At 42.8% G+C, this 58,587-nt stretch overlaps 1 protein-coding gene and 1 long non-coding RNA gene across 2 annotated transcripts; one reads left to right on the top strand and one right to left on the bottom strand.

Moving 5' to 3' along the window:
* Positions 1–18,022: 18,022 nt before the first annotated feature.
* On the bottom strand, positions 18,023–25,335 carry LOC142743402 (uncharacterized). Its single transcript, XR_012881554.1, has 4 exons — positions 25,210–25,335; positions 21,016–21,080; positions 20,823–20,895; positions 18,023–18,072 (listed from the first exon to the last, which is right to left on the bottom strand). It is a non-coding gene; the product is annotated as an uncharacterized LOC142743402 (long non-coding RNA).
* Positions 25,336–25,526: 191 nt separating this feature from the next.
* SARM1 (sterile alpha and TIR motif containing 1) lies at positions 25,527–47,308 on the top strand. The gene is made up of 10 exons (XM_075854147.1): positions 25,527–25,614; positions 26,210–26,723; positions 32,576–33,194; positions 34,497–34,709; positions 34,790–34,881; positions 37,065–37,300; positions 42,949–43,051; positions 43,282–43,471; positions 44,416–44,537; positions 45,743–47,308. The coding sequence occupies exons 2-10, from the start codon at positions 26,269–26,271 to the stop codon at positions 45,870–45,872; spliced, it is 2,160 nt and encodes a 719-aa protein (XP_075710262.1). The 5' UTR covers positions 25,527–25,614; positions 26,210–26,268; the 3' UTR covers positions 45,873–47,308.
* Positions 47,309–58,587: the final 11,279 nt, after the last annotated feature.

The following is a 58,587-nucleotide window of genomic DNA, read 5'->3' as shown; positions in this document are numbered from 1 at the left end:
CTGTTTTGATGTGAACTGCCTCCCACCCTCATAGATATTTTGCTTGAGGATGCTCCAAAGGTTCTCAATAGGGTTGAGGTCAGGGGAACATGGGGGCCACACCATGAGTTTCTCTCCTTTTATGCCCATAGCAGCCAATGACACAGAGGTATTCTTTGCAGCATGAGATGGTGCATTGTCATGCATGAAGATAATTTTGCTACGGAAGGCACGGTTCCTCTTTTTGTACCACGGAAGAAAGTGGTCAGTCATAAACTCTACGTACTTTGCAGAGGTCATTTTCACACCGTCAGGGACCCTAAAGGGGCCTACCAGCTCTCTCCCCATGATTCCAGCCCAAAACATGACTCCACCACCTCCTTGCTGACGTCGCAGCCTTGTTGGGACATGGTGGCCATTCACCAACCATACACTACTCCATCCATCTGGACCATCCAGGGTTGCACGGCACTCATCAGTAAACAACACGGTTTGAAAATTAGTCTTCATATATTTCTGAGCCCACTGCAACCGTTTCTGCTTGTGAGCATTGTTGTTCGGGTGGCCGAATAATAGCTTTATGCACACTTGAAAACCTCTGGAGGATCCTACACCTTGAGGTTGGCGGGACTCCAGAGGCACCAGCGGCTTCAAATACCTGTTTGCTGCTTTGCAATGGCATTTTAGCAGCTGCTCTCCTAATCCTATTAATTTGTCTGGCAGAAACCTTCCTCATTATGCCTTTATCTGAACTAACCCGTCTGTGCTCTGAATCAGCCATAAATCTTTTCACAGTACGATGATCATGCTTAAGTTTTCTTGAAATATCCAATGTTTTCATACCTTGTCCAAGGTATTGCACTATTTCACGCTTTTTGGCAGCAGAGAGATCCTTTTTCTTTCCCATATTGCCTGAAACTTGTGGTCTGCTTAATAATGTGGAATGTCCTTCTTAAGTAGTTTTCGTTTGATTGGGCACACCTGGCAAACTAATTATCACAGGTGTCTGAGATTGATTACAATGATCCAAAGAGCCCTAAGACACAATACCATCCATGAGTTTAATTGAAAAACTAATAATTAAATGTTTATGACACTTAAATCCAATGTGCATAATAATTTGGAACACGGTGTAGTTATCAATGGCCTAAACACAAAGTGTAGCTATCAGCAATTGGAGACAACACATACAGTGAAGGAAATAAGTATTTGATCCCTTGCTGATTTTGTAAGTTTGCCCACTGTCAAAGACATGAACAGTCTAGAATTTTTAGGCTAGGTTAATTTTACCAGTGAGAGATAGATTATATAAAAAAAAAAAAAAAGAAAATCACATTGTCAAAATTATATATATTTATTTGCATTGTGCACAGAGAAATAAGTATTTGATCCCTTTGGCAAACAAGACTTAATACTTGGTGGCAAAACCCTTGTTGGCAAGCACAGCAGTCAGACATTTTTTGTAGTTGATGATGAGGTTTGCACACATGTTAGATGGAATTTTGGCCCACTCCTCTTTGCAGATCATCTGTAAATCATTAAGATTTCGAGGCTGTCGCTTGGCAACTCGGATCTTCAGATCCCTCCATAAGTTTTCGATGGGATTAAGGTCTGGAGACTGGCTAGGCCACTCCATGACCTTAATGTGCTTCTTTTTGAGCCACTCCTTTGTTGCCTTGGCTGTATGTTTCAGGTCATTGTCGTGCTAGAAGACCCAGCCACGAGCCATTTTTAATGTCCTGGTGGAGGGAAGGAGGTTGTCACTCAGGATTTGACGGTACATGGCTCCATCCATTCTTCCATTGATGCGGTGAAGTAGTCCTGTGCCCTTAGCAGAGAAACACCCCCAAAACATAATGTTTCCACCTCCATGCTTGACAGTGGGGATGGTGTTCTTTGGGTCATAGGCAGCATTTCTCTTCCTCCAAACACGGCGAGTTGAGTTAATGCCAAAGAGCTCAATTTTAGTCTCATCTGACCACAGCACCTTCTCCCAATCACTCTCAGAATCATCCAGATGTTCATTTGCAAACTTCAGATGGGCCTGTACATGTGCCTTCTTGAGCAGGGGGACCTTGCGGGCACTGCAGGATTTTAATCCATTACGGCGTAATGTGTTACCAATGGTTTTCTTGGTGACTGTGGTCCCAGCTGCCTTGAGATCATTAACAAGTTCCCCCCGTGTAGTTTTCGGCTGAGCTCTCACCTTCCTCAGGATCAAGGATACCCCACGAGGTGAGATTTTGCATTGAGCCCCAGATCGATGTCGATTGACAGTCATTTTGTATGTCTTCCATTTTCTTACTATTGCACCAACAGTTGTCTCCTTCTCACCCAGCGTCTTACTTATGGTTTTCTAGCCCATTCCAGCCTTGTGCAGGTCTATGATCTTGTCCCTGACATCCTTAGAAAGCTCTTTGGTCTTGCCCATGTTGTAGAGGTTAGAGTCAGACTGATTAATTGAGTCTGTGGACAGGAGTCTTTTATACAGGTGACCATGTAAGACAGCTGTCTTTAATGCAGGTACCAAGTTGATTTGGAGCGTGTAACTGGTCTGGAGGAGGCTGAACTCTTAATGGTTGGTAGGGGATCAAATACTTATTTCTCTGTGCACAATGCAAATAAATATATATAATTTTGACTATCTGATTTTCTGTTTTTTTTAAATTATATAATCTATCTCTCACTGGTAAAATTAACCTAGCCTAAAAATTCTAGACTGTTCATGTCTTTGATAGTGGGCAAACTTACAAAATCAGCAAGGGATCAAATACTTATTTCCTTCACTGTACATTTAAATATATTTCGATGTAAAGGTCAGATTTCTGGCATATAATATGGGATTCTGCGGTGATTCAGGGCTTTTGGAGGGAGGTCACGGATCTCCTATCTGAGATCATACATGTTCCACAACTACATACTCATGAGATTTGTCTGCTTAGTTTTCTGGATGAGGAAATATGACAATATCACCTATGAATATTTCTTAAGGAATCTCTTTCTCTTGCAAGAAAAGCTAACACTTTAACATGGATGACTGTAAAAAAAACGTTTTGAGTTCTAGATAATTGTATAATCAACCAGGTTGTATATAAAGGTAGGGTTACCCCAGATAAGTTTCATAAAGTATGGGGAGTGTGATTCTCCGCTTACTGTACATACATACCAGGAGCGTCACTAGCACCGGGCCTTAGGGGCCCAAGCCCAAATCCTTGGCACGGTGCCTCGGCAACTTCCAACATTCGTGGAAGCAGTGGACGCAATTGCAACCGGGCCATGGCCCCCGCACCGCATCTATAAAGTTACTATAGTAACTGGGGACAATGTAATAAAATACACGGTTTCCTGTTACTATAGTAACGACACATACTTACCAATCTTCTTTCCTGAGCGCAGCGGAAGTCCCGACGTCTTCTCGCGTCATGACGTCACACTCGCTGTGCACCGCGGATGACGTCACGACGCTAGATGGTGTCGGGACATCTGCTGCAACTAGAGCCGAAGAGGAGGGTAAGTGTAACGTTACGGCCTGCTGGGGTCCTGTATCTAAGCCTACCTTCTGGTAGGCTTAGATACAGGGTCTAACAGACAGTATCACACATGGACCCTATATCTAAGCCTACCACATGTTATTCTTAGATACATGGCCCATGCCTGATTGGCCCTGTATCTAAGCTTACCACACAGTAGGCTTAGATACAGGGCCCCAACAGATCGTAATCTTATACAGTATAAGATTACTGTCTGCTGGGGCCCTGTATCTAAGCCTAACTTATGGTTGGCTTAGATACATGGTCTAAAAGTCAGTAGCACACATTGGCCCTATATCTAAACCTACCACATGTGTTACTAATGTGTTTTTTTTTGTGTTTGTGTTTTTTTACAGGTTCGGTTGTTGGACGTCGAATTCGAGGACTACTTCGATGATGGCTTTTTTTATTTTCAATAAAATGGTTAATGAGCATTGTGTGCGTGTGTGGGGGGGGGTGTTTATTTCAATAAAATATTTTATCTATGTCTTTGTATTTTCTTTTAAAATGTATTACTACCGCTTTAGTAATGGCCGCTGGCTGATTGACAGGGTCCATTACTAAGGCAGGCTTAGTGTTAGCCGGTGCAGAGGCTAACACTAACCCCCATTATTACCCTGGTACCCACCCCACCAGGGGTACTGGGAAAAGCCTGGTACGATCCAGTACCTGACCATCTGTACCGATGGCTGGGCACTGGGACGGCTGCAGGCTGGTATTATTAGGCTGGGAAAGTCCAAAACAGTGGGCCTTCCCAGCCTGGTAATGCTAGCTTGCTGCTGCTGTGTTCTATCTGGCTGGTTATGAGAATTGGGTGGGACCCCACGTCATTATTTTTTCTTTATTTCTTTTTTAAATAAAAAATTGGAAAAAACTACATGCCCCTCCCCATTTTTCATAACCAGCCAGATACAACATAGCAGCAGCAGGTTAGCATTACCAGGGTGGGAAGGGTCACTGTTTTCTGCCTTTCCCAGCCTAATAATACCAGCCTGCAGCCATCCCAGTGCCCGACCATCACTACAGATGATCGGGTACTAGATCGTACATGGCTCTTCCCAGCACCCCTAGTGGTGGTGGGTACTGGGGTAATAATGAGGGTTAGTGTTAGCCTCTGCACCGGCTAACACTAAGCCCCGCCTTAGTAATGGACGATGTCAATCAGCCAGCAGCTATTAATAAGGCAGTAGTAATAAAGTTTAAAAAACATATTTCCATTTCCATCTATATGCCAGAATGGAAAGCTGCTATGTCGGACATGGCACCCCCATTATATGGACAACCATTCAATTCAACAGCAGTATGTAAACTACATGTAACCGACAGTGGTCACGGCTTCCCTGCGCAACACCAGCTGACTCATGGCAATCAGCTAATCGCTTTACCTGCTTTTATATAAAAAGTTGTTGTTTTCGTGACACAATTCCTTTAAAGGGATTCTATTGTTTAGATCAAGTTTTTAAGTTTTATTAAAAAAATATATGTTGTTTTTGCATTGTTGTCCCACACTTTCTATGAAAAAAAGTAATGCTAAAATATTGCAGTTTTTTACACTGGTCAATAAATACTCACACTAGGATGACAATTCCTGTTTTGAGATCACTCTTCAATTTGCTGTGCTGTGAACACTTGGGGCAGGGTCATCAATCATCCCATTATCATCAAAGGGCAGGATTACAATGAAAGGTAACACCAATATTATACAGCTAGAGGCAGGTTATGCAGGATCCACACCATTGACAATAGGCTATGAGGACAGCACTCCTCTTCTTTACACCCTACACAGCGACCTTTGAACATATCACAGAGCATGCCCACAACACTCTCCCATAAAAGTCAACAGGTTGCTTTCAGAATAATGAAAAAATACACAAATAAATGAAATCAATGGACTAGCTGCTCTCTGCTCTAGTTAATTAAAGAGGGTTCAGAATTGGTTAACTTATTTTTTTCAACTGAGAATTCCCTAATAGAGTATTTGAAAATGAAATTGCATTGACTTTTATTATATCAAAATGATGATAACCTAAAAAAAATTATATTCTCTTTAGGTAAAAAAATTGGCTAACTCAGATATGAGACAATGAGGAGTGCAACATTGGAAATCACCTCAGGGTCTTGCAAGGCTAATTCAGCATCACCCTGATTAAATAACATAAAAAGCTAAAATCAAAAGGAATAAATATGATGAAACATAAAAAATATATAATTCTCCATTCTCATACGGGTAGAGTTAAAAAAAACAACTTACCTACCAAATTATCATTGCCCAGCCCTGAGAATCAATAGAAATCTTACAGTATTTATTGCACTGAACTGTAAGACGTGGTGGTATAGATTAGATGTCATCACTAGCACTTGCAGACAATGTGGATGAGACAGGCAGATCTCACCTGCCGCTACCAGCGTGGCTATAATAATCTTTATTTATATAGCGGCAACATATTACGCAGCACTTTACAATTTAGAGGGAACATGAAACAAACAATATCAGACATTACATAGTGACAAAGTTAATGCAACAGTCCAAACCTATTCAGGTTGCTGCTTAGCAATCTTCAAGGTCGAATAATTTTTTCTTCTCACATTCCCTAGTGATTAATCACAATGTGAAACTTCAGATTTTGTGGGCATTTTCCTTCAATTTATGTTTGATTTAGATTCATTTAATGCAACACCTTTTCCTCTATACGCTTTGGAAATAGCGGCAATACGATGGGGGTCACAAAAGGTGCTACCGCGGCTGGGGAAGGAGGGCCCATGAGGGGCAGGTGCTGCATCACATATGACATTGCGGCGCTGCCCGGCGTCAGAACTTTGTATTTGCTTTGGCTCGTCGTGGCAGCCTAAGGCTGGGTTCACACGAGCACATTAACGTCCGTAATGGACGGACGTATTTCGGCCAGAAGTCCCGGACCGAACTCAGTGCAGGGAGCCGGGCTCCTAGCATCATAGTTATGTACGATGCTAGGAGTCCCTGTCTCTCCGTGGAACTACTGTCCCATACTGAAAACATGATTACAGTACGGGACAGTTGTCCTGCAGAGAGGAAGGGACTCCTAGCATCGTACATAACTGTGATGCTAGGAGCCAGGCTCCCTGCACTGAGTTCGGTCCGGGACTTCTGGCCGAAATACGTCCGTCCATTACGGACGTTAATGTGCTCGTGTGAACCCAGCCTGAGAGGATCCAGGGCAGGCTCCCTGCAGACAAAAGAAGAGGAGCGGTGAGTAAATTATTATTATTTTATCTTATCTTTGATTAGGTGGGGACTGGGTGTCTGTAGGCATCATGTATGGGGAGTAACTAGAATTTTAATTTCCTGCAATTGCTGCTTCAGTGACCTTACATATGCACTTATGCAGCATGTGCCAATAATTCTTGAACCATGGATCCAGTCTTTCTGCTCTACAATCAAACGGCTAGAAATTCTATAATTTCTTTCATTAGCAATGCCATAATTTGCTAACAAGTCATTAAGTATTTCGAATGGGTTAAATTAGCAGACATGCACTGATATGGAAAAGTTTCCAATCTTGAACCCTGGAGGAGTTCTATCAGGAACATTAACATCGTAGCAAAATCAATGATCATTTTAAAAGGCAGAAAGGAGAAGCTCAGAAAGTGTCACTCGTAATAGATATTCACTACAATAATAATGTGCACTTACAATGCATTTTTTATTGAAACTGGATTTGAAAACTCTTCAGTATTTTCTGAAATTTGCATATGTATTATGGTTTTGCTATTATTGTGGCTATATTTAGGCATAAATCACTGGACGTCCTCTTACATTTTTAGCTCTATTTTTATTCTAATTTTAAAGCTCAACAATCTGTTCTAATAATGTTCAAAAATGAGAAGTCAACTTATACATATAGAAAATAATACATCTGGAGGAAGTTATAAAGATATGCAGTTGAAGGACCTCCAAATCGACATCAAATCTGTAGCATTCGACACCCAGACATTCAATAATTGTTGGTCAAAAGATCCCCACATTATCATACCATAAATTTTCATCTTGTCTTAGGACCCTGAAGGCACCCATAGGCACTGTGTGCAGTTCTAAGGTGTCTCTGCCATTCCTGGCCACCATTTTTTTCTAATGCATTCCGCATGAAAAAATCTCTCTGTACAAAATCGGTGTCACAGGCAGGTACATTATGGGTCCGTAGATGTGTTGACACATTATATCACTTGCTAGAGCATCAACATGTGCTCCTGGTACTATAGATGCAACCATTATGAAAGCTATGTGTGATTCGGCACCCAGTCATCCACCTGCATACAAGTAGACACGAACACCTTTCTACTCTCTCCTCCCGCCACCCTTTCTCCTCTCTATCAATCTTGGTAATGTCACAAGGGGGAATCACTCTTATATTAAGGTAGAGATGTCAACATGACAGTCATGGGAGCTAACTCCTCCTCTTAGAAACAGATACAATAATATGGAAAGATATGCAATTTTTAAATTAAAAAATATTTTATTTTAATTAAAGAGAAAGTTGATGTTGGCCTTAAAGAGGCTCTGTCACCACATTATAAGTGCCCTATCTCCTATATAAGGAAATGGGCGCTGTAATGTAGATGACAGCAGTGCTTTTTATTTAAAAAAACAATCTGTTTTCACCACTTTATTAGCGATTTTAGATTTATTCTAATGAGTTGCTTAATGCCCAAGTGGGCGTATTTTTACTTTAGACCAAGTGGGTGTTGTACAGAGGAGTGTATGACGCTGACCAATCAGCATCATGCACTCCTCTCCATTCATTTACACAGCGCATAGGGATCCTTTTAGATCGCTATGTGAAGTCTTATACTAACACATTAACAATACTGAAGTGTTTAGACAGTGGATAGACATTCCACGGGATGTCTATTCACAATCTCTGCATTTCGTTACCGTTTCTGTGGTAGTTACAGCAGAGGAAGCGTGATCTCGGTGTAACCTGTCATCTACAGCTGATTGGTCAGCGTCATACACTCCTCTGTACAACGCCCACTTGGTCTAAAGTAGAAACACGCCCACTTGGGCATTAAGCAACTCATTAGCATAAATCTAAAATCGCTAATAAAGTGGTGAAAACAGATCGTTTTTTTTTAAATAAAATGCACTGCTGTCACCTACATTATAGCGCCCATCTCCTTATGTAGGAGATAGGGAACTTATAATATGGTGACAGAGCCTCTTTAAAGGGGTACTCTGACTAGAAAAATGTATTCACTATCCACAATATAAGAATAAGGGGTAAATGTTAGAATGGTTAAGGGTCCAACAACTCAAAGTCATGGCAGATAGATGAGGAGAAAGGAGCAGAGGCGGAGCATGTGCACGGCACGCTCAACTGTAGTCCGTCAAAGTCAGAGTTGTCTCCCTTTTTATTTTTACTTAAGGCTTCGTTCACATCTGCACTAGGGCTCCATTTTGTCGTAGCTTTACGTCGAAATGGAGCTCTGACAGGCACAAACGGAAACCCTAGGTTTTTCCATCACCATTGATTTCAATGGTGACGGAGCCAATGCCATTGGTTTCCGTTTGTCTCCGTTGTGCAAGGGTTCCGTCGTTTTGACTGAATAAATACCGTAGTCGACTACCTATTCCTTCTGTCAAAACGACGGAACCCTTGCACAGCGGAGACAAACGGAAACCATTGGCACCGGATCTGTCACCATTGAAAACAATGGAGATAGTAACGGAAACCTATGGTTTCCGTTTGTGTCTGTCAGGGCTCCGTTCCGATGGAAAGCTCAGATGGAACGGAGCCCTAGCGCAGCTGTGAATGAAGCCTTAGCCAGATGTCTTTAGTATTTTTTGCTTCCTATTTAATAATTAATGGCTTAATTACTATTATTATTGCATGCCAAAACTCTGTTCAAAAAAGCATTGATCACAGTTGTGAGAAGCTCAGAATAATGTTACCCAAAGGAATTTGACAATAAACAAGGGACTTTAAAGGGGCCATATACGTGACTAATTTATTGTCAACACAAAAACAATAAGGAAGTGCTCTAAAATGAAATCTTAGTAGTGTATTAGAGTATTATCAAATAAAAATAAGTAGAAAACAATTAAATCTATCTTATTCCTGCCTACTTTTAATAATCATTTTCAGGAAAACTTGAGATGTGGTGTGTAGACATTTTTTTCAATGTAAAGTCCACCAACAAGTAAAGGTCATGTCCCTTTAACGACAGCCTCCATAAACAACACCAAGAGTGTCCCCGTTAACAGTGTCAGTACACTGCCCCAATAAACAATGACAGCAGTTTCCTACACAAAGTGCCCCATCAGAAACTTCATTGACCATGTTCTACCGATTTCCAACCATAAGTAACTAAAGTGTACAAAGCACCTGCAAACTTGCATTTGGACCAGAATAAAACAAATAACAGCCCAGTTATGTTACCCTAGTAGGTTCATTTTACTTACTATGAAGAGTTTCACCTTAAACAGGAATATATACTATATCTGCACCAGGGGCGTAACTAGGAAAGACTGGGCCCCATAGCAAACTTTTGACTGCCCAGCAGGTGCCCCACGCAGCCCCCCTTATAGAAAGTGCCCCCTGTATATACTGCCCCCTGTAGATTGTGCCATATAGCCACCCTGTAGACAATACTATACAGCTCCAATTGTAGACAGTATCACACCCCACTTGTAGATAGCGCCCCCACCTCCCCCTTCTAGATAGTGGCATACAGCCCCCCTGTAGATATTGCCATAAAGCCCCCCTGTATACAGTGTCACACAGCCCCCGTCCCTTGTATAAAGTGCCACACAGCCCCCTACATTGTATATAGTGCCACACAGCCCCCCTCCCTTGTATGTACTGTCACACAGCCCCCTCCCTTGTATGTAGTGCCACACAGCCCCCTGTAGATAGCACCACACACAGACCCCTGTAGATTCTGTCACACACAACCCTCCTTGTATATAGTGCCCCACAGCTCCCTCTTGTGTATAGTGCCACACAGCCCCCTGTATAGTGCCATACAGCCCCTTCTTGTATATACTGCCACCCTGCTCTCCCTTGTATATAGTGCCACCCTGCTCCCCCCTTGTATATAGTGCCCCCCTTGTGTATAGTGCCACCCTGCTCCCCCTTGTATATAGTGCCACTCTGCTCCCCCTTGTATATAGTGCCACCCTACTCCCCCTTGTATAATGTCACCCTGCTTCCCCTTGTATATAGTGCCACCCTGCTCTCCCCCTCGTATATAGTGCCACCCTGCTCCCCCTTGTATATAGTGCCACCCTGCTCCCCCCTTGTATATAGTGCCCCCCTTGTGTATAGTGCCACCCTGCTCCCCCTTGTATATAGTGCCACTCTGCTCCCCCTTGTATATAGTGCCACCCTACTCCCCCCTTGTATAGTGTCACCCTGCTTCCCCTTGTATATAGTGCCACCCTGCTTTCCCCCTTGTATATAGTGCCACCCTGCTCCCCCTTGTATATAGTGCCACCCTGCTCCCCCCTTGTATATAGTGCCACCCTGCTCCCCCTTGTATATAGTGCCACCCTGCCAATGGCGGATTATCATATGGGCGGTTCGGGCGGCCGCCCGGGTCCCGAGGCTCCCAGGGGGCCCATGGCCGCCCGAACCATACACAATCTTAAAACACTATGCAGCGCTCTAGCGTTGCTAACTTCCGCGCTGTCCCGCTTCCAACTGAATCTGCGTCCGCAGGACACAGATTCAATTGTGTTGAATGCTGGAGCCTCGCTCCAGCATTCACTCTGCCGTGAGAGGCTCGGCGCAGGCAAGCGCGATGTAGTGACGTCATCGCGCCTGTCTGCACGGAGACACTCACGGGACAGTGCAGAGGAGGAGAAGAATCCCCCACCGTCGTGGGAACTGGGATAGGTAAGTAATTATGTTTTTTTTTTTATTAGGTACGTACATATGGAGGCATTATACTGTGTAGCAGCTATGGAGGCATTATACTGTGTCACAGCTATGGAGGCATTATACTGTGTAGCAGCTATGGGGGCATTATACTGTGTAGCAGCTATGGAGGCATTATACTGTGTAGCAGCTATGGAGGCATTATACTGTGTAGCAGCTATGGGGGCATTATACTGTGTAGCAGCTATGGGGGCATTATACTGTGTAGAGGCAGCTATGGGGGCATTATACTGTGTCACAGCTATGGAGGCATTATACTGTGTAGCAGCTATGGAGGCATTATACTGTGTAGCAGCTATGGAGGCATTATACTGTGTAGCAGCTATGGGGGCATTATACTGTGTCGCAGCTACGGGGGCATTATACTGTGTAGCAGCTACGGGGGCATTATACTGTGTAGCAGCTACGGGGGCATTATACTGTGTAGCAGCTACGGGGGCATTATACTGTGTAGCAGCTACGGGGGCATTATACTGTGTCACAGCTATGGGGGCATTATACTGTGTAGCAGCTATGGAGGCATTATACTGTGTCGCAGCTATGGGGGCATTATACTGTGTCACAGCTATGGGGGCATTATACTGTGTCACACCCATGGGGGCATTATACTGTGTAGCAGCTATGGAGGCATTATACTGTGTCGCAGCTATGGGGGCATTATATTGTGTAGCAGCTATGGGGGGCATTATACTGTGTCGCAGCTATGGGGGCATTATACTGTGTCACAGCTATGGGGGCATTATACTGTGTAGCAGCTATGGGGGCATTATACTGTGTCGCAGCTATGGGGGCATAATACTGTCGCAGCTATGGGGGCATTATACTGTGTCACAGCTGTGGGGGCATTATACTGTGTCGCAGCTATGGGGGCATTATACTGTCGCAGCTATGGAGGCATTATACTGTCTAGCAGCTATGGGGGCATTATACTCTGTCAATAGCTGTGGGGGCATTATACTGTGTCACAGCTATGGGGGCATTATACTGTGTCGCAGCTATGGGGGCATTATACTGTGTCACAGCTATGGGGGTATTATACTGTGTCACAGCTATGGGGGCATTATTCTGTGTCGCAGCTATGGGGGCATTATACTGTGTCGCAGCTATGGGGGCATTATACTGTGTCGCAGCTATGGGGGCATTATACTGTGTAGCAGCTATGGAGGCATTATACTGTGTCGCAGCTATGGGGGCATTATACTGTGTAGCAGCTATGGGGGCATTATACTGTGTCGCAGCTATGGGGGCATTATACTGTGTCACAGCTATGGGGGCATTATACTGTGTAGCAACTATGGGGGCATTATACTGTGTCGCAGCTATGGAGGCATTATACTGTCTAGCAGCTATGGGGGCATTATACTGTGTCACAGCTATGGGGCATTATACTGTGTCACAGCTATGGGGCATTATACTGTGTCGCAGCTATGGGGGTATTATACTGTGTCGTAGCTATGGGGGCATTATACTGTGTAGGGTCAGCTAAGGGAAAAATTATACTGTGTAGAGGCAGCTATGGAGGGCATTATACTGTATGGGGCAGCTATGGGTGGCAATATACTGTGGGGGCAGCTATGGGGGACATTATACTGTATGGGGCAGCTATGGGTGGCAATACACTGTGGGGACAGCTATGGGGGACATTATACTGAGCAATTACAAGAACTGCAGGTCCAAGGGGGGAGACGCTGTGTAGCACTATATACAAGGGGGGATTGTTGTATAGCACTATATAGAAGGGAGCGCTGTGTATCACTATATCTAGGGGGGATTGCTGTGTAGCATTATATACAAGAGGGGGAGGGCTATGTGACGCTATTTACAGAGGGGGGTAAGTGTGTAAGCACTATTTGCAGGGGTAAGTGTGTAGCGCTATCTACAGGGGGCTCTGTGTGGTGCTATCTACAGTGTTTGACACAATTATATTCAGGGGCGCAGTCTATGTTGCTATAATATTTACGGGCACAGTGTGTGGCACCATGATAATATTATCTTTGTTTATAGGTGTGGAAATGTTAGAAAAGTGAGGAGCCTAAGACATCTGAGTGGCAAATTCTGCAGAAATGGGTCATGGCCGGAAAAGTCGTCATGAAGTCTGGACTGGATGGAGAAGAAAAGAGGAAAAAAACTACGTCGTCACCTGTGAGTCACTAGATTTATAGACAATCTGTCATCTCTACTGACATGTTTATTATAGGAAATCCTTGTATTTCACAAAGTCTTTGTGCAGTCCAGGACTGAGAGACAAATAAGTGTTACTATTCCCCTTGTCAGGAGAATGTGTCCCTACACGTTGCGATACTGTCAGCGATGGTTGGAGACTGTCAGTATGTGGGGACACAGCCTTTTGACAAGGGGATTAGTAACACCCATTTGTTAATGTCTGGACAAAAAGGAAGTGTTAACAATAGTTACAGGGCGGCGGTAGAGAAGGGGGGCCCAAGTTTGGGTAACAGCCCAGGGCCTATGGTCTACTTAATCCACCACTGCACCCTGCTCCCCCCTTGTATATAATGCCACTCTGCTCCCCCTTGTATATTGTGCCACCCAGCTCCCCTTGTATATAGTGCCACCCTGCACCTCTTGTATATAGTGCCACCCTGCTCCCCTCTTGTATATAGTGCCACCCTGCTTTCCCCTGTATATTGCCACAGCCCCCCCCCCAAAAAAAATATTGTACTTACCTTGCCCCGTTCCTGTGACGGACGGAGCGCGGCACTGCCTCAGAGCGGGACGCATGCGCAGACCAGCGTGATGCAGTGACGTTATCACGCTGGCCTGCGCAGGGAGTCTTCCCAGTACCTTAAAGGCTGCAGGCCTAACGTGGCCTGCAGCTTATAGTATTCATTTGCATCTGCGTCCTGAGGATGCTGATACAAGTGAATGTGGCTGTCGCTAGCACAGGGGCCCCCTCCGGTGCTAGCGACACCACCGGCCATGAGGGGGCCCATGCCGCCCAGCCCATAAATGTTAGGGGTCGGGCTTCGCGGGCCCCGTAGTGGCGTAGCTACCGCTGTAGCGGCTATAATGGCTGCTAGCGTGCCACCAGGCATGGGGGGGGGGCATGTCGGCGGGCGGCACAGGCCACCTCATGCCGTGGGCCCCGTAGCAGACGATACGGCTGCTACAGCGGTAGTTACGCCACTAAGATGCACATAATATACTGCTTACATCTATTTTTCTGATGTAGTGTAAATTATCATCAATTTATCTAAATTAGCCAGGCTTAAATACATTAATTGGAATTTAATATCATTGAATTAACTGAGCTTCCTTCAAAAATTATGTGGTAAATATTAGACCATACAAATATGTCCGATGATTTGGGTACAGCATCATATGTCTGAAATTATGAGAGAAAATGGTTTTATTGTGGACCGTTCTTTCTTTGTAGAGTATAAGTAGCTTTAGTGCTGAGAAAAAGTATTTTCAACTGTCCGACATTATTGTATATTTGTCACGCTACTTTGTTTCTGATCTTTTAGCCCCTTGGAGACGCAGCCAATTTTAATTTTTGTTTTTTCCTCCTCGCCTTCCAAAAGCCATAACTTTTTCATTGCTCCGCCGATAAAGCAGTATGAGGGCTTGTTTTTGCTGGAAGAGTTGCAGTCTTTCACCGCACCATTTAATTTACCATATAACGTACTGGGAAACTGAAAAAAAGATCATTGTGAGTTGAAATAGGGAAAAAACTGTGATTCCGCCATTGTTTGTTGGGTTTAGTTTTTTACAGAGTTCAACATGCAGTACAAACGACATGTTGACCTTATTCTACGGGTCGAATTTTTATGTTTTACCACTCTTACAAAAAACAATAAAATTGTTTTGTTTAGAATGGATCAGACTTTTACGGACACGGCAATACCAATTATGTAAAAAAAAATTAACATTGCTTTAGGTAAAAAACTGAAATAGGTGTGTTTTTTGAACTTTTCCTTTTTTTTTTTGGTACAAACTTTATTTAACTGTGTTTTAGTATTTTTTATAAGCCCCCTTAGGGGACTTGAACCAGTGATTGTTGGATCGCTTGCACTATATACTGCAATACTAATTGTCACTGGCAGGGCTTAATATTAGCACAAAGATGTCAGACCTGGGGGCCTTCATTAGGAACCATGCTGTTATGAAAACCATCGGCACCCTGCAATCGCGTCGTTGGGGCCTATAAGCTGTAGTAGGGGGCCGTCCCCCTCTTTTTGATGCAATTGACCGCATGATCTAAGTGGTTAAACGTGCAAAATCAACGTGATTCTGCCCTTTGCAGTGAGGTGTCAGCTGTAACATATAGCTGACACCCACTCAATATGGAGCGCGCTCAGCCTGTGAGCCCGCTCCATACTTCCCCTTGATGGCTGCCACGTACATGTATGTGACATGTTTCTAAAGGGTTAAACCAGGGGCGTAGCTAAAGGCTCATGTGCCCTGGTGCAAGAATTCAGCTTGGGCCCCCCTACCCCTCCCCAACACGACCAGACCCCTGTGCATGCCTATACCCAGCTGCCTTGCAAGACAGACCCCATGAATGCCCCCACAGTATAATGCCCCCCATAGCTGCCCCCACAGTATAATACCCCCCTTAGCTGCCCCCACACAGTATAATGCCCTCCCACAGTATAATGGCCCCCCTAGCTGACCACCAGAGTATAATGATCCCCATAGCTGCCCCCACACAGTATAATGCCCCCCATAGCTGAGCACCACAGTATAATGTCCCCATAGCTGCCCCCACAGTATAATGCCCCCATAGCTGCCCCAATAGTACAATGCACCCACAGCTGCCCCCACAGTATAATGCCCCTATAGCTGCCCCCACAGTATATTGCCACCCATAGCTGCCAATACAGTATAATGCCCCCATAGCTGCCCCACACACTATAATGCCCCATACAGTATAATGCTCTTCATTGCTGCCACATACAGTATAATTCCCCCATACAGTATAACGTCCCCATACAGTATAATGCCCCCATACAGGATAATGCCCCCATAGCTGTCCCATACAGTATTATGCCCTTATACGCTATAATGCCCCCCTTAGCCATCCCATACTGTATAATGCCCCCCTCAGCAGCTACCATATGAGCCCTCCCCTCCCATTCCCAGTATAATGCCCCCATATGTATGTACCTAATAGAAAAATAATAACATAATTACTTACCTATCCCCGTTCCCACGACGGGAGGCGGAGATCCTTCTCCTCCTCTGCACTGTGATGTGACCCGGCGCAGAAAAGCGCGATGTCGTCACAGTGTATGCTGGAGCAAGGCTCCACCATTGAACCCAATTGAATGTGCGTCCTGTGGACGCAGATTCAGTTGGAAGTGGGACCAGCAAAGTCAGCGCTGTGTGGCAACGGGAGCCCTGCGGTCCCCCCAGGCTTAGAGGCCCGGTCGCAGTTGCGACCCCTATAGCTACACCACTGGGTTAAACACCATGTAGTATTAGACAAAGGCAACCTAAAAGCACAGGTTTTTTTTAACTAAACCAGCATACCCAAGTTGTCACTCTCAGATCTCCCATGTGGTTGCATTGCCTTTAGCTGGAAATGTTGCATCAACATGCTTCTAATATTTTGTCTTTCACATCCCCATTGAATAATTTTAGCCCAGTCTTCTTCAATTATAGAGTTTCTTAGGTTTCCGTTCTTGTTTCAGGTCATGCCATGATATTTGGTCCTGCCATTCCGAACATTTGTATTTTTTATTCTTCTGGCTTTGTTCACACTACGGTAGTGATTTTAGTTTTTAATGGAGCCATAACTGATACGCTGACTTATAATGGAGTTTTACATCAGGGTTCCAGTCTTTTTTTATGGCAAGAATAGCGCAGCAGACCATGTTATTCTTGCTGTTAAAAACACTGGAACCCTTTTTTTAAAAAAAAAAAAAAGAAATAGGGACAAATACTTTTATTTCTAGAGATTTTAGCTATTAATTCTTTTTTTTTTATAACAATTTCCTTCTGTATTTGGACCACGAGTATTAGGAGAGAGCAATCAGTACTAAAGAAGCACTCCAGGAAAATATATTCTTTGCAAAGTAGGTTAGGTAAAAGGTGGTGAAGGTAATTCTATTACCGGTGGCTTTATTGTAAAAGTATCCGCTCTGTTCTGATCCGCTGTGACCCACACTCCTACAGCCTATGCTGTGTTGACCGGAAGTCTATCTCTCTATGCAAACATATGAAAGCCTCAATGTGAGTCTCATAGACTTGCAGAGAAACTGACTTTCGGTCCACACAGGATTCGGCTAGTCAGAGTGTGAGCCACGTGATCTAACAACGGACAGAACAGAGTGATCGTTTTACAATAAAGCCCCCGGTAAGATAATTACTTTCACTACCTTCAACCTAACCTGCTTTACAAATGAAGGGATAGAAAAAAATATTTTCAGAGGGTGTTTCTTTAATATACGGGGTGGGCATGTCTATGTGGTGCAGCTTCAGTCAATCGCTGCTGAGCAGGAAGTGATGTAAGAGAGGGGGTGTTGTTTTGGCAACTGCTACTGTATAGCCCTGTAACATGCAGCTGTAATTATTGACTGTAGGGTCATGGACCTATAGTGCACAGAGCACTGTTTATTAATAAAAACAGGTTTCTTACCTTCTTTATATTTCTTTGTCACTCTTCCCTCGATCAACAAACTCCATTCCTGAAAATAAAAATGGCAAGGAGGTTGCTCCTGTTGCTGGTACAAAAACCTTCTTCCACCATCTGCTACATCAACTTTAAACTACTGTTTATCCTCGCTTTCTGGGCTGCCTCTTCAGGGGCCCAGTAGGTAGGGGGGCCCACTGCCGCCTTAAAAGAAGCTAGCAGCTACTCCTACTGTATTGCTTGTAAGGGCTTAAACAAATGTATTTATTAGGCCTCCATTACTGTTGGATATAAGGGAGTGATCTATGATGAGCAAGGGGCCAGTAATCTGTTTTTGAATGGGGGCCCTCTTCTATCCGTGTCCGCGCCTGCTGTGTTGTTATGGTAGATGCTTGCACACAGCTCCAAAAATCACACAGTGTATTTTCAAAGGCTGTCACAGACAGCAGCAGAGAGAAAACAGCTAAGACCCAGCTCATATCACATTTTGGTTCTATGTGTAGCGTGTACCTCGAAAAAACTATTGACATACACTCTAAATGTGTCCACAGGGCTCAATTAGCATGGCAGAGGCCAAGAGTGTCCTGTGACTAGGCTATCCCATCCTGAGGGATCTTACAAAAGAATGTATACCGCATGGTATATGTTTTTTTAACATGGTAACCTATGAGTGACAGATGCCAATGTATGGCATCCATCACAGTTATACGTTAAATGTATACGTTGGGGAACTTCCACAGAGCCAGAGCTACAGAGAAGAGCATCAGGTAGCGCTCTGCTTGGGGATTCCGGCCCTGGGGAAGCTCCTGATGTCACTGTCTATATATGGACAGTGACTTTAGGAGCTTCACCAGCGCCGGAGTCTCCAAGCGGAGCGTTTTTGATGCTCTGTCCAGCAAAACCGCCATTGTAAATCTTCACCAGGGCCTGAGTACCAGGCTAGCGCGCTTCCAATCCTCTAGCTGGGGACTACGGTGTTGAAAGCTTCTGACATCACTGTCCATATAAGCTGCTCTCTGCCATGGGGGGATTCAGGGGACATATCCCCCTGTATGACTATAGAGTGGAATAGGTAGAAGCCTTCCATCTGAGGTATACGTTGGGAGAGCTCTGTACGTATACCTCAGATGGAAGGAAAAATTGTGTTGTGAACTAGGCCTAATTTGCTTACTGTCACTTTTTACCTTACTCTCATCATAACAGGGACAATTGACCATATAAAAAAAAATATAATTTCTAGATGTTTTTATAGAACTAGTACTAATGACTAATAAACAACACAAACTGCTAATATTCATATTAGCCACAAAAAAAAGTAAGTGTTTTTTCTAAGATTCAGATGTTCTACACCACAAATGAAACCAAATGCTCTTAGAATTAAAATGTTAGACAGAGCAATTACTGACCTCTTCCAGACCCATCAGAGAGCAAAAAGAAAAACCCAAAACCATCAAAATGCTTAAATTTTCAACAACTGAGAATAATTCCTGCAGAAAATTCACTTTGTAAACATATCACAGCAAGGCCTTGCTAAAGTAAAAGATATCTTCATAGCTAAATCCTACCAGGAATTCAAAAAAAAGGGCTGTGAATCCTGACCAAAAGTGGTTGTCCCAGCTGTACAACCCTTTTCTATATACCCTATGGAAATCAAAGAAGGAGATCCTGCACTTGGCACCCCCCTCCATAAGCCGCTACAAAGAGCTGCTGCAAAGAGCAGCTCCCCCAGGGACAGTGTCCCCGGGCAGAAGCATCAGGAATTGCTAATATATGGACAGTGATGTCAAGAGCTTTGCGATGCCGGATTCCCCGGCCAGAGCGTGGGAAGCACTCTGGCAGGAAACAGGTCCAGGGGATGCTCCTGACATCACTTTCCATATATGGACAGTGATGTCCATATATGGTGGGTGATGCCAGAGACCCCGGCCAGAGCTTTGAAATGCGATCTGGCCAAGGACTCCAGACAACACCTATACGGCAGCACTATATCCCCCGCAACCACATTAACTTTAAATCAGCCATCCACCAATTACGTCACTGGGGCTACCCTAGGTAAGCTCCAGTGATGTAGCTTCCCCAGACAGAGATAGTAGCTGGGGATTTCGGCTGCTTTGAAAGCAGCCGGTGACTCTGGCTGTAAAGGACGTGGAAATGGGCTGCCATATGGGCGGGCAGGGCAGCCTCTGTCAGAAAGCTCCAGCGATAACTGTCCATATATGGACAGTTAAGTCACTGGAGCTTCCCGAGGCATACGTTTTAAGGAGGCTTGTGACAGATGCCATACAGTCTACTACGCTATTCCATCCTTCAAAAAAAAAGATATACTGATCTATACAAGTGTGACGGAGGCCAAAAGAGTGTCCTTTTGGCCTCCATTGGGCTAATGGAGTATTATGGACATGTTTAGTGTTCCTGATGTACACGCTAATCGTAGTGCCAAAACGTGTTGTGAAATAGGCCTTAACTTTATATGGTATTGAAGCTCAGTTTTATTCAAATGAAAGGAACTAGATGCAATACAAGATACAGCCCATGGACAAGAGTGGCCCTTTTTCTGGAATAAATGCAATACATCCCCTGTAAAGGATCCAACGACCCTCTAAATCAAGCAGTGTAGCATGTACCATTAAAAAGGATGATGCATAGTTTGCAATAGTCACATAAAAGAATAGTGACGTGCAAAGAAGCAATAATATAGTATGCTAATCGCACAATTATGTAATTACTACTAATTAGATGGAGCTATCACAAATAAAGAATTCAATATTACAGTGTGAGATTTTAATCTAGAATGCAAAATCATACCCAATGATGTGGTGATTCAGGTACAGTATTAGCTGCAAGGTCTAAGAGCTGGATCCAGTATTCCTCTGAATCGCTATGGACAGAAGGTTACATTTATGTATAGACAAGAATTATTATATATCACATATATGAAATACACAGTGGTAACATCGCTCTGAAAGCCCTGACGCCTCAATATATGCCATGTACTAACCAGAAAATGATAGCATCACTGTATTGATTGGAGACCTTAGAGATTTACAGACTCCAGAAATTCAACTACCCAGATAGCAGGAGGTCAAGACAGGAACAAAGAAGGTAATGGCAAAAAGATAAGGACTTGATGAACTGGACACATTTAACACTTGATTATCATGACAAAGACACATCACCATGTGTAAAACAAGATAAACTAATAACGTTCACTGCAGGATGCCGTTACTTTATAGATTATATTAGATTATATAAGGCTTAGTATAGTACTCACTGGCATTTGTTTGTTTGTTTTTTCATAGTATTTTGTTACAATAAAAATAAACATTGATGGATCCCATTCATTTCAATGATTCAAACAAATAGCAAAATGCATCAGCTGGTATTCTGGACCATTTATCATTAGGGGAACCAAAAATGTAGGGACTGATGCATTTAATGAGAGGGCTTGTCCAGGATTAGAAAAAAGGCTTCTTTTTTTACTCAGAAATAGCGCCACTCTTGTTCATAGGCTGCGTCTGGTATTGCAACTAAGCCTGAATGGAGCTGAACTGCAATACCAGACACACCCCAAGGACAAGAGGGGGACTTTTTATGGGAAAAATGCAGACTATATTTTCTAATTCCAGACAACCCCCAAAACAGACCTTTTATAAATGAGACAGGAGTGTGTATCTTTTACTTTAGCTTTGTTCTCTCTTCACACCAAATTGAAAGTTTTAAAGAACTGATGTATTTTGTAGTATTTATTCAATCAATCCATTTCTGTCTTTAATTAATAAAGAAATAAAATAACGCCCACCAAACAGGTGAAAGCGCGAGCGCCAAGCCTGACAATGTGATTATTAAATGGAACAAATGATGCCGTCTACACATAAACCACAAAACTGGAGCCGCTGAATGTAAGGACATGCCCACACGTGGCGGATTTCCTCCGCAGCTGTCCACATCAATGCCGCACAGAATCTGCGTTGCAGATTCTGCGGCGGATCTGCCCAAAATGTGCAGTAAATTGATGTGGACTAGCTGCTGCGGACTGCGGTAAAAGTGCTTCCCTTCTCTCTATCAGTGCAGGATAGAGAGAAGGGCCAGCACTTTCCCTAGTGAAAGTAAACGAAATTCATACTTACCGGCCGTTGTCTTGGTGACGCGTCCCTCTTTCGGAATCCAGCCCGACCTCCCTGGATGACGCGGCAGTCCATGTGACCGCTGCAGCCTGTGATTGGCTGCAGCCGTCACTTAGACTGAAACGTCATCCTGGGAAGCCGGACTGGAGACAGAAGCAGGGAGTTCTCGGTAAGTATGAACTTCTATTTTTTTTACAGGTTGCTGTATATTGATCGGTAGTCACTGTCCAGGGTGCAGAAACAGTTACTGCCGATCGCTTAACTCTTTCAGCACCCTGGACAGTGACTATTTACTGACGTCTCCTAGCAACGCTCCCGTAATTACGGGAGCCCCATTGACTTCCTCAGTCTGGCTGTAGACCTAGAAATACATAGGTCCAGCCAGAATGAAGAAATGTCATGTCAAAAAAGCAAGACGCATCCGCAGCACACATAACATGTGCATGACAGCTGCGGACTTCATTGCGGAAATTAGAATCTCCATTGAAGTCAATGGAGAAATTCCGCCATGAGTCCGCAACCAGTCCGCCACTGCTCCGCAACAGACAGAGCATGCTGCGGACACCAAATTCCGCACCGCAGCCTATGCTCCGCAGCGTAATTTTCAGCCTCGTCTAAACGAACACTACTAAATAGAAGTGGAAGTCAATGGAGAAACGGCTCCGCTGCGGATTAACGCTGCGGAGTGTCCGCAGCGGAATTCAAGAGCAATTCCGCCACGTGTGGCTTTGCCCTAATAAACATGTAGCAGGAAATGCATTGCTATGTGGAAACGATTTATAATAGCGGGGCTTTCACACTGCAGATATCCCATGTAAGAAATAACAAGAGTCCGCATGATCTGAGGCTGCTGCGGGGCTGACAACAAACACTGTGCATATGGCTCCTCATATAGCAGAATGACTCTGCAATCTTTAAATAGCTGCAGAGAAATCCAATAAGCGGAGGGATTTGTCCTCAGGGCATCCTCAGAACAGTGCGATACCTCACAAATCATTTCCAGTAAGATGTCACATCTCTCTATACAATACAGACCTGATTTTATTAATTTGAGGTCTCAAGCAGAGACAGGGTTGTCTAGGATTATAAAATCATGCTTTCTTCTAAAAACAGTGCCCCACCTGTTCACAGGTTGTGTGTGGTATTGCAGCTCAGCCCTATCCACTGCAATGGAGATGAGGTATAATACCAGACACAACCCATGGAAACATACTGGACACGATCATTCAAAACTGGTTCCAAGGCCCTTTGAAAAAATAACTCAAAGGCTAGGGGCTAATGCAGGATTTATACAGGCGAGTTTTCAGGTTCGTTTTTGCCTTTAACAGAAATGGCAAAATATATATATAAAAAAAAATAAATAAACAAAATATAAAACACGTAATTAGCTTTTTTTTTGGTCACCTTAACTCTCAAAAAAATAGAATAAAAAGTGATCAAAAAGTCACGTGTACCCAAAAATGGTATCGGTAAATACTACAGCTCGCCCCGCAAAAAATAAGCCCTCACGCCACTCAATTAACGACAAAATAAAAAAGTTATGGCTCTCAGAATATGGCGACACAAAAAAAGTTTTATTTTAGCAAATAGTTTTCTTTTTCTAAGTGGTAGAAAATAAAAAAAACATAAATTTGGTATCGCCGTAATCATATCAACCTGTAGAATAAGGTGAACATCTAGTTTTTACCGCCTCATGGGCGCCAGCTTCCCAGTACATTATGCGGTACAATAAATGGTGCTATGAAAAACGACAACTTGTCCCGCAAAAAACAAGCCCTCATACGGCTATGTCGACGGAAAAAAAAAAAAAGTTATGGCTTTTGGAAGGTGGGGAGGAAAAAACAGAAATGAAAAAATGAAGAAGTGTCATTAAGGGGTTAAAGGGAACCTGTCAGCCGTTTTGAGCTTTTAAAGCTGCTGACAGGGCGATATCGGGGAGGATTGGGAATTCTAAACTTACTTTTTTCTTGGTTATGCAAGTTGCATGACCGAGAAAACAATGTTTTATTCCCCCCTGGCACGCAGATCACAAGTGGCACCGAGGTGGGACATGATGTGCATGCTGGAGGGTCTGCCCCTCAACTGAGTTACTATCTTAACGGTCTCCTCAATGGCCGCTGCGCCTGGGCAATCAAAAGGTGGTGTCTTGGTCATGCAACTTGCATGACTGAGAAAAAAAAGTAGGTTTGTAAATGCCCTCCCCCTCCCCCATTTTTGAGGGCTCAAAACTGCTGAAAGGTCCCCTCTGATCCCTTATATCTCTGGTGGTCTAAAGTGATGAAGGGTGAATATAGATTGACACCTGGTGGTCTAGGGTTCCTTATTTTGCTGTTGGGCAACTTCTCCATGAATTTCTCATACAAACCCAGGAGGTTTCTAAAAGTTCTGGTAAACACATGTAAGAACGTGCGACCGGATGAGGTATAGTGGGCATTGGGTGTCTTTCTGGGATAGGCCCGCACTACAAGGTAACCTGTGCTAGTTGGACTTTGGCCCAAATGGCACGTGATAGTTGGCACAGACTTTTCAAGCTACGCCTTTGTGCACTCCAGTGGCGCACACCTTACACGGAATGAGGGGCAATGCACGTCATGACAGAATTGTGCATTAGGGTATGTGCACACACACTAATTACGTGCGTAATTGACGGACGTATTTCGGCCGCAAGTCCCGGACCGAACACAGTGCAGGGAGCCGGGCTCCTAGTATCATACTTATGTACGATGCTAGGAGTCCCTGCCTCTCTGTGGAATTGCTGTCCCGTACTGAAAACATGATTACAGTACGGGACAGTTGTCCCGCAGCGAGGCAGGGACTCCTAGCGTCGTACATAACTATGATGCTAGGAGCCCGGCTCCCTGCACTGTGTTCGGTCCGGGACCTGCGGCCGAAATACGTCCGTCAATTACGGACGTAATTAGTGTGTGTGCACATACCCTTAATGACAAGGCCACATTATGGGTCACTTTGGAGGTCACATGACACGGCACCCGTCCCTGATAGATCACTGTCCACACTACACGCGTCTCTCAGAGCAGTGACTACTTAGTAACATGTTTCTTGGCCACCTCATAAATATTCTAACGAGTCAATAGAATCTGTATCTCAGCCATTATAAACCCCCGGAGAACTTCCCTCCGCTCTCTTTGTTCCTGACACACAAGCGCTTCACAGAGAGAAGCACAACTCCGTACTGCTGCCTGCGACTCTCAGCGCCAGAGCTGCTGATTGGAAGACACCGGCTACAAACCACGCCCCTTAGCAGATCATTGGATTACGTGACGAAACGCCACGCCTTCCGTAGCTGCTAAAGAAGGCTGTAGCTTAAAAAGGCAGAAAAGGAGGATGTCGCCAGGGAGACGAGATCTGACTGTTGCCAAGGGGTGGGGCAAGGATGTGGTGACGTCACCCTGCGGCTGACCGTCTCTTTGAGATGCTGGGAATCCAGACAACAGAAGAGAACAGCAAAACAGGTAGAGGGGACAATTGTTCTCAGAAAAGACCAGACACAGGGGGCGGCGGGTGTTTTATCTTTATGTCATTAGTTATCTCTATATTCATGGATTTAATGAATGCATTTATTTATTCTGCTTTGGGGATAAAACAATCCATGAGCTACAGTAATGTCCTTTAACTACTCCCATCATCAGTGCATGTACCTGAGAAGTATAAGGTAACGTATTAATAAGTCTCCTATGCTTCTAGTCTGCACCGTGCAGGTGTTGTAGTGCAGCAGTCCAGGTCACATTTAGTGCTGTAAAGCAGTTTCACTAACATTCACTATTACATTGCATAACAACCTGGGCTTTATATCAGGGTAGTGTTCCCTCTAAACGGCACAATCTGGATTAGAAAGAGTTAAAAGGATTCGGATGACGATTCCACCTCCAATAGCGGCTGCATGTCGTGCATGGGTTAACACTATCATTTCCAGCGTTCCCGGTTTAGTGGAAGTAAATATTTGTGATTTGTTTTTATCTGAAGATACGTTTTCTACGCATTCGTAATTGGAAAATTGTACGTTCAATGTGTGAATGGCTGACTCATCTGCTTTTATTTTTGATGTAGGTTACAACAAAGCTTCTTCTTAAACAATTCTGTCAGTCAGAAATGCTGTAGGGGAATCCATGGTTCTCACCCTCCTGGTCTCAGCGTATAAACTCTGCAGATACATCAACATGTTTAACAACGAGCGCCTGGCGGTGCCGGGATACGTCAACAACATGTGCTGGTGGCAGTCTTCTGGGGGCACAAGCAAGGGCCAGCAGGTGTCCCCGGGAGTTAGCGCCGATGTACAGATGGCTCTGGATAGGATCCTGCCTGATCTCCATGTTGCTATCTCTAAGCTGAAGCAAGCCATGTGTGAGAAAAGTATATGTGACACCATCTCCGAGATTTTCCAAATGGTGGAAGAAGCCTGGGTGATGGCAGCAGTGGGTAGAGAGGTTGCCAAGGGGCTATGTGACACAATCAGAATTGAGGGTGCATTGGACTTGCTTCTAAACTTTCTTCAGTCGACGGAGAAGGAGGTGAAATACAAGGCCTGTCATCTTCTTGAACAGATTCTGGTGTCGGAGAACAGGTAATGACTGGAAATTACGGCACGTCATTATGTAATAGAGCAGGGAAGTGGAATATGACATCAGAAGCTATTATAAAACGTGACGGGATTGGGGGCTGTCAATTCATTTACATTTTATAAACAAAGAGGGTACATGTTATAAAGAGAAGACCGCCTTATAACTGGTCGTAGCGGAATGAAAGACTTACTAATAAACTAGAGAGAAATGGCTCACACTGTTGGCTGGTATTATAGAAAATGGGCACGGATTTTCTTCATTTCTGCCCACACAATACCACCATTTAGTACTAAAGTAATACTGCCGTATAAAACCAGATCATAGCACTATATAGTGCCCAAATAATATGCAGTATCCAGATAATACTGTAGATCAGATACAATCAGACACTACTAAATAATACTGGGTAGTTGTAGTTTGCTCCTGTCTTTAGGGGTCTCCTAATAAACAGGGAGCCTGGGCAATTGACCCGTTTGCCACCCCCTAAAACCAGCTCCTTGTAAGATGTCTGGAAAAGTAATCAGAATAATTTTTTTTCAGTAGAAAATGATCACATAAAGGTATAAAGTTCCAAACAAAATTGCTGTATGGGTAAAGCACATTGCTATTATATACAGCCTTCCATGTATATATACCCCATGTGTTAGGGTATGTGCACACACACTAATTACGTCCGTAATTGACGGACGTATTTCGGCCGCAAGTAGTGGACCGAACACAGTGCAGGGAGCCGGGCTCCTAGCATCATACTTATGTACGATGCTAGGAGTCCCTGCCTCTCCGTGGAACTACTGTCCCGTACTGAAAACATGATTACAGTACGGGACAGTTGTCCTGCAGAGAGGCAGGGACTCTTAGCATCGTACATAACTATGATGCTAGGAGCCCGACTCCCTGCAGTGTGTTCGGTCCGGGACTTCCGGCCGAAAAACGTCCGTCAATTACGGATGTAATTAGTGTGTGTGCACATACCCTTAATATGAGCTGAGATATGACAAAGTGTAAACAGTTGTGCTTATTAAACGACTATATCGGTGCTGACCAGTACATCTGTTCATCTAGCATAATATGTGGATGGTGTACCAGCGGACCAATGTCCTGTAATGAAACGAGCCCAAAAGGCTGCAGCATGGAAAATGTAATATCACATAGCCAACCATGTAATAAATGGACGAGCCGCGTCCGCCAGAGTGATTACTGCTCTTACTGAAAAACTCTCCGCTCTTGTCCTGAATGGGGGACCCCGCCTATTATTTCCATGTCGATAGGGGTTGCCTTGACGTGACAAACGCTATAATGATAAATGATGAGTAAAGTGAGTACCTGAAGTGCTAAACCATTGACAGCGGATATTAGGGACCACCGCTGAGGACTGCTTAGTGCTTGTGTACATAGCAGCGTGCAGGGTGAGCTTCATACATTGATCTCCATGCACATAGTTCAGGCATAATTCATGATGAACGAGCTCATTTCTCCCCTCAGTCCTGGTCCCTGAGATCAGTTGTCAGGGACTACATTTTGACCGTCCTTATATTAGCTTGAGCATTTTATGACCAGTAGGAAGAACACACTTCATGTAAATCTCTATCTGCCGGTCTAGAATGGCCTACATGGGACTGGATACAATTCTATGATTGTTTTGCTCTTTTAGTTATTTCAGCAATTCGATGAGTGTAGATTCTGGTTTACCGCTTTCACTGCTACATAATGTCCACTATGTGATAAATATTAATGTCCACAATGTGATAAATATTATATATTAGCACTTTTATTCTTGAGACAGAAAATATCCACATTAATACACCAGCCAGTGTTTAGGTATCATCCGCGTTCTTTACGGCAGTAATGTCCATCCGCAGCGATAGATGTGATTATAGCTTGAGAGCTTTTTTGAATCTTCAATAAATTACTCCGGGAAAAGACATGATAACCAAACATTTACTACTAAGTCAATTATCCCAACTTTAAAGAGTTTGTAGACTAGTAAAGCTAAAGCATATCTTATCTTTCATTGAAGTGCCGTTGAATACAACCTGTTATCCACAAGCAGTCATTGAAGAAGGTGACGAGCATTTCTCAAAGTGATTTGGGGAAGGAGGTCCACAAAAAGAATCACATCCATGATCACCACTTTATCTCACATAACCCCATTTCTAAAAATGTCCCATAACTTCTACATGACGACGCACACAGTGTTTGATAGATTTGGCGCATGTTAGACTCCTTTCCCTTTTTACGGGGTGGAAAAATTTAGACCAGTATTTTGCACCACAAAACTGGAGCACGTAAGGGATGAATCTGGCGCATTTCACGAGTCAACACATCCACGACCATATTCTAACTATGTGACCTGACGACAGAATGGTAAGTCAGAGCAGTAGACAATCCATCCAGCACCCAACTCCGTCTGCTCCGTTAACAGGAAAACAGGATGTTGCATACGGAAAACGTTGAATCTTGGCCACATCTCAACCTAATCCTGCTATAGGCAGAGGCCTACTGTGCCTAATGATAAATACAGTCCTACTTCAGCCCTATGCATTTTTTATGTAAAATGTACATAACAGTGGTGGACTAAAAGGTCAAGGAATCCAGCAGACCCCCATGGCCCCCTTTCACAGTTAATGGGGACTAACAGTGAACCCCTCCAAAAGCTCAGTGGTTCTGAATATCTCCGACTCCACTGTCCGCTCTTTACTCTTAGTCTGTCAATAAAGAGGCCCCAGTTTAAGTGTTCTCATCTGCCTCTTGGTACCTAACATGCCTGACAAATTTACTCATCATTGTAAAAACTAGACTTTATACAAACGTGACCACACTAAAAATGAAAGCAACTGCAAGTTTTCCAAAAAGATTCCTGCAAACAAGCCCATATTATGCTAAGCCGTGTCCAACAATTGGTTTTAAAGGGTATGTACACATAACTGAGGGCATGCAAATACAGGTTATTTTTGTGCAACCTTCAGTATTGATTTGCTATTCCTATTATCTTAGGATGCAGCATGTTCAAAGGTACCGTACAGTATGTACTCAGCTCTCCGGCAGACAGTCTCACTTCCTTTCCAGTGACCACTAAAGTATACATTCTAGAATACACTAATCAGCAAAGAATCACTCAGTTACCATGCTAGTAAAAAAATAAAAAAGTATTTTTTTTATTGCACTCATATGTGCTGGGCTCTTGAACAGATCTGAGCAAATTACTTTTTAAACATTAATGGAGCTTATTTTTTTAATTTATATTTGCCCTTAACCGCACATCCAAAGTAAAAAGTGAAGCAACTTTGCAAATAATCTTAATTACAAATATCCTACTATTTTGTGTATACAGCTCCTATGCAGAACTATGGGTCTCCATGTGTCTCCATGTGCAGTCTGATTAGTCTGTTTGTAATCTGAAACATGGTTAGACGGCTAGATGGCTAAAAAGCCCACTTGCCAGTGGTCACAGGCGAATCTAGTCTATTCCAAATGGTCTTTTACATGGACCAACTTTTTAAACCAATGATGAATAATCGGTAGTTTAAATTGTTCCCGACGATTGGACGGACTTTCTATAAGAACAATCCCCCTCCGCACCGGCTAAGGAGCATTGTTTTTGCATAGCAATGGTTTTTACAATGCCTTGGCCAATTATCGTTAAGATCGTTTGGAAACAAGCAATACGTAACAATAACTGGCCCGTGTAAATGGGCCTTTAGAAGACTCAAAAATAGTTGCAGTAAAGCCACAATAACAGTTCTTGGCTCATCATACATGGGGAATTCCTTATGGAATGCCAAGGCCTTTTGTGGCACGAGTCTCCCTTTCCCCACTCCAGAGGCATAGCTAGCAATCATCCTTGTATATAACCCCTATCATCTCTGTATATATCAGTCTTGTATGGCGTAAAACTACAGCTCCCAGCATGACCCGAACAATGGTAAGAATATGCTGGGAGTTATGGGAATATGCTGGGAGTACCACCCATCATCTCGCTACAGATCATACAGTGACTACAGTACTGATTAGACGCAGAATAAACATTGACACTAAGTGACTCACCGGTGACGTATTTCCAGATTCTAGTTCTTTTTCTCTTTTCTTCTCCATCTGGTCCAGACCTCTACAATGACTTCTCCCGGCCACAGCCCATTTCTGCAGATTGCCGCTCAGATGTATTCAGCTTCTCACTTTTCAAACATTTCTGCACCTATAAATCAAGATAAAATTCTCATGGGGCCACACACTGTGCCCCTAAATATAATAGTTCCATACACTGCACCTCTAATTATAATAGCACAATACACGGTGTCCCTGATTATAATAGCACCATACACTGTGTCCCTGATTATAATAGCACCACACACTACGCCCCTAAATATAATAGCACAACACACTGTGTGCCTGATTTTAATAGCACAATACACTGTGTCCCTGATTATAATAACACAATACACTGTTACACTGTGTCCCTGATTATAATAGCACAATACACTGCGTCCCTGATTATAGTAGCACCACACACTGTGTCCCTGATTATGATAGCATCATACACTGTGTCCCACACACACACACACACACTGTCCTCCCTCTAGATCGGTGCCCCCCATAAATCCCCCTGTAGATAGTACCCACATACAGCCCTCTGTAGATAGTGCCCCACATATAGCCCCTCTGTAGATAGTGCCCCACATACAGCCCCCTGTAGATAGCGCTCTACATATAGCCCCCCTGTAAATAGCTCTCTACATATAGCCCCCCTGTAGATAGCTCCCTATATATAGCCCCCCTGTAGATCGTGCCCTACATATAGCCCCCCCTGTAGATAGTGTCCCACATATAGCCTCCCCTGTAGATTGTGTCCCAAAAAAACAACTTTACATACTCACCTTGATCCCGTCCCCACGCCGTCCTGTGTCAATGCAGGCCTGCTCTCTTCTGAGCAGGTCTGCTCGTACTGTATGACGCTTGCATCGTTGAAGGGCACTGATTGGCAGGGCAGAATGACTTGTCCCACCAATCAGCGCCTTTCAACAGTGGAAGCGCTAGTGTCGTTAAAAAGGCGCTGATAGGCGCAGAATGACTTGCCCTGCCAATCAGCATCATTGTTAGGCGCTGAATGGTTGGGCATGGAACGTGCCTGGCCAATCAGCGCTTACGCATGTAATTGTAACTGCGTCCTACAGACGCAGGTACAATTAGTTACATAGTTAGTTGAAAAAAGACACATGTCCATCAAGTTTAACCAAGGGATGGGAAAAATTTCTACACACAGGAGCTCATATTTTTTCGTTCTAGGAAATTATCTAAGCCTTTTTTAAAGCCATCTACTGTAGCTACTGTGACCAGCGCCTGGGGTAGACTATTCCATAGATTCTAGTTCACAAGGGGGTGGCGGCAGTTGGTTTCAGTTGCGCGGCCCTTTGTGGCGTGGCCACCGCCCCCCCGCTAGCTACACTATTGCCCCACTCCAAAAGAACTCAATAAATTAAAAAATCACGTGACAATTGCAACTTTGTGGGCCTAATATGGTAAATTCAGTAATGTGTAAAATTGAATTCTGAATTTTAAGCCCATGAAGCACATATAATACAATGTGTATTGCACCCTTGAAATCAGAGCAAAAAAAAAAAGATTTAAGAAACATTTAGTAGCCCGCTTACAAGTACAGAGGAGCTAGAGGACAACAATCACGCAGCAGGCATATTGTAGACTTGGAAATAATGTATTTGATTGCTGATGTTTTACATCACTGTAGTGAAGGGCAAATAAAGTTGGGGAATCTTTTTATGCACACATTGCCAATAACATAGCACACAATGGCTCATATCACAATCTCTTTTGTATATATTTTGTGTAACTCTATTTGCAGAGCCCGCATTGCACGTGTTGGATTGGGCGTTATCTTAAACATTTCAAAAGAAAGAGATGACCCAAGACTAGCCCAACACCTATCTGGCGTCCTTGAGCACATGTTCAAACACTCCGAAGAAACCTGCAAACAGTTGATATGTGATGGAGGTCTGGACTCAATCCTTTTTTGGTGTCGCTGGACGGATCCGGTGGTGCTGAGGCACTGTGCTATGGCTCTGGCTAACTGTGCCATGTACGGTGGCCCTTATAATCAGAGGCTGATGACTGAGAGAAAGACAGCTGAGTGGTTGTTCCCTTTAGTTTTCTCAAAAGAGGATGATCAGATACGTTTTCATGCGTGTCTTGCAATCACTGTATTAGCAACAAACAAAGAAATTGAGAAAGAGGTTGAAAGGTCTGGCACACTGGCATTGGTTGAACCCTTTATTTCTTCTTTGGACCCTGAGGAATATGCCCATTGCCTACTGACCAATAGTGATAACACACAAGGAAGGACAGCTGGTGACCTTCAGCGCCTCGTACCACTGCTGGACAGCTCTCGGTTAGAAGCTCAGTGCATTGCTGCCTTCTTCTTGTGTGTGGAAGCTACTATTAAATCCCAACAAAAGAATACAAAGGTGAATTAAATTTACGTTTGCCAAAACCATTTAATCTGTTATACTATGAGTTACTCAAAACCAATGTTTCCTAGGGAGCTAAGATTGTACCTACTGTTATTTATGTATTTAACATGTTTTCACATATATAAGGGAGGACTCATCTTAGGTTGCAGTTTTCAGTGATCTCCTACCTGCCAAATATAACGTCAATCTATCTCTACTTGTTACAGTACCTTATCACTCCCCCAAAAATTTGGCAGTAATAGATGAATAAATAAAATACTAATAAAGCGGGCTGTAGCCGCAGTTACGCTCTCACTCACTCTCTCTCTCTCCCTCTCTCTTTCTCTCTCTCTCTCAAGATGCATGCTGTGAGAGGGGAGGGGGAGCAGAAGTAGGAGGACATCTGATTGGCTAAGAGAGCACAGCACAGCTATGACATCACATTAGGAAGATCCAATGAACTCATCAGGCATGGAGAGAGAAAATATGCATTTTCAAAAAGCATGCAGAGAGTTGGAAAAAGACCCGAAAAACACAGTTTCACACAATATTTGGCGGCACTCCATTTAGTTTCAAAAATATTTATTAAGGTTTAGATTTAAAAAAGTAAATTCAGTGAATAAGTTCACTATAAATTGTATTTCCAGTAATCTGTTGTATAGATGGATGAACGTAAAACCTTGCCATTTAAAAAAAAGACTTGTTCACTTAGGCTCCTTTCACGCTGCATTTGTCCTGCATGTTTGACATATGCATTAGGAAAGCTCCCGGCTCATATGTGTATTGTACCCATAAGCTCCCATTATACCGACGGAGGCCAAAAGGGTCTCCTTTTGGCCTCTGTAGGCGGCATACGTTTTTTGCTGCATTGAGTAGTGTAGTCAACTACCTATTCTATCCAGAGGCATCCCACAAGAAAGCGTATGCCAGGCAGTATAATTTTTTTTTTAACATGGTAAAAAAAATGGATACGTCATGAACTCTCATGGCCTTTTCATGACATATATGTTAAACAGATGCTAAAATAGCCTATGCCTGAGTGTGGGATTCGTCACCCATAGACTATTATAGGATCTATTTAACAGACACCTCATGAAAGGTCATGGGAGTTCATAACGTATCCATTTAATGGATCCCATAATAAACTATGGGTGATAGATGCCTCTGTTAAGCATTTGTCACAGCCTCCGTTTAACGTATATGTCGGCAGCTTTTTCCAGTGTATACGTCAAACGAAGACCATAAACGCAGAGTGAATGGTTCCTTAGAACGCATGTCTAATAACTTTGGTCCATGCTGTTTCATCTTACTTTCTAGGTGTTCAATGAAATTGGAGCTACGCACAGCCTAAGGCGGATCGTATGCTATTCTGTTGATTGTACGGTTTCCTCCCTGGCTAAAAAAGCCCTCCGGATGATAGGAGAAGAGGTCCCATCTCGCATTGCCCGTTCTGTACCTAACTGGAAACCATTGGAAGTACAACACTGGCTGCAGCAGATTGGCTTTGACAAATATTCAAACACATTTTTAGTAAGTTGTGAAAGAATAATGCAAATACATATACAGTTTACAGCAATTTCTTTACCTAACATTGTACTTGGTCACAACAGAACCACCAGATTGATGGTGATCTACTGCTGAGGTTAAGTGAGACAGATCTTAAAGGAGACTTGGGTATGACCTCCAGCATTACTCGTAAGAGGTGAGTGTCTGGCCTACCACATCACTTCTCCCATAAGTTGCCTTTATATGTAAAATGAGGAGACCAAAAACCCACAGAGAATAAATCAAAAAGACAACCATGTAGATATATTTATGATTTATTTATGGTAAATCTCTGCTTGCAGTATTTGAAAAGTACAGCCCATCTAATATGACCTGAAATAAAATCCTTCAGAAATATCCAGTATGTGGAACTAATTTTTTTTTTTGCAAAAGCAATTGAGATGTGACAAATGCCCATGCCACCTCACCCAGGGCATTCACATATACCCTAACACATTTTTTGTTTCCGCTTGATTTTTCGGCTGTGATGCTTTCTGCCACATCACTAATGGTACATTTTAATGTAACCATAAAAAGATAGCACGATAGGACTTCATTCACTAATGGAAAATTAGGAACTTGGTTTAACTTTAAAAGAATTTTTTTAAAATGGGTATGCATTCAAATATATGTCCAGCGCTTACTTATACTATTTCTCCTTGGCGTTGAGATTAAAGGGGTTGTCCGAGATTTAATGACTTTGTGTTAATGCTTGTAATTTTAAATAATATACTTACGTTTTCCAAAGTGGCCCCGTTTCCAGATCCCGCCGTGGGGAACTTGACGGGTGACGTCAGTCTCTGCTGTGGCTCCGGCCGCTTTGTTGATCTTGAATTCTTTTCCGGGTATACGACACGTCACTTGTGACGTGGTGTATATCGGACGAGAACCACGCTCATGTGAATGAGCCCTCAGGGTATGTGCACACATAGTGTTTTCAGACGTTTTTGGGGCCGTAAACGTCCCGAAAAATGGCTGAAAAATCGGATGCAGAATGCCTACAAACATCTTCCTATTGATTTCAATAGGAAATACAGCGTTCTGTTCCGACGGAGCGTTTTTTGGCGTAAAAAAACGCCCACGAAAAAGAAGTGCATGTCACTTCTTGAGACGTTTCTGGAGCCGTTTTTCATTGACTCTATAGAAAAACAGCTCCAAAGACAGTCGTAAAAAATGCAGAGAAAAACGCGAGTGGCTTAAAAAAACGTTTGAAACTCAGGAGCTGTTTTCCCTTGAAAACAGCTCCGTATTTACAGACGTTTTTTAGTAAGCCATGTGAACATATCCTAAGGCCTTATTTACACGAGCATATTTCACGTCCGTGATACGCGCGTGAAAATCACACACGTCGCACGGACCTATGAAAGTTAATAGGGCCATTCAGACATTCCGTGTTTTTCACGCAGTGTGTGTCCGCTGCATGAAACTCACTGCATGTCCTATACTTGAGCGTTTTTTGCGCATCACGCATCCGTGTGCTGTGCGTGATTTGCGCAACAGTTGCTCAAGAAGTGATGGGAAAAAGAAAACCACCTCCTTAATTTCATTTTGTAAATGTCAAAACCGCGTGACATAAGGATGCCATACGCGTGAAAATAACGCAGACACGCACCAAACACTGATGACACACGGAACTGCAACGCGCTCAAAACGCAGCGTTTTTTACACGCGCAAAACGCACACGTTCGTGTGAATTAGGCCTAAGAGAGCAGAAAGCTCTCCACTGATAAGCAAGGTTGGCAGGCATGGGAATAAGCAGGCAACAATGACGGGGTCCGTAGCTTCAGCCAATAGCTGCAGAGGACTGAATTGGGGGGTATGTTTTTTACCTATGTAAGAAGTGTTAGTGTAGAAAACTTCTTAAAGGGGTACTCCCATTAATAATTTTCATTCCAAAAGTCAGAACTGCAGTTAATAGCTGTTTTGAAGTAATATGCAGTGTTTCTAGCATATCAAATTACCTTTCTCATGAGCATGCTTGACCACCAGCGCTCAGCTCATTAGGTAGAGGTGCACATTGCTATACACTTGTAACACCAGGTGGTGCCATACTATGAAAATATAACTCTTCGCTGGATTGGTTTTGTTTTTTTAACAGCATGTAATTGGCAAATAGTGTTCATTTTTTATGATCTATACAATGAATGTGATATTTAATAGTAGGACAACCCTTTTAAGTGCTATCGCTCTATGGGCACAATCAATAAGCTGGAAATTTCTATAGCTGATATACAGTAATATTGAGATTAATGTAGGGGCTTTTTATAACATGGGACTGGCACCAGTGAGACCTCATTTATCTATGTAATATTAAGATGATGTTTCTTACCTTTTTCATAGATTTCTGAGGGAACTGGTGGAGTTGAAAACTTTTGCAAACTACTCAACATGTGATCGCAGTAATCTGGCTGATTGGCTTGGCAGTTTAGAGCCACGGTTCAGGCAATATACCTACAATCTGGTTACCTGCGGCATTGATCGTAATTTCCTGCATCACGTGACTGAGCAGCAGCTAGAGAAGGATTGTCACATGACAACAGGTTTTCACCGTGTCCGTATTCTGACAGCAGCCAGAGGTGAGTTCATGACCAGCCACCACTGTTACATAATTCAACAAACAAGACTTCAGGATATAATTCAGGACCAAACAAGATTTATTCAATTATTCTGCATTATAACTCATAGAGGTGAATAACCAAATCCATCCTGCAAGATTTTCTTGATTTTATAGGCTAAAAGCGTCAGGTTTTTTCTTTACTATACAGGAATATATTATCAACATAATGCTTGTGATTGTTCACTTGTATCCTGTGGCGTATTCAGTAGATCATATGCCCATGGCTATTCCCTAAACTTGTTCCCCCCTTGTTCGCCGCGCCGTGTCTATAGTGAACACCAGCTTTCTGTACGAGTATTGACAAATTGGTGTTGCGATTCCCCTTGTCAAAGGGCTGTGTCCCTACATACTGACACTCTCCAACCATCGCTGACAGTATCACACTTGTAGGGACACATTCTCTTGACAATGGGAAAGGTAACACACATTTGTCTATTAGTCCTGGGTACACAAAGACTTTATGTGGAATACAAGGACTTCCTACAACAGACATGTCAGGAGAGGGGACAGATCCTTTATAGATCCAGTGACTCACAAGTGACGTCTTCTCTGACGGGAGACGTTTTCTTTGCTTTTCTTCTCCATCTGACACAGACCGCTATGGTGACTTCTCCTGATGTCTGCAGAGTTTCCTGATGAGAAATCTTTGCCCCTCACTTCTGCAGCCATTTCCAGCCTCTGTAGAAACACAAAAATGTAGACACCAACGCCCAGGCCCATACATTAAAGGGATTGTCAGGGCACTAACCGGTTTTTCATACTGATGACCTATCCATGTGCCCGGACAACCCCTTTTACTCAGAATAATAAATTCAGACCACAGATCAGATCCTAGAGTACAAACAGACCCCAGCCTTCTAAACTATTGCAGTCCCCAGACCAGACCCCCCTAAACAAATGCAGACCCCAGAACAAGCATCCTAAATAAATATAGACCCTAGAACAAGCACCCTAAATAAATACAGACCCTAGAATAAGCACCCTAAATAAATACAGACCCTAGACCAGACCCCCTAAATGCAGACCTCGGACCAGACCCCAGACCTGACCACCTAAACTAATAAAGACCCCAGACCCCTAAATAGAGACCACAGACCAAAACTCCTAAACAAATACAGACCCCTAAACTAATACAGACCCCCAAACTAATGCAGATACCAGACCCCTAAATACAGACCACACCACCTAAATACAGACCCCTGACCCCTTAAACTAGTACAGACCCCAGATCAGACCCCCTAAATACAGACCCCAGACCAACTAATCTAATACAGACCTCTTAAACAAATCCATCCCCCTTACACAGCAGCTCATCTCAGTCTTCCCTCTGGAGTCTTGCTGCAGTTCCAGGACCTGCGGTCATGTGACCTGCAGGTCTCTGATCAGTATCAAGAACTGCAGACATTAGGTCATGTGACCTTATGTCTGCAGGTCCTTTTGCAGAACATACACAATGCAGTTCTGTTGCGGTTTTTGTCGCCAAAAGCGGCCGCCCAAATTGGCCATATGATGATCCGCCATTGCTTGTATCAGCCAAAATATATGTATGTGTATATAGTAGCCTTTGTAACAGTAGAGTATGCTGTAAAAGGATGACCTTATAGAAAAATGTAAATTAAACTTTTCCTGGTAAAGGTAAGAGAAGACATTTTGAAATGACTCTAAAAAGCTTGGAGATCTGAGGTTTCGCACCTGGAATGGGCCCCATAGTGGTGGTGTACCCTGCCTAGGCCATTGCTTTATGACATTGCTCATTTAAAAAAAATAAAAAAAAGAATTTATTTTTTGACAAATAGTTTTTTGCTAATTTATCTACATGATGAATATTTCAATCCCCAGTCAGAGTACGTACATATGTGTGTTTTGTAAGGACATTGTCCTAATATTTCTGCCATTCTGTGTCCAACTGACAACTGGTAAAAATAAACCACGTCAGCATATAAATGGTAAATTGTACCTGTAGAGAATCACAAGCCTTTTCAAGCTTTGCTGGTTATGGTACAAGATGTAAGCTTTATGGTCTGCCAGGCAGCATCACATTGAATTATCTGAAGACAGTGTACTCATGAGATATCTTGTCTTGTAAAATTAGGGAATTATTCATGACACTGGGCTAGAACTGAAGCCAATCACTTATTTTACCTCATACCTCTATGCACACTTACTCAGTAGTGTTGTCCAGATTGTTGTCCAGTGATGTTTTTTTGGGGTTTTTTCACTGTGAATTGGTCAAAGTTATTTATATATAGAAGATATACCCTTATAGAAGGCATACATTCATAGTCTGATATCTGAAGCGAGAAAAATATACACAGCGCCAACTGGTGCAAGATGAACCATAAAAGCTAGTACTGGCAGGTACAGCTTAATGTAAAAGGCCGTTTTAGTAACCAGGTTGCAGCTTTCCGTATCCAGGTACCGGCATCAAGAGAATTGAGCCGCAGGAAAATAGGGATTATATATTTAAAAAAATATATATATTTTAAAAACTGGATATTTTTTAGGAAAGCGCTCCTCAATGAGAAGAAAAGGCAGGTAAGTGCTGGTAAGCTGATTTATTTGAGCAACATAGGATGGGCAACGAGTTTCAACGCAGGACATGCGTCTTCGTCAGGCCGAGAAATAGGTCTGTTTGGTGTGACAGACGTCATTAGGTTAATTGGCAAAATTGTAAAAACATTGGGTACATAAGAAAATACATAGAGATACACATGTAGGTATATATGTAAAACAGGTAATAACAGCAGAAATGGAGATTCAAAAGTAATCCACAAAATGCAGAACAGTATTTAAGGAGCAAAATATATTACACACGGAAGGAAAGAGCAAAGTGGACATAATGAAATTTATGAGTTCTAAACATGGAGAGGTCAATAGAGCAGGGGGCTTACCGAGGTTCAGAGGAGACAGTGTAGAAGTAGGCAGACGAGGACAGCACGAGCGGCAGAGCGCGCCCAAGTGAAGAGAGAAAAGAAAAATACAACAAACAACACGAGCCGGCGTCAGCGTAGTCAAGGAGACCACAGTGGCTACGGTGGCCGTATAGGGGAAAACAAATGCAAAAAGCAAAAGGACACTACAGACGGAGGATGCAACAGTACAAGGAGGTGAAGGAGAACTTATTACGGTTCAGTCATATTGTTTTGAGGGAAAATGAATACAGTAATTGTAATAGAATTACGCATGTCCTGCGTTGAAACGCGTTGCCCATCCTATGTTGCTCAAATAAATCAGCTTACCAGCACTTACCTGCCTTTTCTTCTCATTGAGGAGCGCTTTCCTAAAAAATATCCAGTTTTTAAAATATATATTTTTTTTTAAATATATAATCCCTATTCATAGTCTGAGGAATATGTAAAAATTGAATTCTACAGATGATTTTCTAAATGTTCCTTATTTAGAATCTATTATCCCACATAACTATAAGGAAATACTTAGTCTGCACTAACGTGTTGCAGTAACATCATACACAGTCGAGTCACATTATTATGTGACTAATATCCAGCTAATATCCAAAGTAGCCACCGTGCAGCACGGACAGCAGCTAGGCGGGCTAGGAGTGACTCAATAAGGTGCTGGTAGGTTGTCTCCGGTATCTGGAGCCATGCTGACTGCAGTGGATTCCACATTTGTTTGAGGGTGCGTGGAGGAGGATCCATAGAGCGAACAAGACGATCGAGATGGTCCCACAGATGCTCAATTGGGTTCAAGTCTGGTGAATTAGGGGGCCAGGGAAGTACTTGGAAGTCTTGGTCGTGCTCTTCCAACCACTGTCGGACATTTCTTGACCTGTGACATGTCGCATTCTCTTGCTGGAAGATTCCATCTGCCCCAGGGAAGCCAAACGGCATGTATGGGTGGACGTGATCTGCAACGATGGATTCATACCCAAATCGGTTCAGATTGCCTTCCACATGGATGAGTGGGCCCAGAGAATGACATGAAAAAATTCCCCAGACCATAACGCTGCCACCACCAGCTTGTGTTCTTCCAGCAATGGTTGCAGGGTGTTTGTTCTCGATATTTCCCGCCTGACACGCCAATGTCCATCCGTTCGATGAAGCAGAAAACCTTGACTCATCGGAGAAGGCAACCCTTTGCCAATCATCGGTGGTCCAATTCCCAGATTGCTGTGCAGATTTAAGCCTTTTTTTCCGATTCACCGTATTTGCCTAGGAGCAGTGACCATCGGTCTGCTTCAGATCCCCATTGGCAGTAGGGTTCATTGAACTGTTGTTTTAGACACACGTCTGATAGCCCCCTGGTTGATTTTCACAGTGAGATGCTCCACTGTAGCATGTCGTTCGGCCCTCGCACACCTTCGTAGCCGACGTTCACCTCTCACATCAATGGCCTGAAACCCAATAATCATCCCTTTTTGCAACTCTGATAAATCGGCCCTTTTACCCATGGCAACAACTAGTGATATGTGTTCAGACAGCCTATCGCACACCTTATATACCCACCAAGCCAGCCCACGACACATCACTTTCTTCATGGGCTACGCGCTGCCGACGTCGAAAGTAGGAGCAGGTCATAATAATGTGATTCCACTGTGTATATATCTTCACATCAGTATAAATAATCGAAATCACTGCATTCTCATTCCTCATAGTGATCAATATATTACTGTTAAGGCGTTAATAGCCACTAATACCATTCAGATGTCTGCATGTAAATGTTTCTAGTGGTTCTCAGAACTACAGATGTGTGAGATAAAGCAATGATCATGGGGCAGACCCTTTCGATAAGCCCATTAAATAACACTACCGTCATCCTCTTCCTAGCCTGAAATGGCTGCTTACAGAAAATAATACATTGCTTTAAACTGCACAGCAAACTTTTTTTTATGACACTATATACAGTATTTATATTTATATATTAGTACATTTGGTTTTATATATGTTGTGCACATTGACCAGTCTATAATAAAGCAGCTGAATATACATTGTGTTGATTTGCAGCAGTAGTTACCTGTCTCATGCCAGCTAAACTGCTCTGCATTACTATTCTGTGTTCTAGTTAGAGGCGTTGTCTGCACCTATTAGCTAGAACAGAGAGCGGCTGAATAGAGTCTCACTCTCACTCTCCATTTCTTGGACAGCTACACCTTCCCTGTGATGGCGCTACATGGGAATGATACATTTGCTGCGGGGTTCTCCCACAGGTTACAGCTGATTGCTGGGAGTCCCAGTAGCGGGAGGACCTGTGATAAGCTTATATTTGGGGTACCATTCAATCAAAGGGGATTGTTAGAAGTGAACAACCTCTTTCAGCTATACTGACTCAATTTTCACATAATTTGTCCTGATTTTCTGAACCTACAGATTGTGCATTGATATCATTTCTTGTTTGGTTTGGTTTACAGCTCCATAGTTACACCCTTGTTTTATGGTATGATATATTGGAAACCTGGTACCTCCTACACGTCACCAGTATGTCCCCAGTTTTGAACGTATTAGTGAATACTCTGATCTAGTATGTCAAATGCAGCAGCGAATTTTATGTCATTACTTACCTATATATATAAAGCAATCCCTATAACAGGGATTGCTTTAGGTTACAGTATTGTGTGTTGAAATAACTTATCTTCCTTGTCTATCTCAGAGATGCTGCACTCGCCTCTGCCATGCAGTATAGGTAAATCCAGCTATGATGGTCCTGATGTTTTCATCAGTTATCGCAGGAACACAGGATCTCAGCTGGCCAGGTATGACCTACATTATTGTTACTGCCAAATCTCTTACTTTTATGACTTCTTCTACCCATAACTATAAATATACAGTATTGTCAATAATAATCAATATACAGTATATTATACTAAAATGTAGTATAAACATTGCTATTTCCAAAGATTCTGCTTCTTCGTATAGTATCTGACTTTAAGACTTTGTGTTGGATTGTAGAGCACATTATCTAATGGTCTTTATGTTTTGACAGCCTCCTCAAGGTACATTTATACCTCCATGGTTTCAGTGCCTTTATTGATGTGGAAAAGCTGGAGGCAGGAAAATTTGAGGACAAATTGATTCAAAGTGTTATCAGCGCTAGAAACTTTGTCCTCGTTCTCTCTGCTGGATCATTGGATAAATGCATGGGAGACATAGAATGCAAGGACTGGGTACACAAAGTAAGTCAAATAAACACAAGAGAGTTTAGTGGAATATCACATATTTGACGTCTTAAAACAAACCTGTCAGGTTGAACATACAGCTGGAAAGTTCAATATCACTTGAGGGTGGTCTTACTCAATAGCGGACAACCTAGTCTATATGCCCAAAAAGAGTATTTCTACATAACCTCTTTAAATGGCGGCACATCTAACAAACCACAGTTACTTTATCTAATTTTTATTGCGGTTTGTATTTAACATCCTATATTTGGTTCCTGGAGAATACAGGGTAACCAAACGTTCAACAAACTTTTGACATGTCATAGTGACATGTCAGAAGTTTTGATTGGTGGTGGTCCGAGCACTGAGACCCCCACCAATCACTAAAGCGAAACGGCAGAAGTGCTCGTGTGAGCGCTGAGCCGCTTCGTTTCTGTTCGCCTTTTCCCGGAAATCGATGTAGCAGTGTATCGACTCAATATAAAGTCTATGAGCCCGTACACCTCTACATCGGCTTTCCGTAAAAAGCTGAATAGGAACGAAGCGGCTCAACGCTCACACGAGTTCTTCGTTTTAGCGATTGGTGAGGGTCTGACCCCCACCAATCAAAACTTCTGACATGTCACTGACATGTCTGAAGTTTGTTGAACATTTAGTTACCCATTAAGTTGATAAATGAGAGTGTATTCAGTCTCAGTGTATATCAACAGTAGCTCTGTATTGAAGGTCTGGTTTAGTGGCACTGTATTTTAGGTTCTTCGTATTCAGTAAATTTAGTCTAGCATGAGCCCCGGTAAATATATATTGTATGTATGTTGTACATTGTGTGCCAGAATTTGACAGATGAAAGTTATGTCTCAAGCACAAGTACATAAAAGAATGAGGACCATGATTTCACCTTGTCTTGACCATCTGTCCCTATCCCTTACCATGTAAATAATGTACTTACATGACTGTTTTAGGAGATTGCCACAGCACTGGACTGTGGGAAGAACATTGTGCCGGTCACAGATCACTTTGAATGGCCAAACCCGCTGAGCCTCCCTGAAGATATGAGAGCTGTGTTAAAGTTTAATGGAATCAAGTAAGCACTACTATTAATCTCTCCAACACTAAAGATTTGCGGATTTTTTAACTTTTTATAAATAAAAAATCGTTTATCATGACTCGGGACCTTAAATCTGGGCACACAAGCAATGATGCAGCATGAAGATCAAGCTCACCTTTCTCAGACCGAGCGGTGTGATACAGAGGAAGGCAAAGCAAGCCCCCCTGGGCGATTCTAGACAGTTTTGCCACATGGGGGGGGGGGGGGGGGGAAGGAAATTAATATTGTACTTTATTTTGACTGTATGTGTCCCTATTGTGTCCTGTACAGATATTGTATAATTTCCATATGGTGTTTCATACAGATACCATATGAATTGTCACGTAGTTCTTGCTTCAGTCCTCCTTGCCAGTAGCATTGGGTATCCATACGGAGATATCACATGGATCAGTATACACAGGTGCAATTTTTCAGTCTACATTGACTTCTATGGGAAAAATTGGCACCATACAGAAGCCATTCATAGTGCTTAAACACATCCATACGGCATCATATGGAGGTACAGAAACCTCCATATTATAACATTACTTTAGTAGGGGAGCTTCCTACCACCCAGAACTGGTACAGAGCCATGAAATGCTGTGTGCATCAGTCATAATACTGGACAACACCTTTAATTATCAAGACAGTATATAGATTCCCCCAAGTCAGTATCATAATCTCCAAGTATACACACAGATTTTTTTTTTTTTTTTTTAAAACAGTACCAGGTATTAGGCCTACCAAATCTTAGTCACCAATACTAGTGGCTGTATAAGTGCAATATCCACTTAATAATTCCTAGGTCTCAATAAAATCAAAGTTGAGTTCGTGTTTGGATTTAGTCCAGGAAAATAAGTAGAAAGGTTGTGTGATTAGACTAGGACAACAAATTCTAAAGGTAGGACGGCTCTGCATAATAGGCCAAACAAATGACACTTGTATTCTTTTATCTTTGATGCAATCGGAAATGACAGGATTATAATTGTTAAAAGTTTGTTCCACGTTTCCAGACATAATTTTTTTTGTATAATGAAAAGTTCTACAAGAATTTATAAAGAAAGTATTTAAGAAAATTGTATTGCTTTTAGTATACGAAGAATAACATTTATTTGATAAAACCAGAATATCCCTTTAAGTAATAACCGTTCCTATAATTTTGTCAAAATTATTTTCAAGCGTAATGCATTTTGTATTCCCAGGTGGTCACACGAGTACCAGGATGCAACTATTGAGAAGATTATTCGTTTCTTGCAAGGGCGCTCCTCTCGGGACTCTTCAGTTGGATCTGAGAACAGCCTAGATGGCACTCCTACACTAGGGGACAAATAGTAAGGTCCATATGAAGAACTAGAAATGACTTGTTGACATTAGTACCTGCAGGACTATTGGATGTGACACCGTTAACCATTGTCCTTCTCAGATACTCGCTTTATTTCTGCTTGGTATTTTCCTTAAACTGTGTTAAACTTTCTCAGAAAAGAGAATCTGCGTTACTGAGGGATGAGATCCATTCACAGCTTTAGTGTAGTAAGGACCTAACTTGGAATACACAATCTTTAGTTTATTTTACATGAACAAACAGCAAGAAAATGATGAAAAACAAAACGACTGTAATGTGAAATGGCATCTAGCCACTCAATGTTGTTTTCAGACTTTGGAAGAATATTGTAAAAGTCATTTCTGTAAAATCCAGAACTTCACATCCCATTGTTGTCTTGCAGCACTTGCAGAGCAGAGTATTCAATGGACAACTGCAAAGCGGTGATCAAATCAGGTCATACTCAGGTCCTTTTCTTAAATTTGAAGATGTCATTTTAAATCCGGGACACGTTTAAGAACAATACGGAATTATTCAGATTACTTTGGCTAAGACAAATTGTCAATGTCTTGTCGATCCCTGAGTTCTCGGTTAGTGCCTGTGTCCTATACTGAAGGGCTTTTCCCACAAAAGGCGTTTACACCTCTTGCACACGACTGAGTTCGGGCCGTGAAAAACAGTCCGAGTGTTGGCTGGATTTCACGGCCTGACCGCGGTATAGGTGAACGGGACTTTTATGATGCTAGGAGCCCCTGCTTTTCCGCGGCACTGCTGTTCCGTACTGTATCATTTTGTTCAGTACGGAACAGCAGTTCCGTGGCAAGGCAGGGACTCCTAGCATCATAAAATATCTATGAAGCCAGGAGTCTCGTTCACCAGAACCGCGGTCGGCCCGGGATATCCAGCCGACACTCGGACCGTTTTTCACAGCCCGAACTCGGTCATGTGCAAGAGGTGTAATAGGCTGGGTTCATACATCATGGTCAATATGTGTTTTTTGCCGCAAACTGCATTTTGTCAACATTTTCAGTTTACAGCATAAAACTCATTCTAAGGGTATGTTCACACGGCCTATTTACGGACGTAATTCGGGCGTTTTTGCCCCGAATTACGTCTGAAAATAGCGCCTCAATAGCGCTGACAAACATCTGCCCATTGAAAGCAATGGGCAGACGTTTGTCTGTTCACACGAGGCGTATATTTACGCGCCGCTGTCAAATGACGGCGCGCAAATAGACGCCCGCGTCAAAGAAGTGACCTGTCACTTCTTTGGCCGTAATTGGAGCCGCTATTCATTGACTCCAATGAACAGCAGCGCTAATTACGGCCGTAATTGACGCGGCGTTCAAGCGCCTGCACATGCCGGTACGGCTGAAATTACGGGGATGTTTTCAGGCTGAAACATCCCCGTAATTTCAGCCGTTACGGACCCCCGCCGTGTGAACATACCCTTAGTCTGGGTTCACACGAGCATGTTACGTCTGAAAAGGACGGAACGTATTTCGGCCGCAAGTACCGGACCGAACACACTGCAGGGAGCCGGGCTCCTAGCATTATACTTATGTACGATGCTAGGAGTCCCTGCCTCGCTGCAGGACAACTGTCCCGTACTGTAATCATGTTTTCAGTATGGGACAGTAGTTCCACGGAGAGGCAGGGACTCCTAGCGTCGTACATAACTGTGATGCTAGGAGCCCGGCTCCCTGCACTGTGTTCGGTCCAGGACTTGCGGCCGAAATACATTCCGTCCATTACGGACGTAACATGGTCGTGTGAACCCAGCCTTACCTAGACCTTTGTACACAGCCTTATTGTATATTCACTAGATATGTTATAAAAAGCCTCATCGTGGGTGTCCTACTACTATGATCCTCATAGATCTTGAGAGGACTGGCACCCAGTCCCCATTCCATGCAGAGAAGTTTCCACTCTTGCGTGGTTCCCGTCTATTAGAGTCCATGGACGATATGAAAATATCTGAGTGAAAACCTCTTGAAATACTTAAACAGCAGCTATATTTTCACTTGTTTACCATCCCTTCTCCATCAACAAAGGTGATTTAAAGATGGGTTCCACTCCTAGCGTGTATCATCAATGCATGTCCGTGTGATAAATACTGTCATTACTTTTTCATTGTACTGACTTATAATATGCACAGTGGGCAATAAGAGAAACAAAGTGGGGCACCTTTACCTAAACAAATCACTCACTACCTCAGAACAGGAAAATTTAACATTCACTCAAAATGGCGTACACATGAAAGGGTAAAGTGTGAGATTAGTCGCAGGGCCTTTGTTAATCAGTACAAAGGGGTTCTCCACTTTTGAAAATCCCTAGTTGTTAGAAGGGTCCCTTGACAATAAGTCGAGCACAATGTGTCCCCCAACTCCCCCAGCGATCTGCTGTAATCAGTGTTTTAACCTGGCAGTAAGAGTTCAATTTCCCTGCAGTGCCACCACAGAGGAAACTAAGCATTACACAGTGCCCATTCATATCAATGGGTTGTCTGTGTAATACAGGACAGGGCAGGTCCTGCAGGGCGAGAGACGCTCTTTGTAACTGCTTACTCTGGCCAAGACTAGAGGATCCTGAACAGAGAACCCCCTTCTATTGAATCAGAATTCCCTAATAGTGTATATCAAAATGGGTTGTCTTAACTGGACAATACCTTTAAAGGGGTTTTCCTATCTTGGACACAGGATATGCCATAAAAGTCCTATAGATGCGGGTCCCACCTCTTGGATCCGCACCTATCTCTAGAACGGGGCCCCCTAAACCCTGTTCTAGCTTACTCATCTCTGCTGCCCCCCGGCCACGTCCTGGTTAAGTGGTCGGGAGTTACGGAAACAGCCGAGTGCTTGCTGAGCTACCCTTTTTCCGTAACTCCCATAGAAGTGAATGGAAGTTACTGAAACAGCGTAGCACGACGAGCTACGCTGTTTCTGTAATTTAATAGCTATGGAGACAGTGTAGCTCGCTGTGCTACGCTGTCTCCATAACTCCCATTCACTGCTATGGGAGTTACGGAAACAGCGTAGCTTAGTGAGCTCGGCTTTTTCCGTAATTCCCGACCACCTAACTAGTGGCTGGGAGGCAGTGGAGTCGAGTAAGCTAGAACGGGGTTTAGGGGGCCCCGTTCTAGAGATAGGTGTGGTTCCAAGCGGTGGCAACCGCATCCATCAGACTTTTATGGCATATCCTGTGGATATGCCATAAATGCCCAAGATGGGAAAACTTCTTTAAGAACTAGTAGACCCAGTGTTATGAACAATCAAAGCATATACAAACACTATCCATTTAAAGTTCTATTCTTGTCCTAAGACAGAAAATAGTGGCATTAGTGCACTGACGAGGGCGTCCTTGCACCCGAGCCGCTAGTTGTCTCTAATAGGTCCTCACATATAAAGCAATATATAAAAAATCAATACAAATAGATTGCAATAATAGCCCAGGCACATATATGCTATAAAAAGAACCAACTAAGAGGTATAAATGCGTTTCCCCAGAGACCTTGTTTTTGTAAATCAGGGGACTATAGCACATGAATTTTTCCTACAAACTTCATTTATCAAAGACACATAGTAATACAATTAAAAAACACATTTCCGTTTACGCTTTTTGATCTGTAAGTAACTCTTAATCATTTCTAAGATTAAAGGCTACCGACTGCGCAAAACGTGAGTGTGGAAATGTTGTTTCTAACATTATTACTTTGTATCTTTGATTAATAAAGTTTGAAGGATTTTAGTCCGTTTGCTCGAAAACTTCATATGATATGTCGTTGTTTGGGAGCTAGCCCTGTTGTCGTGCACTGGAGAAATCAATTCAGTGGAGAAGATGGGTGAGTTGATCCAACTTTTTTTCTATTATTAAATCAGGGGACACCAGCAAATCAAAAATATACACCAATCAGCCATAACATAAAAACCACCTGGCTAATACTGTGTAGATCCCCCTCATGCCGACAAAACAACGCTGACACGTTAGGAGCAGATCCTTTAAGTCTTGTAAGTTGTGAGGTGCGGCCTCCATGGATCGGCCTTTTTTTTACAACACATCCCACAAATGCTCGATCAGTTTGAGATCGGGGTAATTTGGAGGCCAAGTCAACACCTTGAACTCTTTCTCATGTTCCTCAAACTATTCTTCTAATAATGATACTAATAATAATTTTAGTAGTGTGGCATGACGCATTATCCTGCTGTAGAACGCCACTGCCATTATAGAATATCTTTGCCATGATTTGTGTATTTGGGCTGCAAAAATGATTAGGTAAGTGGTACATGTCAAAGTAACATTTACATGAACGCCAGGACGCAAGGTTTCCCAGCAGAACATTTCCCAGAGCATCATACTGCCTCTGCCGGTTTGTCATGTGGGGCACTATCTGATTGGCACTATAATTTTTTGAGGCACTATTATTTTCTGAGGCGCTGTGTGTGTGGCACTTTTTTTCCGGGAGTAATTCTATTTATGACAACATTGTTTCTGAAATAGATTATTTGGGGGCAGTGTTCAGTAAAAGTATGGCGGTAATATTTAGTCGTGTACAGCAGTATTATTGGATAACTATATATGTATACAAATCTTCTTATTTTTTTGAGAGCAGAGGTGCGTATGCCTTGTTGCATTTTAATAGAAACAGTCCTGGTGGGATTGGACCAGACGGGCCAGCCCTTTCTTTTCATTCGCATCAATAAACCTTGGGCGCCCATGATCCTGTCCCCGGTTGTCCTTTCTTGGACCACTTTTGCTAGATACTAATCACTGCATACCTGGAACATCCCACAAGACCTGCCGTTTTGGACATGCTCTGACCCAATAGTCTAGCCATCCCAATTTTGCACTTGTCAAAGTCGCTCAGATCTTTACACTTGCCTATTTTTCTTGCTTCCAACTCATTAACTTCAAGAACGGACTGCTCACTTGCTGCCTAATATATCCCACCTCTTGACAGGCGACATTATAACAAGATAATCAATGTTATTTACTTAATCTGTTAGTGGTTTCATGTTATGGCTGAACGCTGTATACAAATCATAACCATCGTTTTTATAATTACAGCATGGAATAGTAATAGCTATTATTTATAAAGTCTTCCAAGTCTCTCGAAGCTGTAGATGTAATGCTCCAGATGTTGGGGAGCTAAATGTAGCAAGACATATCATTTTTTTATATAAAAATAGAGTTTTAATAGTGCGCCCTGAGGCACATCTATATAAGAGATTAACCAGACATTTTCAATGTTCAGGTGTCAAGAAATATCAGTTATTTATACAGCCATGCTGCCCTGGGAATTAACGCAAACTCGTTCAACAACAGCAGGTTTGCTTGTTGACGGTTTCCAGGCAGCAACGGGAGTTTTTTATTTTTTTTAATTGCCAAGCGCAAAAACAATCTCACATGTAAGGGCCTGTTCACATCAGCGTCAGGGTTCTGTCAGACCTTTCCATCGGAGGAACCCATCAACGGAAAGGTAAACAAAAACCATAGCTTCCGTTTGCATTACCATTGGTTTCAATGGTAATGCTTTAGTTGCAAATGGATCCCGTTTGTCTCCGTTCCGTAAGGCTTCAGTTTTTTGGCAGAAACAATAGCACAGTCGACTGTGCTATTGATTCTGCCAAAAAAACAGAAACCTTACAGAACGGAGATAAAAGGAAACCATTTGCAACCAAAGCATTACCATTGAAATCAATGGTAATGCAAATGGATGCTATGGTTACCGTTTGCCTTTCCGTTGATGGGTTCCTCTGACAAAATGGTCTGAGGGAACCCGTCAACGAAAACCGAACGCTGATGTGAACACACCCTAAGGCCCCATTTACACAACTGTAAAAAAAAAACTCTGGCATTGTGGACCGCAATACGGTCCGCAATTATGGACCCGCCCGGTTCTATTAGCCACGGACAACTTTCCGTATCGCTACGGAAGGGTGTCCGTGTCGTAGAACCGTGCTGGGAAATATGGAGCATGTCCTATGTTTTGTTTTTTGCCGGCCGTGCTCCCATACGTTGTATGGGAGCACGGCATGTGCATGAGGCCTAAGCATGTAACAGAGGGCAGCAAATGATAGAGGGGGACACTCTCAGCTTGGGATATTTGTTTTTCTTGAATTAATTCTATATTTCCATGTAAAAAGCGGTTTAAACGCTGCCAGGACTCAGGGAAAGCCTGTGACGGCTTAACTCTATGAAAGTGCATACAGGGAAAAGCTGTCATTCACAGTGTGTGGGTGGGGGAAGCAGGATACAGGCTTTCTCTATGAGTCCTGGGAGTATTTAAACAGATTTTTACATTAAAATACTCAACTAAATCATAAAAAAACTATATATGGCCAACCATAGCATCTCCCCTGTATCCTATGCTACGGAGACTTGACAGATGCTCTTTAATTCCTGAAGCCTTAATTTCAGCGAATGAAGCAGGTGGATGGCACACAGGGGATCACTATGCAGTGAGGGGAGCAATGGGGTATTTCATCATCATAATACATATGACTGAGGACAGTATATACAACATAGATAGGTAAGTTGTACTGTATGGAAACACTATAAACTAATACAATAGGATTCCACCAGTGACTTATCTTTCTTTCTTTATTTTACTGCTAGCAACATCATTTGTGCAACTTCAATTGTCAGATAGCTGAAAGGAGGGATTTAAAGCGGGTTTGTCAGGTCTCCTATCTGAGGGCAGCATTGGATAGAGGGGGAGACACGGACTTCGGGGATATAAACTTTTCTAGGATTTGATTCAGTTTTATTGGTTTTACAGGGATAATACAGATAAAACAGAACTAGTGTTATCGTAAGATACAAGTAAAACAGTTTGCGATAACGCCAATTTAGGCGGAAGACATAATAGCAAGTTTATCAATAAAAATGTACACAATGAGTCTGTTCGGAACCCGTAAGTTAAATGTGTGTATAGCATACATTGTATAATATAGATCTGAGAACACGGATCTCGGTTGAGGCATGTCAGAAAGTCAAAGGAGTGAGGTGGGAAAGAAATAAGAGGAAAGGTACCCGTGCCGTTAAAAAAGATAGAACATGCCCTATTTCATGCCGTAATAACGGCACGGGCATCCCATAGAAGTCTATGGGGCTCCCGTAATCATGGGTGGCTCCGTGTGTTCACCCGTGATTACGGGAGCGTTGCGAGGTCAGGGGACTACCCGGTCTGCAGGCCACAGCCCAGTGGCGTAACTACCGCCGGGACTACAATGAAAACTATGGCGGAGCGGGGAGGTATCTCCCCGCTCTGCCATAAACAAAAGACATGTATCCCCTATCCTGTAAAAAATAAAAATAAAAGACGTTCATACTTACCGACAACTTCCTGCTTCTCCAGTCCGGTCTCCCGCCCGTTGCCTTGGTGACGCGTCCCTCTCGACATCCGGGCCGACGTCCTGGATGACGTTTCAGGCCATGTGACCGCTGCAGCCAATCACAGGTCAATCACAGGCTGCAGCGGTCACATGGACTGCCGCGTCATCCAGGGATGTCGGGCTGGATGTGAAGAGAGGGACGCGTCACCAAGACAACGGCCGGGTAAGTATGAATTTCTTTAACTTTTATTACAGAAAAGGCTGTCCCTTCTCTCTATCCTGCACTGATAGAGAGAAGGGGCTGCCGATTAGTGCAGTGCTATTTTGCTGCCAAAAACGTGCTCGTAAATACGGGTGGAATACGTGTGACACCGGACCCATATTTACGAGCACGGGTTCGTAAATACTGGTGCAAAACGGGTGGAATACGTGTGACACCGGACCCGTATTTACGCCAGTATTTACGGGTGTGAAAAAATACGGTCGTGTGCATGAGGTTAGAGAAAGAAAAGGAAAGCAGGGGGAGGAGGGAGAGGATGTAATCCAACTCAGGGAGGTAATTCAGTATTTTCATGTAAAAAGCTGTATGACTGTCAGGAGTCATAGAAAGTCTGTGAACCCTGCCTCTCATCGCGCAGAGGGATTGACAGCTTTTCTGGTATTAGTTTATATACAAGGTGCAAACACTTGAAAATTGACCCTGGGGCAGATTCATTAATGCAATAACGCAATTTTCTGACATGGTGTTCAGTATAAACGTCATATTCATCAAGTTCCCCCAAGATTTGGCCATTGTGTCCAGCTGTTTAGGGTATAGGATAGAATTGTCCTGCATGTAAGATCCGGCTTGTAGTACTGCTGTTGCCATAGTCTATTGACGTCTCTCCGTTTGAAAGTCCAGCTGAGCCTCACCTTTCAAAAGAGGAAAAAGTCTTGTAATGCAAAACGACTATGTAGAAATGTAAATAGGTTTATGCTTAATTCATATACACCTGCATGTACCTGTGAAGAGTAACCAGCCTTGTCATTTGCTTTCCCAATGAATCAAATCCTTCAGGTAACCAGACTCTGCCTTTATCGTCTGAGCTGAGAAACCGGAAATCAGGTAGACACCCATTCCTTGTGGCCTTTTTTTCCCCGATTGTAATTTTTATTAACTAATATATATATATGTACTGTAAACATTTAAACTAATTGTCATTATTACAATACTGTTACTTTTATGTACAATCCTGTCATTTCAAATAAAGGCTATCTGCCATTACAAAAGATAAAGATAACATCTGTCAAAGGTCTTTTGGTCAGGTCTGTACATTCGGTTCAAAACCATGTCATTAGGTAGGGTGCAAGGTAAGACCTGCTTTTGAAACCGCATCAGAAAACACCTAAAAAAATAAATTGCATGCAGTTTTTAAGGCATATTAAAAAACATACTTATAGCATGCTGAATTTTTAAAAACAAAATGGTGTGTGTGGAGCAATAATCCTATATTTTTATAGATTAACAGCAAACATCTGGTCACAGTGTTTTTGTCTAAGAAAAACAGCTGGAAAAAATAAATAAAAATAAATCGCTGTTGGTTTGTGCTAAGAAAAGTTTCGTAAAGCCGAACAGTTGCTGTGAGCACCCTAAAGCATCAACACAGTTTTTTCAGCCCTTGTTTTGTTGAATATATTTTTTTTAAAAAACCCCAGAAGATGCCTCAGAGGAAGGTAAGAAAACTTTTCCTACGTCTGTTCTGATTACTTTGGTATCATTTACATGTGGGCACAATATTAAACACTAAAATGGTTTCATATCGCTGACCTTGACACCAGTGCTGATAGGGTAGAATATAGACTAAGCTATAGCATTTGATGGACCATGTAGCGTATTGAAAATAAAGGTGTGTGAACATCTGTAGAATAATATTGACTCTGTATTCTACTTCACGTGGACAGAAAACCAAGCCAACATACACGGGTGTGAAGTCAGACAAATACATCTGTCTGTATAGTATATTGAAAAAGTTGGATTCTTTATTTTTTAATGGAGATAACCTGTATTTAAAGATACTTGTCATGCTAACAGTTTACATAAATCATTAAAGTTAAACTCCATGTCAAACTTAAATTTCCCATATGTTCCATTAAGAAATTCCATATGTCAGTCTTTTGATCACATTGGGGTCATTGCATAGCTACAATCTGAATCACGCTTCGAAGACAGGCAAAGCCAATGGGGATAAAACGGTGTCACTCATACAGGCACCAGAACTTCCTGTAAAATGAAATTGCATGGACTGTTGCACAAGGGCCATATGGGGGGGGGGGGGGGGACAAACTTCCATTACAGTTACTGATGATGATTAGACCGCTCCTGTTACGCAGTTATAATGGAGAAGATAACAGGTCAGCCTCCCTGGCAGGCAGAGATCGTACTGGTTCTAGCTTCCCATGTTGTACTGGGGCATCATAGGAGAGTTTGCATAGCATAGAGGAAGATCAAGCAGGATGAGATCTTTAAAAGCTTTGCTGCGTGGTATACAGGGCAAGAATGGTGAGAAGAATGTATAGTTAGTTACAGCGTGTATGTTACTATATATTTATATGCTTATCCAAACTACCACTATTTTCCTGTAGTCTGACAATTTGAAAGTCTTAAGTATGCTAGATAATCGCAATCTCACTGCACATTAAATCACAATGTAACTTGAAGCAATTAAAACATATTTTCACCTTTGTGCAGTTGCAAGAAAAAGTAAGTGAACCCTTTGGAATTATCTGTATTTCTGCATTGATTACTAATATGTGGTCTCATTGTTATCGGAGTCCCAATTATAGACCAACACGATTTAATAACACACCAACAGTTGTACTGGTCACGTCTTGTATTGAGCAAACTTCCACAGTGCAAGCAGTAAAAAGTAAGTGAACCCTTGAATTTAATAACCTATAGATCCTCCTTTAGCAGAAGTCACCTCCACCAAACGTTTCCTGGAGCTGCAATAAGATTTGCACAACGTTGGAGAGGAGTTTTGGACAATTCCTCCCTGCAAATGTGTTTGGGTTCAATATTTCTGGGATGCCTTGTGTTCAGAGTCCTCTTCAGGTTATGCTGCAGCATCGCCATGGGGTTAAGGTCAGGACTTTGACTCAGCTATTCCAAAATGCAAATCTTGTTCTTTTTCAACAATTCTTTAGTTGATTTACTTGTGTGCTTTCGGTCATGATTTTGTTGCATCACCCGACAGCTCTTCAGCTTGAGATTATGGATTGCTGCCCTTACATTCTCCTGTAAAAAGTTTTCATGCTTCATGAATTCATTGCTCCTTTAAAGATCATGAGGCATCCAGGCCCTGAGACAGCACAGCAGCCCTGAACGACGATGCACCCTCCACCATGCTTTACAGGTCGGATGAGGTTTTGGTGTTTGTAGTGTTAGCGCTGCTGACGCTCTGGCAGGGGATTCCGTTTTTAGAGTTAGGACGGGACGTCACTGTCCATATATGGTCAGAGACATCAAGGGCTCCCTCTAGGAGCAGAATCCCCAAGGGGGATAGAGCTATCTACAAATGGGGTGGCACTATACATGGGCACTGTGGTGTTATATGGGCACTACCTACAGGGAACACTGTGGCGCTGTTAACGTGTGGCATTATCTACAGTTGGAACTGTGGTACTATTTATAGTGGCCACCATCTACAGGGGTATTGCGTCACTATCTACATGGGCACTGTGGCACTTTCTACAGGGGTATTGCGTCACTATCTACATGGGCACTGGTGTTTTTAGGTGGCTGGGACAAAAAAAAAAAAAAATTCATCTATTTTTTTATGTTAATGAAAAATGGATGGCAAACGGCGGTTAAAATAGTCAGACGACCAAGAAACAGATTGAAATTTTGAGACACATTGATGCAAAAAAAGCCATGAAAAACTGACAGTCGATCCGTTGTTAACTGCCCTTTTTTTCACGTCATGTGAATATAGCCTTATAGCCCTCTTCACTCTCCCCTCACAGCGATCCAGGCTGACAGAGAAGACTAATTGTTACAGAGCAGTACATCGTATATATCGATATACATATAAATCATTGCTTATTTTCACATTTTTAGTGATTCATCTGCTCATAATAAAAATAATACAAATTTAAAACATGTATTTTAACTAATCTAGAAAATGAAATCCTCATAAGTCTTGTTAAAAAACAAAGTAAAAATAGTCACGATATTCAAAGCGGTTGCAAAGATATTATCGTTTAAAGAAGTGCATATCAGAAATGGAAAATGTGACCTGGACACGGGCATCAATGACCCTTGGTCACAATACGGTTAATAAAGAGATTAAAAATTGGGCCTAACAGATCCTTGTGGTACACCACTGCTGACTTCAGCCCATTTTAAGTAATTACCATTTATAACGACTGTTTTCTGTCCCTTAACCAATTCTTCACCCACTTGCATACATGGTCCCCCAGTCCCTGCCTTTGTAGCATCAGAACAAGACTTTTGTGCGGAATATTATCAAATGCTTTTGCAAAATTCAAACTATATCACATCAGTCGCATGCCTCTACCATAGAGGGTCTTACTAGTCAGTTTGATCCTTTCTGTCATCATCCTGATTTTAAAAAACTAGAATATTCTATTTTGGATCGATTAAAAGTTTTTGAAAAAACACTTATCTCCAAAAAATGCGTAAACTTGAAAGGGATAGGAAAGATTATTTAAATAACAAACTTGGAGATTGGACCTACACACGTCCTATGACCACTAAACTATTCCCTTCTATCAACACTCCTAAAATGCCAAATAAAACAATAGGTGTACCTGTATTCACTAAAGGACCTTTGACAAAACGGTTAAACCGGGACAATCATGCTACTGCATTATCCAGACTAAACCATAAGCAAGGCACTAGGGAATATTTTTCCCCTAGGCGGCCCAAATCCAGATCTGATCACTTAGCTACAACTAACGGTGCTTCTTCTTCCAATATTTCACTTTTTTCTAGTCCCAGTAGGGCTGGTTCTTGTATGAATCCTGTTTCCATGTCTAGTCCGAGTATATTGGTTCCTCATGTCAAACATACACCCCACTCACTGACTCTGGGTACAATTCCACAGCATGCATTTAGGTCTCATGATTTAGATGCACATTTAAAACTACTCAATCTGATTCCAGATACACCTCCTGGTTTTTCATCTGACACTTCCATTTTCAATGATTCCATAGATATTACTGTATGTCCCACTTATCCCCCCTGTTCCATATCACCGGCTCTCTATCCCATTACCTCCGTTCCACATGCTCTTTCTCACAATTCTTCCAATCCTGATGATCTCATTTTTTTCCCCGATTCTACCAATCATAGTAGTTCTTTTTTAGGTCTGTCTGCTCATCTCACAATGCC

Source organism: Rhinoderma darwinii, chromosome 2, assembly GCF_050947455.1.
Source record: "Rhinoderma darwinii isolate aRhiDar2 chromosome 2, aRhiDar2.hap1, whole genome shotgun sequence".
Lineage (NCBI taxonomy): Eukaryota > Metazoa > Chordata > Amphibia > Anura > Rhinodermatidae > Rhinoderma > Rhinoderma darwinii.
Note: the sequence above shows the minus strand (reverse complement) of the source record. Positions and strands in the feature narration are given on the sequence as shown.

Excerpts from the sequence above, each read along its gene's own strand:
- SARM1 (XM_075854147.1), top strand. The coding sequence starts at position 26,269 with ATGGTTCTCACCCTCCTGGTCTCAGCGTATAAACTCTGCAGATACATC. Across the intron at positions 37,301-42,948 it reads TATTCTGACAGCAGCCAGAG|AGATGCTGCACTCGCCTCTG; the intron begins GTGAGTTCATGA and ends TGTCTATCTCAG. Across the intron at positions 43,472-44,415 it reads GCAAGGACTGGGTACACAAA|GAGATTGCCACAGCACTGGA; the intron begins GTAAGTCAAATA and ends TGACTGTTTTAG.